Source organism: Microchirus variegatus (assembly GCF_963457635.1).
Source record: "Microchirus variegatus genome assembly, chromosome: 10".
NCBI classification, from domain to species: Eukaryota; Metazoa; Chordata; class Actinopteri; order Pleuronectiformes; family Soleidae; genus Microchirus; species Microchirus variegatus.
In genome coordinates, this window is record NC_139811.1 from 17318775 (window position 1) to 17374560 (window position 55786).

The 55786-nt window shown below is 41.5% G+C and overlaps 1 protein-coding gene across 1 annotated transcript; it reads right to left on the reverse strand.

Annotated features, from left to right (window-relative positions):
- Nucleotides 1-41664: 41664 nt before the first annotated feature.
- On the reverse strand, nt 41665-52746 carry gcgra (glucagon receptor a; the record flags this gene model as incomplete). Its single annotated transcript, XM_083896739.1, has 13 exons — nt 41665-42030; nt 42117-42158; nt 43357-43501; nt 43595-43683; nt 45614-45683; nt 46795-46855; nt 47413-47572; nt 49188-49359; nt 49458-49552; nt 49974-50068; nt 51364-51471; nt 52270-52366; nt 52693-52746. 13 exons carry the CDS (start codon nt 52744-52746, stop codon nt 41665-41667), a joined length of 1554 nt encoding a protein of 517 aa, XP_083752865.1.
- Nucleotides 52747-55786: the final 3040 nt, after the last annotated feature.

Genomic DNA, 55786 nt, shown 5'->3' on the forward strand with positions numbered 1-55786 from the left:
ATGCTCTGTTTATGCATTTATGCAGGATATTTTGCGCTGCTAAGACCACCATCACTCAGTGTTACTGCACTGAACTACGGAATTCACATATCTGCACTTATATAGATTATATATTTCCTCTAACTATCTTTGTTACTCGTTAATACCAAATAAAATCAGAAGAAGAGTTGGTAATGATCTGTATTTATAGAGCTTTTCTCATCTTGATGAGCTGTTTTACACAATAGTTACTATATACACATCTTTCATACCCATTCACAAACTTCAACATGGGGTTAAGTGTCTTGCTCAAGGACACATATAGACTTGCAGAGCCAGGAATTTAACCCACAACCTTCCAGTTGAAAGATAACTGGCCCTACCACTGAGCTACCATGGCTCAATCCTAAATCCTCACTTTTTTAATACTTCTACCAAAGTCATTCTCTGGTCAGATACTTGTACTTTTACTCAATTTTCCTGCTATTTGACTGCTATCACTAATATCACATTTATTTAAAGCAACTGGCCATAAAATCCTCCTAATATGTCACAGAGACTCAGGAATAATGTTCATATAACAAACTGAGCCCACCAACAACAACAGTACAACCAAAATATTTGCATTAAAAAAATATATTTTGCAGACTGCAAATCATGTTTATGTTTTGAAATCATGTTTTGACATGTGGCGCCACCTACCACCAATCATTGCAGTCAGTAGAATCTCATCTGCCGAGCAACCACGGGTTGCCAGTTACGTCAGAAAACGAAACATAAAAGACCTTGGTATTTAGAATTTGAATGTAGTAACCGTTTTTGGCCACATTCTTACATATGGCGCCTTTAAAGCTATGAAGATAAGCTCATAAAATATTGCACATCATTTTGCACATATTTATAATGTTTTGTGTGTTTTAAGCCAGTGTTTCCCAACCCTGGTCCTCGGAGTACACTGCCCTGCATGTTTTAGATGTTGTCCTGCTCCAACACACCTGATTCAGATGAACAGCTTGTTATCAGGCTTCTACAGAGCTTGATGACAAGCTGTTTGAATCAGGTGTGTTGGAGCAGGACGTGCAGGGCAGTATTGCGTTGAAGACTAGAGCTACCAAACTAAATTTCATTATGTGTACACATTGTAAGAATTCTTGAAACCTATATATATATATATATATATATATATATATATATATATATATATGTATACACACACATTTTTTCTTGTTGTGACCCCAGGGTGGTGATTTCTCCTCCTTGTATGTGTGTGTGTGACTGTGAGATGGGTTGCAGGTGTGCATGCTTAGTTGAATGAGTGTGTCTCAGTGGATCCTTGAAGCTGATTGGTCCTGCACAGGAAGTTTCAGTATAAGAGGCCTGATCATCGCAGCTGCAACGGACTTCCCTTGAATCACTTACAGCTCACAGCCTTGTTGTCCTTGTTTTTAAATAACTCTTTAAAATGGTTTGTTTTACCATTTGTTGCTGATTATTCTCCACAGTTGTGGTGCGATCACGTTTTCCCTCAGTCCTGCTTGTAACATTCCTTATAGCAAAACTCATATAGTCAAAGACAGCATTTTACCAGCACACTTTATATGTTTTTACTTTACTCAATGACAGGAAAATAACTAATAATAAACAGAGATGCCTTGTTCTGATAAAAATAAAATTATTTCCCTTTTAAGCCTCATAATAATAATAATAATGCAGCAAGTCAAATTGATTGACTTTGTAAGTAAGTAGTTGGTAACTGACTAAGGTAAAACAATTGGTATTTTTGTTTGAGTATCTGTTTCCTGCATTTCAATAAGTTTTTCTTGTGGTTCCTATTCTCTCTAAAACTAATGTAAACTAATGTAAAGACTAATTCATCATTCTGCATTTTGTTGACAATCCAGTGCCATTGCCGTGTGTTTATTTCTGATAGTATAACTAATGAGGTGCACTTTGTGTTGCCAAAAAAGCTAAAAGAATGTGCTTTACTCTCTGTGCACACGTTTTCCAACGTGCGCTCTCGATGACAGTCGTTGAGATACGGTAGTTGTTTGAATAGAGGACGTGATTGCCTGCACTGTCATCACTGGGCTTATTTGCATGTTATGTGCAGTGATTCATCGGATGAAAAATTTAAAGTGGGGAAAGAATGGAAAAAAAGGTAAATGATCCGGGGGAAACGACACTTGAGAGACATGAAATATTGCCGGTGCTTATCAGCTTCAGCCAGAACAACAGGGCAGTGTTTGTTCCCTGACTAACAAAGTGGAGATGCACTGCAAACCTGGATGCTATCTGGCCTTAACTCTGTCTGCATGCAGCCTCTAAGCATCCAGTTCCCTGGTGGAAACAGTGCCACGTCATCACTGAGATGGTGACCATTAATCCCACTCAGCTGAGAGCACTAAGCCTCTTTAACCTATAATTGATTAATTATCCCTGTTGAGATTCACCCTTACGTTGAAAATATCAAACCCCTCGGTGAAGAGCCTCTTTGTGCGCACATGTAAGTGTGCCAGAGAGGCTTTTTAGGCCTCAGTCGACTGCCTAATGTCGTGAATGTGACAAGTTGCTCCCCCAAATCCCACCACAGCAGGAGGAAAGCGGTGCACTAAGAGTAAGTGTGAAAGGGTCGCAGGATGTTAACTCCTGGCATCCTTTTATTGGCTTTGAGCACTGGATAATGATTCCCAGCAGGCACCACAACTCTTTTGCAGTTTGTGGTTACAGCGAGCCGAGGCAGAAGCGGGCGTGCTCTCTTCGCACAGCATGTATGCTTCATGTGTGGGCAGGACAGCTGTGAAAATGTTTCCTTGCACATCTGCAAACTTGCCAAAAGATCATACAGACACACGACGTGAACTGTGTCTACATTCTGAACGACCTTTTCATGGTAATTGTGATTCACATTCTTGTAGGAATCACAACAATTTCCTCCATGGGTTTTTTATATTGATCACACACTGGAATGATTACAACTTTGGAACGGAATTGACACAAGCTGATTTCACTCTGGTGTTTGGACGGCGAGTGAAGCTACTGCTGACAGCTGGTTATCTTAGATTGGCACGATGAGAGGAAATATTGGAAAAACAATTAGGCGTATTTGAGTTTGTAGTTTTCTGCCTCCAGTTTTATTCTGCATGTTATGGTTGACGGCTGATGGCTGATTTTCTTTTTTTTTTTAAATGATTTTATTAATTGTTAACCCACAGACATTTGAGCTTCTCTTCCTGTTTTGTGCTAATCTAAGCCAACCAGCCTTCTGCTTTGTATTCACTGCAAAGACTAACGCGGTATTTTAATCAAGACACACACTTTTTTTTACATTTTATTTTGTGAAATTCACATTGTTAGCTATGAATAAATGTATGGAAATAAAAGAGACAATTCCTTGCAATACTGCAACAAACAACCAATTATTTAGACCAAGGGGTTTAATTCACTGGTGTTGATCAGATGAAAATATAAAAGGATGTAGTTTCACAGTTTCCTCCCGACGTCAACCAGGAAATTAGAATATATTGAATAGCCACAAGGGGACGACTCCACTGTTGCTCAGAGCTCCCGAGGTGTAAATTGTCGCAGAGATTTTTGATTATCAGGTGAGAGGGTTTATGATGGAACAACTGGAGTTAAGTTGAATGATTTTATCGTAGACAGTTGAGATCCGAGGAGAACTGAGACAATGCCTGCCATCTGAACAGTGAGGCATCGTCGCAGATTCTGGCGGGCAGCGTGCCAGTTCTGATACATATAATTAGTAAGACTTGAGATAGTGTATTCAAGATGCCTGGTGCCTTGTTCTCTAAGGAGGGATCCTTGAAATGTTTGTGTTATTGTACGTTATGGCTGTTAATACTGTACACCAGGTCTGGTTATAAGATAATGTGAGTAATTAAACTAATTAAAAACTGGCTGAAGATTAGAATTTTCTCTCACATAGATAATCATGCTAGTCGTTATTTTCAGGTCTTCAGTTGCGCACGGTGTCAATTTTGCAAACTTCATTTCCAATGACACGTATTCATGGATATCAGTGTGATTGACAGCTGGGCTCATCCAGTCAGAGCGTGGTTGTGGGTGACACCTCGGAAGAAGAATAGGGAATATACCTTCTGTCAAAATTTTGATGGATGACCCCGATGACCCCCCTCAGGCCCCAGTCCCCCCTCCCTCACCCCTCCCCTCCCTGTTAGCCCATCACCCCTCCCCTCCCTCAGGCCCCCCCTCCCTCACCCCTCCCCTCCCTGTTAGCCCATCACCCCTCCCCTCCCCTCAGGCCCCCCTCCCTCACCCCTCCCCTCCCTGTTAGCCCATCACCCCTCCCTCCCCTAAGCAACTGTGACGTCACCACGTCACCACGTGCCCCCGCCCCCCCCTTCACCCCCCGTCCCTATCCACTAACCATGCCCCGCCCTAACAATCACGTGCTCTTCCACATGTTAGAACAAGTCGTTTTTGATGCTTAAATAGGGCTGCATTTTGGAGTTTGTGAAGTGAAGAGACAATCAGAAAAAATGGGTCAAAATGTTTTGCATACTCCAGCCCGCATCAGCGAGACACCGATTAGCATTAGCCATGCGCCCGGTATCACAAGGGCCCCAAAGAAGCATATTGCATTCCTGCGACGCATCCAGTTCCCGTCGGCTACATTGCAGCGTCAGGAATGGTCGCTGGAGGCCTACGGACAACCTGGCGTCTGGGGCTATGACTTCAAGTATGGAACGGGGGAACTCTGTCTGTATCAGAGAGAAAAGAATCAAGAATGGACCCCTGCCAGCAACATATTGTTGATGACTTCCAATGACTGGGGAGTTTTGAAACATACGATAACCCACTTTATCAACGGTGGTGACTGGAATGTGGATGAGAAGAAGAAGGAATCTGAGGACGTCGCTTCTCCACAAGCTAAGCGAGGAAAATTTTCAGATTCTCCCGGAAAAGAGCGATTCAGTGCTGTTTGGGAATCGAAAGCCTCTCACACGAGTCGATGGTTTCTCCGTGTCAGAGTCCTGACTTGTCAAAAGGAAAAAGAAGAAGGTGATGATCTGGTGCTGGAGTGTTTCAATTCAGATTGTGGCGTATTTCATACTATATTATCCATACCGTTGGCTGCTTGGGTGGAGAAGTTGGGAGAAATGGATGAAAAATTCAGCCATCTCTTTCGCCACTGTCGCAATTGGATCGACCTGCTATTGGTGAAAAAAAATATTTCCTTTTAGAACCTCCCCTTTTCTCTCTCTCAACGTATAAAAAGACCAATCACCAACGACTCTCAGACCCATTCGAGTCAAGCATCATCATGCAGACTACCAAGCGACCCCTCGCACCAAGACGCCTCGAGACCACTTTTCTGAGTACGCTCAATGATTTAACTCAACAAAAACCGCTAGATCTATCCATCAATGGACCTTGGAACGGGTCAACTCCAGCTCCACCACCACCAGCCTCTCCTGTGACACCACCAGCCTCTCCTGTGACACCACCTCTGATTGAATTACAGACGGTGGATGAAACGGATGGTTTTTTGTCTTCACTTTTTATTGACTGTGTAAAATCGGCTGTGCTACATCTGCTAGCGTTGGCTATCAAGGAAGACAGGAAGGATTGCTGCCACGGATGCCTGATTGACCATCCCAGCCAGAGACAACACCAATGCCTGGATATCCTTCAAGATGGGTTTTACAAGACTCGTTTTTATCCTTTGACAAAGAGACTGTACGGCCCTCGTTTCGTTCCCGCCATTCAACATTTACTGAATCTGCGCAACATCAGAGCGAGCAACCTCAAGGTCAGAATCACAGCAGAGACGATGCTGCACCAGCTGAAATCAGTCGATCGCGTTGATTACGCGATAGATGATATGTATGAAGCTGAAAGTGAAATGTCTCAACTGCATGCGCTGACAAAGTTTTGGGAGGAGGGCAGAGATGATGATGATGATGGTCAGATTGTGTGTGATTGTCCTTTTGGTAAATGATTGTTTTTTTTTTGAGAGAATAAACTTGACATAAACAAAACATTTTGTCACTTCTTTTTATTTCAACGTGTCTGTCAGACCCGATAAGATGTCTGAAAAAGGTCGAATGAAAAGAGCTTATTATGACCCATCTCACCCTGGTAGCCTGGGGGGAGTAGAAAGACTGCGTCGGGCTTTGCAAGATGAGACGGGTAAAAGAGTAGAGTTGGACAAAGTTAAAGATTTTTTAGCAGGACAGGATGCATATACATTGCATAAACCCGCTCAAATACATTTTCCTCGCAACAGAGTTTTTGCACCTAGGCCTCTGAACCAATTTCAAGCCGATCTCTGCGACATGCAAGCCTTAGCAGAACACAATGATGGCTTCAAGTATTTACTCACGGTTATTGACATATTTTCTAAAAGGGCTTTTGTCCGTGTTTTGAAAAATAAGACGGGCGTCAAAGTAGTGAGGGCGTTTGAATCTGTCCTCAAAGAGAGTGGGACGCCAGAAAAGATTCAAACGGATGCTGGTAAAGAATTTTTTAATCAACTTTTTAAGACATTGATGAAGAAACACAAAATTATCCATTTTGCTACAGCCAGCGATCTCAAGGCCTCTGTAGTGGAGAGATTTAATCGCACTTTAAAAACTAGAATGTGGCGATACTTTACGGCTAAAAACACTAGGCGGTACCTGGAGGTCCTACCTGATTTGGTGAAAAGTTATAATCACAGCTATCACACAAGTATTAAAATGACGCCTATGCAGGTGACTTTTGAAAACACCTTTCAAGTTTTTCAAAATCTGTATGGTACATTCCCCATCAGACCAAAGGGTGCATTAAAGATGAATTTCAAAAAGGATGACGTTGTCCGAATATCCAAGTTGAGAGGAGTGTTTGACAAAAAATATGAACAGAGCTTTACGGACGAGACCTTTACTGTATCAGAGTGCATCCCTCGTTTTCCTCCCGTATACAAACTGATAGATTACGACGGAGAATCTATTGAGGGATCATTTTATGAACCAGAGCTGCAAAAAGTGAAAATGACCAGAGATCACACTTTTCAAGTGGAAACAATTTTAAAAAGACGCGTCGTCCGTGGTCAGAAAGAGGTGTTGGTACGCTGGAAAAACTGGCCTGAAAAATTCAATAGCTGGGTTAAAGCCAGTGATTTGAAAAATGTATAAAAGACAAACGTCGAGGCCTTGTTGAGACATAATCGAAAAAAAAAGTAGAGACATGGAGGCACTGACTGAGGGGTTTTATGTCACTCTACCCTCCAACTCTAGTAAAGAGTTGTTTAGTGATAATACGCCTTCGTGTTACACTGTGGATCTGGCCACACCCATAGAGCTGCATGGAAAATGGATGGTAGGGATGTGTGAAATTGTTTACCCACATACATGGTATAATTTACCTCAGCATCAGTCTTATGTGGAACTTAACAAAAATACAGACGAGCCACAACCCTTGATTATTGTAAAATTTGCTAAAACAGGGGGGTATTATGAACGTCCAAAAGAACTATTGGATCAGATGATTCCGCAGATTAGAAAGTATGACCCCAGCTTCGGTGCCACGTACAATAATATCAGTAAATGCATCGATTTCGAAGGCATCGGTCAGTTTAAAATGCGGACCTTTTCACCTCTGGCCTACATGTTAGGTCTGAGGCCTAACGAATGGTTTCCTCTCTCCAAACGACGAACCATCTACCCCTGTGACCTCAGAAGGGGGATTTATAATCTGTATGTCTACACAGACATCATTCAGTATCAATCGGTCGGTGATAGCTATTCACCGCTGCTGGGTACAGTCAAAGTAGCCGGGACTTTTGGTGATATGATAAACATTAGATACCAAAGGATACATTACCTCCCCTTGTCCAAAAATTACATCAAAAGTATTCGCATTGAGATCAAAACTGATCGAAACAGGTGCGCCGACTTTATCTTTGGAAAAAGCATTGTGAAGCTTCACTTTAAGCCCGCCTCCTCCTTCTCCTAGAAAAACAAAATGATTCACACGGATCCTCACCGTTTTGTAAATTACTATGAAAGTCAGGTGGGAGGGTCTTTACCCGGTTTTTATGGATCGCCAGTGATGTATGGTCGAGGTATAGGTTCTATATTCTCCAGACTGTTTCGTTTTGTGTCTCCCATGTTGAAAAGAGGTTTTGCCATCGCTAAACCTCATCTCAAAAATGCCGCTTCCAACATTGCCTCGGACGTGATCAATCACACTGTGGCTAAATTTAACAATAAGCAGCAGCAGCAGCAAGAAGGAAGTGGGGGCCTCATGATTTTATCACGCAGGATGAGAAAGCGCCCACCAGGGCAGCGTCTTTCCACAAAAGACAGAGAGCGGAAAAAGAAGAAACCAGTTGGTAAAAGCAAGTCAAAGGGAAACAAGTCTCTCCAACGCATCGACATATTTTAATAGAGAGAGAAAAAAAAAGAATGGCTCTTTTACATCAGAAATCATCCGAATGCACTCTGGCAGAGCTGGATTTATTTTCAGCACCCATGACTCAGCTGTCTATCGACGATAAAATTTACACGGAAATTTCTCCTCTGTCCGCTATGACTGACGGGGGTCCCATCGAGTTTTTTATCCCCGGAGATGGTGAAAAATACCTGGATCTTAACGACACCTTGCTACACCTGCGTGTGAAAATTACCAATCCCGATGGTTCTAACCTGGCCAACGACGCCGCTGTGGGTTTCATCAATTATCCTCTCAATACCCTCTTCAGCCAATGCGACATTATTCTGGGGGATAGATTAATTTCCCAGTCTAGCGCCACACACCCCTACAGAGCCATGATTGAAACCCTGCTCAACTTTTCTGAACATACGCTAAAGAGTCAATTCAGCGCGGGGCTTTTTTACAAAGACACGGCGGGGGCTATGGATTCTATCGACGTAGCTCCCAACGGCCCCAATAAAGGGCTAGTACAGAGAGCGGCCTTCACCGCGCGCTCTGCAGAAGTACATCTGTTGGGTCCTCTTCACGGGGACATATTTTTTTGCGAAAGACTTCTTTTGAATTCTGTGGATGCCAGAATTAAACTCACTAGGGCCAACAACGCCTTTTGCCTCATGGGAAACGCAGTCTCTGATTTCAGACTCAGAATTTTGGGAGCATCTCTGTTTGTCAAAAAAGTCACCGTCTCCCCAGCCGTCCGTTTGGGTCACACAGCTGCCCTGCAGAGAGGGAACGCCCTTTACCCTCTGTCACGCGTTAACGTGAAAACATTCTCCATCCCTCAAAATTCCAGAATATGCAGCCAAGAGAACCTGTTTCTCGGAGTCATGCCAAAATATATTGTTTTGGGAATGGTAAATCATGAGGCCTTTACAGGGAAACCAGACTTATCACCCTTTAATTTTGTCCACAATGATGTGGAATACGTTGCCCTCTGTCAAGATGGTCGACAGGTCCCATCTAAAGCTTTTCAGCCACAATTTAACCAGGGGATTTCAGTCAGAGAGTTTTACAACCTGTTTACAGCCACGGGTAGACATCTCAAAGATTTACCTCTGAGCATCGACCGTCAAGAGTTTGGAAACGGATACACCCTGTTTGTGTTTAACCTTAATCCTGGAGAGGACACCGAGGCCTTGTCTCCAGTTTCCAGCGGGAGTTTAAGGCTGGAGATGAGATTTAGGGTCCCCCTGCCTCAGACCACGACTCTGGTGGTTTATGCCTGTTATGATTCTGTTTTAGAGATCAATTCTAAAAGACAGGTGCTGGTAGACTATTACTGATTTTTTTTTTTTTTTTTTTTTATTGAAACAATCGTCATGAACAATCATGAGCTAGAGAATCTTTTGAGCCCTTTGTTGGGAGATATTTTTTGTGGAGTGTGGCCCTGCGATCAGTTACCTCTTTAAAAGTCTAGTTTCAGACTCCCTGCCTATTTTATTGTCAACACGCATGAAAGCCATAGACCCGGAGAACACTGGATAGCTTTAACGTTGGAAGCGGGGGGTAAAGCCACCTTTTTCGATTCTTTTGGATTTCCACCAGACTTTAGTCATTACCCCTCAAGCATTTTACAGTTTTTGGAAAATCAGCGAGGAGTGAAAGAAATTTTTTATCACACCCATCAACTTCAACACCTTTTTTCTCTAGTCTGCGGTCAGCATTGCGTTTATTATCTCTGCCAGAGGGCCTGCGGGTTATCTTTTAAACAAACGCTGTCTTTGTACCAGGAGGATGCCATAGAAAATGACCGTAAAGTTTCCAACTTTGTGAATAAATATCGTAAATGCATCAAAGCATCAGAATGTCAGAGCTCATTCATGCAACAAGTACCGTGTGCTTTACAAATGTTTAGAGAATGTTACCGTTTGTAAAAGATGAATAAAAGTTTTAAAAAAAAAATCAGCTTGACTCTGTTTTTTTTTTAAATGATATACATTTTATTGAGTGAAAAATAACAATTAATAGTTGATCCAGTGTGAAGAGTGAGGGGTTTTTCTCCTCTTGGGATTTGCTTTTGCGCCCCCGGGGCCCAGCAAAAACTCCCCCTCCTCCTCCTCTTCTGCTTCTCCTTCTTCCTCATCTCGCTGCAGCCCGTGAAATTTGAGACGTTCATATTGACCTCTAGCCTTGGGGTTTTGGATGGAAGTGAGAGGAATGTTCAGCCCTGCCAGTGTGTCCAAAAAATTCATCCAGCCACGGGGTGCAGATTGTGCTTTTTTTTTATAAGAGAGTGAGAGGTTTTTAAATAAATCAATCATATGAGAACCTTTCACAGCGATCCCCTTATAAACAAATTCCCCTTTAGAATTCCACCCCGCATCGCTCTGGGATAATTTCCCGATGATGTATTTAGTGTTTTTGCGATCACGTGGGGGCATATTTTTTAACACATCATCCATGACATTGTCGGCTATGGGTTCATTATCGTCCGGTGGCTTCTCGGTGGGGGAATGCAGCGTCAAAGACACTCGTTGCTCTTCCTGCTGACCCTGCTTCATGAGTGTGAGATAACGCTGCAGTAAGGCATCATATTTTTTCATTTTTTCATACTGATTCAACCCTGGTTCATTTAAAACGGCTCTCATTTTTGCATCCAGATCATTTTCAACCGTTTGTCTCATGTCTGACGGTTGTTGTCGTGTCAGTCGGTTCAACTGATGAGGTGAAACAAGAAACATTTTCGACATGGTTGATTCAACAACGTAAAAAAAAAAAAAACAAAAAAAAAAAAACACAACAACTTAGGACTTGCGGTTGAAAATCCCTCCAAAAAGCTGACCCAGGAGTGGGACGGCTGCAGACAGCAATGGAAGAATAAACCCACCCGACTGCTTGAGCAGAGTCTGGCGTTTGTGTTTCAGACTGGTTTTTTTATCAGCCAGTTGTCTGATCAATTTTTTTCGGCTTTTTAGTTTTTTGAACTGACAAGGGGAGAGTGGGATGTTCCCCTTCAAGAGGTTTAACGCCACCTCACTCAGTGCTTGGAGAAAGTCTGATGAGCAGTGGGAGAGAATCGCCTTACGTTTCCGGGGTGTGGCGTGATACAAAGCCGTCAGTAAGGGGCCGTTTCTTTTTAATCTTGCAGACATATTATTTGGTTTTAGGTACGTACACGGCTGGCCACTGTTGAGGAAGCAGACCCGTCCTCAATCTGTAACGATCTGGGCAGGAAGGCGTGAGGTCGACGATTAAATATCCGTGAGAATCTTTGACTGCGTCTTCATAACTCTGCATGAAAAAACTCTTTTGCGTGGGAAAGATTTGATGAGCCAGAATCTTGATTTGTAATTTGTCACGGGGGTTATTAAACAACACCATATAGTTGCTGTTTAGACTAATGGTACGACTGTATTTACCCCTGTGAAACACATTCTGCGTCAACATCATGACGCTCATGTTTCTATGATGTCTGTACTGGGTGAATATTTTAGCCACTTCTGGATGGTCAGAGGCCTGGAAAATGACGTCGTCGAGTATAATCAAATGACGTTGATCAGGAGGAAACAGGTCTTCATCTTCAAAAGAATCAGGCAATCCTTTGACAAACTTGATTTTATTCATCTTTTGCATTTCTTTGTACATGGGTTGAAAAGAAGTATAAATCCATACAATATTTTCAGGTAAACCATTCATGACATGTTCACAGTTTTCTAATACACTTTTTACAAAGTAGGATTTCCCACACCCACTCGGCCCCACAATCAAACAGGAAAAAGGCATTTTTAATCTGGGGTCAAAATCAACCTCCTCCATTCTAAAAACCAAAAGGCAAACTTTTTCCCTCTTTTAAGAGACGTCTTTTGTCATACACCACTCTAAACTTTTTCTGAAATGATACATTTTTTAGTTCAATGCTCTTTTTATCCCTCACAATCTGTTGTTGGGGTATTTCTATTACATCCTGCACGTTGTTGTTGATGTAACCTTCCACCAGCTCTTTCACACTGTCAAAGTTGACCCTTTGACTGGTTTCACTCGTTTGCGTGATGCCTTTAGCGCGGAGCACCGTCTTTTTTTTATCTCTGGTCTGATACGCATAACTCTTTGGCCCCGCCGCAACAAAGTCGTGAATGCTGTCGCCTCCCAGCTCGTCTGTAAGCTGACCCAAGTAGTCACCGAGTTCTAAAGGCGTCTCCCCTTCTTTCACGACATAAACGAGGCTGTCTGTGTCGGTGTAAAGGACCTTTTCCTGTAAACGTTCTAGATAACTGTACATGGTCAGACGTGCGTAGGCGGTGGTAAATGCGGCTATAAACACGTTGTTGGTTTTACCCGGGGGCACCACGCATCGTTTGTGATGATTCCACTGCACCATCGCCGTGTGGTCATTGATAAAGTGGAAATACTTGATGTCATACAGTCCTGAAAACATCATGTGGAGAAATTTTTGTGGGTCATTCATGAGTGTGGTCTGTGTGAGGTTGCTTCTCTGTGCAAATTTTCCCCAGAAGCTGTTGAGACATAGTTTAGCCACTTGTCTCTTGGCCGGGTTGCTTTCAATTTTATCAGCATCCAGCAGAATGCCTTGATGAGTCTGATAGTCCCTGATGTACCTATCTCTGCTCTCTTGATCCCTCGCTTCAGGCGGGTAACCTGAGGCTTCCTGCTTACCTTTCAGAAATGTGTGTATATAGTCTACGAATATCGCATCGCTTTGCTTATCAAAGTGCCAGACCTCTGTGATTTTACCCAATCTGTAGCCAAGTTTGAGGGCCTTTTGCAGTTCAACACTCACCCAGACCCCCGTCAAGGCTCTGGCCTCATCATCGTGGTGGCATGGAGAGCTCTGATGATTGATTTCGGCACATGTGTGGCAGAGCGCAAACACTAGTTTACCGCGTGAGGTTTTATGAGGTAAAACAGGGAAATAGAGGCCTCGAGGAGGATAGACTACGCAGCTGACGAGGCCAAAGTAGTTTTGTGGATGGTCAAAATCTCTGTAGATGATGCCCCAGTGGGTAGGGAAAGCTGCAATTGACATAAGGATAGAGCGACGTGACATCGACATAATGCACCTTTTCGTTTGGAGCAGCTGTGTATCTCAGTCTAAACGCATTTGTCCTTCCGCCGAAAAGCGCCTGACGCGGGCTAAGTGGGGTGGGTGCCTGAAATTCCTTCAGAAACTCTATCACCCCTGGATGAGATTTAGTCATTTCACACCAATCGTGTTCTGTCATGACGAGGACGTTGAGACCGTAAACAGACTTTAACGTCCTTATTCTTTCCTCGCTCGCAGCATGCAGCTCACCAAAACTTCCACCGGTTAATGGATTAGTTTCATGGGGCTGGAAACATGTGGGACACCCGTGATAGAAACACCCGTGAAATTCCCACACACACTTGCCATCCTCTGTCTCAGCATAACCATCTACAAAATATTGGCCAATTTGTTTCTCTCCCCTGTTTAAGGCATGTTGGATAAAGATGTTTTTGTCGCGCGCCTCCCATTCTAACCACTGGATAGATGCATTGGAGTAGCGTTTAAATTGTCGTCTGTAATCGTCTGGCGAAGGAATGGCCAGAGAGTTGGCAGGCAGAAAATTTGTGACAAACACTTTTGTGCAGGCTGAGGCTATGGTGATGCAGCTAAAGGGGTCTACTTTAGTATCACTGAGAAATTGTTTTCTGAATGTAACACAGCCCTGAAGCAGAATATCAACGTCATTTTTACAATAACGTCTAGCTTCTGTTTCAAAGTTAAAACGACCCAAGGCCGCTTTTTGGTACCAGACATAGAACCGCTCCTGTTCTTTCTGTGACATCCGCTCTACGCCGTAATAATGAGCCGAGGGGAATGACCCCTCGTATTGGAGGTGCTGGTCAGAGCTAAAGAGATGAGGGAAATAGCCCTTGCTTTGTTCAGAGAAACCTAAGGCCACAGGCATGGCACTCAGACGCATAGGGAGAAAAGACAGCGAGTCTATGAATTTTAGACTATAATCGTGTTCTTCTAAACAGAGGAGTTTACTGCCTTGCATGAGAATGGAGGGTTTTAAACCCAACTCAAGCATGCTGTTGAGAACAATGTAGGCATCAAAACCTTTTGAATTGTGAGCTATGAACACGGTGCCTCTGTACCGAGGTCTCCTGTACTTTAAAAGAAAATCTTTGACGCATTTCTGGCCAAAAGATGCCCACTCTAAACCTTGCAAAGTTTTAGTGCAGACCAGGAAGGCAATGTGCACGCCAGCGCGATTCACAAACGTTTCAAAATCATAGAAAATAATTTTGTCGTTGTACTCCTCAGTTGCCATGCGAGGTTGCATATAGCAGAGATGACTGTTTGTCAGATTGTCAGTGTTTTCCCCGCATATCCTACATTTTGGTTTTAGACACTGGTGAGCTTTGCCTTCTCCCTTTATGGCAACATAGTATGTGTTTTTGCATTTTAGACATTTTTTAACCAAGTCGCAGTTACTAGCATACTCCTTAGCCACGGGCCTGAATTGAGGTTGTTTGTGCCACGTCAGGCAGAGAGGAGAGCGACAGATCCTGTGACAATCGCTGCACATTGTTGGTTGAAACTTTTTAAGGGGACAGGCCGCATTTTGGCAGATGGGGCAGAAACCCTGACAGTAATGTTTGTTGGGGGAATTGTACCCTTTGAAACAAAAGTCACAAAAGTAACTGCTTCCTATAAAGCCCTTGGTGTTTTTTACGCCATAATAATGCTCATTCAATAGAAAGAGGAAAAGGGTTTCAGACGGTTTTGGATAGTTTGTTTCAAAATGAGAGAGCGCTTTGTCTTCCGCCACCCTGTAAAACACTACTATTTTACGTTTGATAATTTGTTCAAATTTGTCTATATCACTGAAGGTCACGGGTGTTTGATCATTTAGACCTGCCTGATGCTGTAGCTCCCTCCCATACTGTGCCGCCTGATGACTGTTGTATGTAGGATGGAGCAGGTGAGCGATACTGGTGGCAAAACAGAGCTGATCCTGTCTGTTGTGTACTACATACAAATGACGTAATTTTTTCGTCACAATCTCTACATCTATTGTTTTTTCAAGTTTTCGTTTACCACCGCCTCTGGGGTTTTGAATCACCTGGACTATTAATTCCAGGGAACCGTCAGTCATTATTTCCCTTCCTGACTGCACTAATCTATCGAGTGTATCTTGGAAAACCTCCATGGCATTTTGGTTATCATCGAGGGTAACCAGCGTATGGTTTCGCAAGTTTTCTCCAATTATTTCAAACTGAACAACATCACCTCGATTAGTCATTGAGAGAGCTCTCTCGATTGTCTCTTGAAACCCCTCCATGACATTATGATAAAAATCTGCATAATCAGGGGCTGTTTGGGGCTGAGGAAAGTTCAGCAGACGTCTTATTTCAAGGTTGTTAAATCGCTCGCGTCGTATTTCTCTAACACCCTCGGACGTTACGTCCTGAGACGAGGGTACCCCTGCACCAACTTGGATCGATGGAACATTTGAGTTTAGGTCTGTATTTTCATCCGTATCTAATTCGACATTTGGAGGTAGATTAAGTTGCGCTAATGCTTGTTGTAATAGTAACAATGGATCTGATACTGCATTTATCTCCTCATTTGAGTTTATTTCCTCATTTGTCTCTGTATTTTCATCCGTTTGTAATTCTGCTTTTGGAGGTAGATTAAGTTGCGCTAATGCTTGTTGTAATAGTAACAATGGATCTGATACTGCATTTATCTCCTCATTTGAGTTTATTTCCTCATTTGTCTCTGTATTTTCATCCGTTTGTAATTCTGCATTTGGAGGTGGATTAAGTTGCGCTAATGCTCGTTGTAATAGTAACAATGGATCTGATACTGCATTTATCTCCTCATTTGAGTTTATTTCCTCATTTGTCTCTGTATTTTCATCCGTTTGTAATTCTGCATTTGGAGGTGGATTAAGTTGCGCTAATGCTCGTTGTAATAGTAACAATGGATCTGATACTGCATTTATCTCCTCATTTGAGTTTATTTCCTCATTTGTCTCTGTATTTTCATCCGTTTGTAATTCTGCATTTGGAGGTGGATTAAGTTGCGCCAAAGCTTGTTCTAATAGTAACAATGGGTCTGATACTGCATTTCCTGAATTTACTCGAACGCTTGAGTTTGTTTCCTGATTTATGTCTCTATGGAGGGCTGCAGTGACTGTTTGCACGAGTGACAAAAGAGCTGGGAGGCCTTCACTATTTTCACCCATTTTTAGTTTTCATTTACATTACACATTTGTATCCAACAGTTTAAACACAAAAATCAGAAGCTTAAGAAGAGCTCCAAAAATATTTACGATAGTACGTAGTTGACACCGTTCAGATGCGGTCAGATCTCCGATCTCAGTGAGGGGACTCGGATCTGGGTGAGGAGAAGCAGCAGGAGATGCAGCAGGGGATGCAGCAGGAGGAGGAGGAGGAGGAGGAGGAGGTTGATCCTGTACGATTTGATACAGCTGATTTCCGGTTTGCCACTGGGGTTGTAAATCTATAAAACAATAAAACAAATCAATTCATCATTCAGTTAAACATTGACAACATGTTGAGACAAAAATAAAACTCACCTAAATCATTTGGGAGTTGTTCGCAGAATTCACCAAAGATGTTGGGTCCAATTTCATCAGGGATGTCAGAGAGAAGGCAGGGATTATATGGTTCGGGCTCAATGATTACCATGTGCTCCTGTTTCTGCTGTTGCTCCCTCTTTTTATTTGAATTATCTACCAACATATACGATTGGTTTTTCTCTCTATCTGATGAGGACGTTTGTCGGAATTCTGAAATCTCAAAATCTTCACCAAAATACACAGCTGGGTTGTGTCTGGCCTGAACGTCTGATCGCTCTAGCATATCTGAGATGAGAAAAAGAAATGTTTAAAAACCTCAATATAGCAATGAACAATAATATATAATATATAGTGACTTACCATAGTCTTCTTCCGTCAGTTCAAAAGGCTCAAAGTCATCTACAATGGAATAATAAAAAACGTTAAAATTTAAAAAAAAGCATATTTAAAAAATACCAAAGATTACATTTTGTTAAATAACAAAAACAAACAAAAAAAAAAAAGCATTTTGTCTTACCGTACATTTTCGTGTCTAAGTCTGGCCGACTGATCAGTAGCGATGTCTCAGTCCTCTTCAGTCCTCTTCAGTCCTCGCAAGTCTGGCCTACTGATCAGTGGTGAGTGTGGGGCTAGAGTTCCAATATATGTGTTTTTCGCGGGTATTTTTTTTACACGTCATGGCAGGGGGTCAGTCTGATGTTCTTCTTCGTCGCCATTGTTTAACCCCGGAAGTATAGGTAACAGAGAACAGAGAGGCACGTGGGGGAGAGACATATGTTGTCAATTGGTGTGTGGGACAAGAGACAATCAATATAGGATTTTTTTTTTTTTCACGTCCTGGCAGGGGGGTCACTTTGATACCCAAAGTCCACTCACCATTGATAAAGTGGATTATCGTATTGCTGGGGGGCGAGAAGTGGTCACTCTGATGTCCACATTACAGTCACTGTGCTTCTATGGCACCATTGTGCTACTGGAAGTAGGGGTAACAGAGTTGGAAGTCATCAACAATATGCTGCTGGCAGGCCTCCATTCTTGATTCTTTAAATATAGCAAAATGAAGAGATTTTTTTTTTTTTTGTCTTATCTCCGTTTTAGTCTCGTCTTTATTCGTCAACAATAACGCTTGATAATATGGACGTAGTCAGTGTTTTTGAACATATGTGCAGTCTCATCATCATCATCTCCTCATCGTCAGCATTCGTCACTGACGAATATATATATATTGTCTCGGGTGACAAAATGAACACTGTTTTTTTCAAGTAAAGAATTCAGACTTTAGGATTATTCTTGTCTCTCAGGCAAAGGATGCGTGTAATTTAGTGCTGATTGCACCATGGATTACGTGTGAGGTGTCTTTGAAAGCTGTTGTTTCTTATTGCCAGAGTGTTGTTAAAGCCGGGTAAAAACAAAAAAAAACCCACTAAATTAACCGTCGTCAATTAATCAGTTTGAAGCATTTTCATGATTAAATGAAATAAATATCTTTGTTTCTTTGCTCCACATAGCAAAGAATTCATTAACCCCGGAAGTATAGGTAACAGAGAACAGAGAGGCACGTGGGGGAGAGACATATGTTGTCAATTGGTGTGTGGGACAAGAGACAATCAATATAGGATTTTTTTTTTCACGTCCTGGCAGGGGGGTGAGAAGGGGTCACTTTGATACCCAAAGTCCACTCACCATTGATAAAGTGGATTATCGTATTGCTGGGGGGCGAGAAGTGGTCACTCTGATGTCCACATTACAGTCACTGTGCTTCTATGGCACCATTGTGCTACTGGAAGTAGGGGTAACAGAGTTGGAAGTCATCAACAATATGCTGCTGGCAGGCCTCCATTCTTGATTCTTTAAATATAGCAAAATGAAGAGATTTTTTTTTGTCTTATCTCCGTTTTAGTCTCGTCTTTATTCGTCAACAATAACGCTTGATAATATGGACGTAGGGGCACGTGGTGACGTGGTGACGTCTTGGCTGGGGGCATGTGGTGACGTCACAGTTGCTTAGGGGAGGGAGGGGTGATGGGCTAACAGAGAGGGGAGGGGTGAGGGAGGGCGGGGGCACGTGGTGACGTGGTGACGTCACAGTTGCTTAGGGGAGGGAGGGGTGATGGGCTAACAGGGAGGGGAGGGGTGAGGGAGGGGGGGCCTGAGGAAGGGGAGGGGTGATGGGCTAACAGGGAGGGGAGGGGTGAGGGAGGGGGGACTGGGGCCTGAGGGGGGTCATCGGGGTCATCCATCAAAATTTTGACAGAAGGTATATTCCCTATTCTTCTCTCTCGGAGATTCCAGTTGCAAAATCTCAACATGGTGCTGGGAGTTCACATTCATGTGGGTCAAGACCAGGTGCAGTGGCAGGCTACACTTCCAGATTTCTACTGCCACCAGCGAACGGGATGAGGCCAGGACAGAAACGAGGATTCCATCATCCCCAAGTCTTTGACCACAACAGCCTTCGCTGTGATCCAGATGGACCCTGGCATTTAAATACGTACTTACTTTAAATACTCTCTACTTTTTTTGGGTAACATCTACTGCACGTCTGTCCGTCCAGGGAGTGGAACCCTCACCTGTGGTTCTCCCTGGTTTCTACCTCTTTCTTTTTCCCTGTTATAAGGGTTTTTTCCCTGGTAGTTTTTCCTTACCCCGGTCGAGGGTCTAAGGACAGAGGATGTTACCAACCCTGTGAAGCCCCGTGAGACAAACTGTGTTTTGTAATTGTGGGCTATATAAATAAAATTTTATTTGATTTGACTGGATTTTTAAAAGATATGTTCCCTTAGACTTCCCCAAGTGTTGAACAAACACATTTACGATTCAGACTTTAATTAAGATAGAAAATACAGCTCATTTGTATTCTCATGTTTGTCGATTCCAGCTCCGTAAAATATCTTGACATGCTTCATCTCATCTAAGTAATGCAATTATACTCTCAGGACAAGAGACTGTATTATAGCTGCTGTGCTTTTTTTTTTACATTTCTGAAATCTAATTAAGTTTGCACTTAAATATAAAGAATCCTCATGCATATAACATATATTCATGAAACACTTAAGGGAAAGTCACTCTCCCATGGCACAGCTTGAGTTTGGAAGAAGAGGGAAAAAGCAATCACCTCTCTCCTGATTATTCAGCTGCCCTCACGGCCCTGGTGCTGTTTTTTTCGTCAGAGTCTCCAGTGATGCTGATGCTGCTTTTAAACGTGTGCCTCGACCACAGCAAGTCAAAGAGATTAATTAAGTCGTCACAACACCTTTTTTTCCCACCCCCGCATTACACCCAGACTCTGCTGACAGTCGTGACGCTGAAGGAAAACAAAGTGATACAGAAACATGCATTAATCAAACAGCTGGCTGACAAAACCTGTGCCACGGCACGATCCACGCTGTTGACCCTGGAGCACCGACGGGAAAGAAAAGCCACGGAGCATCCTTAGAAGTCACAAAGTAAGGGAGGTTGTTGTGAGGGTCAGAAGGGGAGTCAGATTGTTCGCTAGCTGACCTTTTATCTAATGAATTACAGATGAGGAAGCCTGAGCTATTTTACCGATATTAACAGACAAAAACGGGAAAGGTCAGTGAAGTCGGTGAGACGGTAACGTACAGCGTACGCCCTTTGTCTAATTACGTTCTTTGTACATAGTGTATAATTGTTTGGAAGTGTGTGTAATTGCATAATATGTCATTAAAACTCATTAAAAGATCAATGTGTTATTTGGTGTTTTTTTAATTTTATTTATTTTGCACATGCAGCTGAACAATTCATTTATTTCCAGTCCATTCACAGTTAAGTTTGACATATATAATTTCAATAAATATCCTTTAGCACACCGTTTAACAGTAAATGTCAGGCTTTGGCATGAAAACATTACAATAAAATGATTAAAAAGGCTGGATGACAGATGGATTTTCTTCTGTGTGATTTTTTTTGCACAGGGAATAAAATGTGAATAATTCAGGAAGTCGTTAGTGAAAATGGCAAATTAAAGTTTGAGAGAAGAGTAGCAGGTTTAAAACTTTTGTCACGTCTTTAAATTACTGCTGCAACTGGGCTACGGTTTGAATAAAGAGCAAGTTAAATTGTTAGTTCTTTATATGCTGAATAATTGTTTATTCTACTACACAGTGTTTTATTGCTGCTCATTAGTGATGGCTCTGTGGCTCTGTGAAGAAGGGCGGCCCTGTGGCCTCAGGCGTCGTCTCTGTCCTCACTGATGATGCTCTAAATTAGAAAAAAAGCTCTTTCACAACTCGGTGACTCAGAGCTGACCGTGCGGGATCAGGCCTTTGAGGTTAGACTGTAATATGAGAGAAATAGGTTTTATGGAGTTCTGCATGCGAGCGAGGTGTTCGTGTGTCAATATTTCTGTAGAGTCTGTGCTTAGTTTGACTGCCCGACATCACGTAACCCTGTCTCTGAGAAAATGCAAATTTGGAACAGCAAATACTTTTTTTGAGCATCCAGATGATGTTGTGTATCAGCATAATGAGGAAACATTGTTAATTATAAAAAATAAATATGACAAGTTGATGCTGCAGTAATATCCAGGTTTGCAATCTGCTCATAACAAATTAATCCTCATTTAACTTAATCGTGCTCCATTATAATCCCGTATTAACCCACTGATTTACATTCAGTGAAACAGCTTGATTTAATATGAATAGGCCTTAGTCATTAGCACAGAGAGGGTGACGTCCAGCCACATAATGAAATATAGTTTAAAACAGATGTTGTGAAAGCTGCTGTGTGGGCTGTTGGCTCAAAATGCAACGGAATTTATTACGCACTCATGAAGACCCTGAAGACACTTTGGTCTTCTGAAAAGTGATATTCTGCCGGGGATGTGCTTGGATTGTAGTTGTTTTATTATTTTGGACATTTAGTTAGTCGATATTGTCTCGGTTGTTTTGCTTTTCAGGTCCTCTGCTGTGTATGTATCATTATTTCACTTCCTCTTTCACAAAGTTGTTTCTCTTCCCTGGTTTTACTTCCTTGCCTTGTGTTTATTCCTGATTACCCACACCTGTCCCTAACTGCTGTCACCTGTGTGTTGTTATCGGCCTCCTTTCCTCCTTTCAATATTGTCTCTGCGTCTTTCTGGATGTGCCCATTATTCACTCTTGTATGTTTTGTACGGAGCCCCTGATGTGACATGAGGAAAAAAAACAAACTGATGAAAAAAAAAAAACTTGAAATCTCAAGTTTGAAAATCTCAAACAAATGAAAAAAGATATATATATGTTTGTTTTTTTCATAAATTTTTTGAAACTCGAGATCTCGGCTTTCAAACTCGATATTTAAATGTATATACATATAAATAAATATTATTTTTTTCATATTTTTTTGGAAATTGAGTTTCAAACTTGAGATAATACGTTTTTTTTCATCTGGTTTTTTTCCCTTATGACACTTCGAGGGTTCCGTAGTTTTTTATGATTTTTTTTTTTTTATCTTTTGTCAGGTTTTTTTTTGGTCCTCTTTTACAAACCTCTTACACAATCAAACTTTCAGACGATCCAGAAATCCAACTGACGGTCCAACAACCAAGTGAGTAATCAGGTTTTTGTGAATCCCCTCAGAGAATACATCAAACACTTCTGCAAACCATAAAGGTAGACAAAGTCAATTAATGTGTAGTGTAACCTGTCAGGCTTAACCACTTTCCCTAATGTCACCCAAAAACTTCTTAAAAGCTTAAACAATTACTTACACAATATTGCTTTTGCAGATGTGTAGCCACTGATTTTTAACAAAGAACCACATATAACAGACGTCAGTCCTGGAAACAAACCATTTTCTAGGCAAATATATTTTACAATCAAGACTTTAAAAATCTAGCATAGTTCTGTTCACTGTATGAATGATGAGTGTTGTCCTCCGCTGCATCAATAAGGCCAAATGTTGACATTTTATTCTGACATGCTTGAAGGCTTAGTCAGCTTTGGTTTGAGGACAGTAATGAAAGTTGATCAAAACAGAATGAATGTCACACATATTAGCTAAACTCATAATAATCCGGCAGACTTTTGCAAAGCTGGGACTCTCTTGTATCATTTGCACCACCACATAATGGTGATTGGGGTTAGGCACCCCTCTGTGCAAACCCCATTAAAAAACCCTGACTTATACATGCACAAATGTACATGAAGCCACAGAAACCCATGTTTGTGTTGGGCCTGTTTGTGGTCAGGAGAGCTCAGATAGCCATTCAGCGACAGATGTTCAAGCCGTGGATTTGGCAGAAACAGACGAAACCACGACCCGAGCTGTTTGCGCTCCGTCCTCTTCTCACTGGACATGGTGTAAATCAGCTGCCGCACTTTTTCCTCCTCTCATTCTTTTCCGCTCAGCACTTCTTGGACCGCTCACCTTATTCCAGTCAATCTACAGCAAGGTGTGTACGTCACACACACACCGTTTCCTGTGCCAGGCAGCGCTGAATTATTACAACCCGGCATCCAAAGATAACTCACTGCTGCGTTTTCTCCCCTTGTCGATTTCCCATCACCACAATACTCCTTTGTGCCTTACAGAATCTAAGCTTGGAGAGCTGGGCAGTCACAGCTGTGAAGTGTACACCATGTGAAATATAGAAACCACAAATTCAGAGGAAATAAGTTCTTGAGAACGGACAGAGATTAGGACGCACAGTGACAGAAACGATGCAGAGACGAGGACAGACATAGAAACTTTGACCTTTTATGTGATCAGCAACAATTTGATCTTTCTGCACAACTTAGTTACTTAGTTTGCATATAAAAAAAAAAAAGAAAGGCAAATATCTTTGTTAATAATGCAACTGGTTCAGTACATTTATTACACAGGAAGTTGCTCCTGTGTTTTTCTGTGTTGTTAACCCTACTGACAGATAAGATCAACTTAAGTTTTAACTCAGACCCTTTAATCTCTTTTAAATTGTGTCTATTTGATGAAGATGCAAGGTGCAATAACTGTATCTCTGCTTCAGTTATTTTTTGCCAATGAGGGCAAACATTACTTTTGGTAGTTTTCTGGCACTCTCAACCCTGCCATGAATAAAAGTTAACATTTACAGAGAGATCAGGGGAAGCTTTTGTTGCAAAACCGAGGATTAATCTCAGAGCAGCACAGATGTAGTACTCTGCATCTCTTCTATCTGTGCCAAGTACACACAGCAAGGTTCCTCTGACATTTCATCATATTAAGGGCAATTCCAAGACTATTCTGTTAAATGCATGTGAATGTGCCATACATAATCACAGCTATTTTGCAATCTGTTTGCTGTGTTTGATGGATACATTTTGTGCATTGTAATCACGTAATAAAGCAAGAAACAGGCAATGCAGGCACACAGAGGAAGGACACATCTCAGACATACAGTACATGCATTTAGAAATGATGGAAAATGTGCAAATTACAAATGAACCTCTATAAACTTTCCTTATATCCCCTCACAGCTTAAACTGACAACACAGATGCATCTCCCCCTGTTTCCAGTCACCCACAACATTCTAGTTGAATGCTTCCCATATATACTGAGTAAGGTTATTTATGTTCTAGTCTTTCCTGCTACATTAAAATGCAATGATGATTTTTTTTAAAAAAGGAAAAATATAATTGCTGATGGTATAACCCTAATGTCTGTGAGTGCTGATGATCTCTGTTGATCTCTAGCCGACAAACTCTAATTGCCCATTGTGTTAATGGCACAGTTGGGAACATTGAGCACTCGACAGCAAGACTCCCTGAAGCAGTTTTCAAGTGTAATTATCAAAACCCTGTCAGTTACACTTCATTTACGTGGCTCTGAATGGCCTGCATCAATAAAACTAACTAAGATGATACTTCAGATACTGCTCAGCTCAACTCTCCCTACTGACGCTATGCCCATCAAATTTAGATATCACACTTAACCACCTCACATCCTTATTTCTGACAGAAGCACTCAGTCCGGAACACTCTTAGCATTTACTGAAACAAAGACTTGGCACTGATGGCTATACTCTATGCTGTAGATGCTCTCTGGATTAAAAACCACATGTAAGAATGAGTCCGCGCAAGACACTAAAGCCCAATTTATACTTCTGAGTAAAGTGCTCTGCCTAGGCTACGTAGAGACTCTGCGTCGACGCAGAACCTGTCGAAGAGCCTCTGCGTCGTCTCCGTCTGCACGAAATATTTTTTAAGTGTCCGTCACTCCGTCAAGGGACAACGGAGACGGCAAGAGCTGCGATTGGTCCTCAGGACAGGCTGAGCGAAGCTGCTCTGTGCCGGCTCTCAGTGCGCTCCGGGCGTCCTGACAGAGGCGGAGCTGATCCCCGCCGATAACGCCGCTGCCGAACTATAAATACGTCATATCTATACACACACAGCACATGTTTAGACCCTAAATGGCCAATTTCTCGCCTCAAATTATCTTAAAACTGCGTTCCGTCACACAGAAAAGTGAGAAACGGCCACTGTTTCAACAACAACAGTCTTTCTCTCTCTTTCTTTCTCGGACGCCATTGCTCACTGTAGCCAGAAGCACAACAACCTTGCGCAGCGACCCCTTCTGATTGGGCGGAAAATTGCAGCGAGTGTCCGTCACCACGACGCAGAAGTATAAATGCTCGAGGCGTCTCCGTGGTGACGCAGACGGATAACGCATACGCAGTCGGAGAAGTATAATGTGGCCTTAAGGGTGCTTTCACACCTGTGGTTCGGTTCGTTTGCGTAGGTGTGAATGTAATCTCGGTCCTTCAGTGCACACCAAATCAACTGGTCCGAGACCACCCCTTCAGGCAGGTCTCGCTTTATTCACACTATTTTGGTACGGTTCCTCTGGTGTGAAAGCAACCAAACCAAATGGAACGAAACGGTCTAGTTTAATGCATTATGGGTATGAGATACGGGATAACCCCGGATTTCCACCGGGCGCATCAGTTTTCTACATTGTTTTTTCTACATTCATTTTTCTGACTTGTGAACACAGCATTAGACTCTCATCCAGAAAGTTTGAAGCTGGGGTGGTGAGGGCAAAGCTTTGCCAGTGACATCAGTGTGAGGCAGCATTACGGTAGCAAGAAATGGGTGAGGGAGGCGTGTTATTGAATGATTGATTATGAAATGAGCCGTCTTGGTAAATGAGTAGCTGTGATTGGAGTGGGACTAATAGATTGTGGTCAGCTGATTACAGCTGGGGTGTTTTACTACTGAGTCCCACATGAACTAATACAAGGCTTCATTAAACCAACGTCATACAGATTTTATCACATTTTCTTGGGCAAAAGTGCTACAATGGCTGCAGAACAATACATGGTGACAGGCAAACAATAAATAGAGTACATTTGTATCACTGAATATAGTATAAGTATGTAGAATGTGTTTTTTATTATTATTAAATGTTAATTAAACATTGCTAATGTACACTCTGTCATGTTCCAAAAATGCTGCTGAATGTGACACAAAATTGCAATCAGTTTAATTAATTAACGACTTATGTTAATATGATTGGAGTGTTTGAAAATGCAATATATTTTGTTGGAGAGGCTCCAGCACAAAGCTTATGTTTTTGTCTACAAGTACAGAGACAATGCTCTATATGAAAAGCCCAGCTCATACACGCTCCATCCACTACTAAAAAGTAGGCACTCACTCACAGGAGTTGACCTAAAGTGATAAACCAATGTTTGAGACTGACGATTGGAAAACCGTTTTCTAACCGATGAAGATGCTTTCTGAGATAAGGCCTGAAAATGAGAGAAATGGTGTTAAACTGTACTTAAATTGCTCTCTAAAAGCCTGTCGGGTCTTTGCCATCTAAGCTAACTGAGCCATTGTTGTTGAGGTATTTAGAATTTGGTGAATTTATCTCATGCTTAAAGGATTGTACAGTGAACTGAAATGTCTCCATAAATGCTTTATACAATTTTAATTTTATGCCGTTTTTTGGGGATTTACTCCGGTTTCAAGTTGAGAATATTAATGTGCAAGTTGTGAGCAGTTCATCAGCGTTAATAATGATGGAGGTTTTTTTAAAGAGCTGGGGAACAGGGACATGAATCTCCTTCTATTGTGTTTGAATTTAATCTGTTAGACAAACGGCTTTCATTCTCCTGAGGCAAACTACTCACCGTGGTGTGAGGAAGAGAAAAGAAGGATCCAAGTCTGTCCGTCTGCAAATGTCTTGGGACACTTCATCACCTCTTAACTGCCGATTGGAAATACTTAACCTCAGGGCACAACATGAATGCAATACATCCATTCAGAGCTGGAGGTAGCACAAGATAACCAAGTTATGGGAAGCATAAATAGTGACCTGATTCTGTCTACAACCAAGAGGACTGACCGGATCATATCTGCACGTTTCCATTACGGTGGGCCTGGTTCCCATGGCCCCTAAGACTGCTGGGAGAATACAGCCTGTGCCACAGCAGTGGCTGCTGTACAGCACTCACTAAACACTCAGTCAAAATCTACAACAAGCAACTGTGCAGCCTGCTACAAGGTTCATTCCTCTTTCTAATTTTTAAATATTCAACAAATACATTATTTATTTGGTAGGTTGTTCTGCTGTGGAGGGAACTACATTAGAATGAATTAGCATTAGAGAAGCTCCTCTTTCTCTGTTCCATCACAAGCAACTGTCAGAGCAACTTTTGTGTTACTTTTGGCCTCGCGCCTGAATGTGTTCTGACTGATAGCGACAATACATTAGATAAAAAAAATAGGATGCAGTTTGACAAAGACAAATGTGGTAACTGACAAACAAAATCATGAATCATGAAACGAGAGGCAATTTTTTTTTTTTAATGTACTTGTTGATTGAGCGGCTAATTGATTCAACTCCACCTACACTTATCACAACCTCCGAAGAAATGCAGCCCTTACTCCTTAAGTGCTTGATTAATGGAAAAACACCAGGGGGATGAGAAAGACATCACAGGAGAGTGTACAGGTTCTCTGGAGTGGCCTCTTTCATGAAAACTAATAGTCCACTTCTTGCTCTTAACTGGTAAAACTAAACCTTTGAGGCAACAAACACAGTCTCCAGGAGTCTGCTATAGTTCACTACGGCAACACGTAGACATTTGGCAGCGAGGATAATCAAGTAAATGGATTGGGTTCATTAGCGAATTGAGCAAGAAAAACATGATACATTGCCGAAAAAGTTAAGAAGTCTGTTCCTTGGCGTTTGTTGTTGTTGTGTCGTTCAGCAAGGTCAGGTAAATACTGATGTATGATGGCCTAATGGTACGGTGGGAGTAAACAAATGAGAAGCTGTCCGTGGAGATGCAGCGTACAGCTGCTCATTCATTTCCAAGGTGCAGTGAAAACCGTTGCCTGCTGACGATTGATGAACTCCTGAAAGCCACCACAACATCTCCACAGGCTCCATAAGAGCTGCACCAAGTCAATAAATGGCTGCGTGGTTAGAATAAATGTGGTAATCAACAGGCCAGTTATATAAGAGGAAACATGATGTCCATTTTACTCATGGGGCAAAAACCACCACATCCCTTCAACAGATGCTTTTCAACTTTTCCCCCCAACAGACATTTTTCTGCCACTTATTCCCTGGCTGCAGGCACGCTGGCTCGCTCCAGGACCCTGCTTTTTTTCATTCTCATTTGGACACGACCACTGATGAGGCAGACGTTATTACTAAATACGAGGTGATGCGATCCTTGGGATCTGCAGTAATAGACCCTCTACTGCAGGTTTTCTCAAGCTTTTCACATGGGGACCAACTTTTGTAAAGACAACGAACTATGAGGACCAATTCACAAAATAAATTGGGACAAGTTTGTGCAAAAAACATTTCTGTTTTCAGTGCCATTTCTGTAGCATCTAATATTACTTTTGATAAGGATGATATTGATTCATTTTTGCTTGTAAAATAACTTTGACTAGGAAAATGTCAATGTTGTTCTCAACCCATATGCCGGGTATGACTGTTCTATTGCATATCCACTACATCTCTTCTCATTAAGTCTTATCAGTGATCTTCAGTGGTGTCATATGGCCACTTCCTCATTTATAAATATGGTTACATTCTTAAGTAGTGCTCTTAGCATTTCAGACTCTTGTATTGGAGGACTCTGAATTCCCCATTATTCTAGAGATATGAGAGCAGTATTAATTTACTGAAGAGGCTTCAGATAATATTTTTGTTCCTCTCTTTGGTCACTCTCTTGGGGGAACTGCAGTATAGAAAATGGATGGATGGATGCCAAATGTTCAGTGCCATCATTTCAACCCAGTGGCAAAGAGAATAATATTATATTGGCACACAGAATATGCAGTGTCCAAGTTATTCTGAGTATTAAAGTTTTAGCCACGCTGGCGTCAAGGCTCAACTGATCCACCAGTTTGCCACAGAATTAAATGTCTCAACAACGACTCAATAGAAGACATTAATCCATCCAATTTTTGTGGATTTGACTGAACAATTGCTGGTTCACAAATCGTTATAAAACCTTGGTCGTTTGTGCCACAGAATGTAGTCGCTTCAAGACACGACGCATAAGCAAAATGCAAAACACTTTTCCATGGTTTGTATGTAAAACGCTCGCTGCCACTATTATATATTACAAATGTAAAGCCCAAAAGCATACGTCTGACTCATGTCAGACAGGGTTCTGCTCCATCCATCCTTCTCGAGTTCATGTGGTTTGTAGATGGTCATATTCTTGTTTAGATTTTCCAGCTGAGTACAAATGACACACAAGCTTGTTGCTTCTTGGGAAGTTGACTTTACCAAACGAGTGCTGATACTGTGAGGTAGCAACAGTCAGACCAGGTAGGATTGATAGAGAGTTAATGGGCTCCTTTATACGACCATAACTGCAGACGGGACCTGGGATAAAAACGGTGGATGTGTGGGACCACTAGACTAATATTTATTGCTCCTCAGATTACACAGGCTTATAGGAGGGCTGTAGATGCCAACCACAAAGAGGCTGTTAACTGAGAGAGGAGTCTGTGGTCAGAGGATGTGGCTTTGTGGTCAGGGGGCAAAAGCTTGTTTTGTAATCAGGGGTCTTACAGAGAGATTACATAGAAAAGGGAATGGGGAAAATTTCCATATAGCAAGACCGTGATATTGTCTGTTGGATAAAACACTGGACTACAAATGAAGAAAGATTGGTGTTTTGTGTTTGACACATGAGGTGTTTTAGTGAGAGAAATTTGACCTTTGAAGAAGACATAAAATGGTTGACTTTTTTCTTTCTTTTCACACTTTATCTGCCAATCACGAGGCCAGAGAGTAAATGTTTTGATCAGGCAACGGTGAAACATGAGACTGAAAAACATCTGCAGATAACTGCTCTGCTGAGCTTCTCAGTCAGGTTATCACTCTCTGCAATACTCCTCTGCTGCCACGGAACCGCTGGCACCAAGGATTTAGCACACTTTCTGACCCCGGTGCAGGGTGAGGATTAATTGGCAGATGTGAAAGGAGGCATGCAGGGAAGCACCTGTTTGGTAGATAAACAGACAATCCATATACAACTGGTAATCATAAACTTGCCAGTGTGTTTGTTCATATCCTCGACCAGGGGTGTTCCAGCGGTACATTATGCAACGGTATTTACTCACTGGCTGTTGAGTAAATTAATGTGCATAGAAGTGGAGAGACCACTTCACACAGTGCACCTCACTGGTGCCTGTTTCTTCTCTGTGAAATTGCAGTGGATAGCACGGCAGCGTGGTGCTAACTGTAGCCTAGACCCTCAGCAGGTCTCACTAATGGCCAGACAGAAATAGTATTTGTCCATGGTGGTCATGAAGCCTTAAGCAGGAAATTACATCCGCTGCTTCAAGCGCGGGGTGGTTCCAGCGAGGTGACACTGTAATAAGAAGGTCATATACTGGTCACTGAGTCCCATTATGAAGGTCGTGCAGATGTCAAGTTGTCCTATTCTGGGTGCAAGGTGTATTGATTCCAGTAGATCTAAAAAATCCACTTGAGTTTTTCGTGCTCGTAGTTTTGTGTTGGGTTTCTTTGAGGATAGCGATTAAAATGGGGGTAAATAGTTTATCTTTAACTGAACCTTTTTAGCTTTGAGCAACATGACACATTTGCTGTTGAATAGGATGGTGTTTTATACAATGATCATTAAGATGATTATTTATTACAGGTCAAAAGTTTACCAACACATAAATATGTTTCGCAGGCTAATGTGACAGGGCAGGCGTGACAACCCGTTTGTATTCTAGTCACACAGGTCATACATGATGTGATTTTTCTTCCCCCTCAGTACACCTGACACGAAAGCATGAAATAAACCCGTAGCCTTTGGGAATGGGGAGGACAATTTGTCCTCCTGTAAGCTGCAGAAACAAACATTTTCATCCCAACACCTCACAGTGGCCACACTCAGATCCTCTGAATGCATCACCCTCATGGGAATAATTCAGGCAAAACAGGATGCAGCCAATCTCTGATTCACTGTCCTTGCTGGTGACTGGAGGCGCATTACTGGCGTTCGACCATATGAAGATCACCTGGACCATATTGTGAACAGATGAATTCAGCGTTTTTGTATTGTATCAATTAGTCTTAATAGACTTGGAGGAAGAAAGCAGAGGAGATGGTTGACATGTGGTGGAAAAACTTTCAACACACTTGGTATTGTCTTTGAAAGCGATGACTAAGGTCAGGACAGATGTGGAGTATCTTACGGCAACCTCTAGATATGTGCACATTCAAGCTCTAACAGCTAGTCGTTTTTCAAGCTGCGATGTGCACCTGTTTTTTTTTGTGTGTGCTGTGCCCTTAATCAGAGAACAGGTTCTGTCAAGCAATACTATCAGACCTGAGTGAGAGAGCATTTTGTGTGTATACACTGGCAGTGCAGGGACAGGTGGGGACAAGATGCATTTATCCGATCAAACTGCTTAAAAACTGATATTTTGAGAATAAGAATTCAGTTTTGTATCTTTCCCTTGGTGCTTTTCTTGTGTTTTGCAACATTGCATGCAATGTATATGTTGCCTCCATGTGTCAAACGACTTCCTGTGTGCAGCGTGGAAATGTCACCGGGCGACATGAGCTCTTCATGATGTGCCATGAGATTTCGCTTGTTTGTTTTTCATCATCATTTAATGGGCTGACACTGCTATATCAGGTAGAACTGTTTATACTGTAAATACTAGGCCTAACTGTATACATTCTGGTAACCTAATGTCTATAATATACTGTAAATTCTAATAAACCTTTGTATAGAATTATTGTTAGTATGTTTCTATATTGTACTTTCACATATGTGGAAATGCATGTTTATTATTTATTATTACCTTTATCTTTGCTTATCTTATCTTATCTTATAAGGTCTGTACCTATACACACAGTCAGAGTGAGACATGAGATCTAAATACTGCTACACTGACAGACACAGATTGTGTGAACTTATATGACGATGGTTAGAACCGATCAGACATTTGTTCATATTTAAAGGTTTTCAGATATAGTAGTTCAGTTCGGTGGTTCTCTCCAGAAAGCTTTATTCAGCTGTTGACTGTAGAAACCATGAAAAACAGCACCAACAACACAACTTAGGCTTCTTTGGGAGATTTGCCATGAACCATAAATGCTGAGTTCCTTGTATTAGGTTACGTCATTCGGGCTAAAGCATATAATAGTTACTACTGTCTTATTGAAATGTGATGAAAGCCTGAGACACATATTTTTTTAGACCAATGTTTAATGGAGTGTGTTCACCAAGTAAAATGTAGAAAAACCCACATGCATTCAGTGGGATAAAATAAAGATGAACTGATTTTAAATCTCATCAGGCTTGTGGCTTGTTCCCAGTTTGTCTGACCAAAATGTTTGTGAACATATAATGATTTAACGTCGCACGACATACGGTTTTCATTCACAATAGCTGGACTTGTCAGGATGCCAGCGAGCCGCACACACACTTCTCAGGTGTGGATGAATCCACGTCGAATCTTTAGTCGACACAATTGCTGGAGCGGAGTCTCATCCCGAAGCTCCTTCCACCAGCTGAGCATAGACAGACACACATGCTTCACAAGCAACAGACGACCCGAGGCCAGTTCTCTATCTCTGTAAAGCACCGCCAACGCTGACACATTTTATTACATTTATTTTCCGACTCTTTTTCTTTTTTTTTTATAGACTCCTTTATGTTTTCCTTTGTTTGCTTTACAGCATTCACTGATTAAAGAAAAATGTTGAAAAACAACAACTTTTCAAGATATCACTTCAGTTAGTATCACTGATTCATTCAATGAACTTAGGGTGTAATGCACTTACTTACACTGGCCTTAACCAGGCCTCTCTCGCTCGCTTGCAGTTAGTCTTGCTCGTCTTTTAACAGGAAGTCGTAAGCATGATCACATTATTACCCCCACTCTCGCCTCCCTCCGCTGGCTCCCTGTCCATTTTAGAATACATTTAAAATGTTTATTGTTTGTTTTTAAGTCATTAATTGATTTGGCACCGCAGTATATCACTGACCTTATACATGGTGTGAGAGTTGTGTGGTCTCTGTCTGTATTTTACTGTATTTTTATATTTCTTAGTGTATTATCTGATCTTATGGTTATGGTTTTTGCCTTTTATATGTTTTTAATTTATTGTATTTTAACTTTTAACTTTCTTTATTTTACCATTTTGTATCTGTTGTGCAGCACCTTGGTAACTTTGTTGTTTATAAAAAGTGGATTGGATTAGATTGGTTAGGGAAACTAACTATACAAGCCAGGTTATATGAAATTATTTTCATATAACTTGCTATTTTGGTTTTTACCAATATAGTCATTTGTTTTAGTTTGTCAACCATTCTTCAGTTGTTGCCAATGTTGGAAAAGCTATAAGATCCAGTTGCCAATATCTACACATTTGAAGATGCAATGACGTTGATGACTGAAAACCTTCAGACTACATTCAAAGGAACGTGCTCAGCTGTTTAAAGAAGACAATAAGGGACATTTTCTCTACACAATGATTTCCAAATCCCGGAAACAGAACATATAGGCGGAGCAGATATTGAATTTGGATATTGCTGAGAAAAAAAACAACTTAAAATACAATTTGTTGAAAGATGAACAAGGAAAACATTTTTGTAAATATGTTTCCTGGGATTTTGAGCTGAGTGATTGCGAGCTCACCTTGCTCCACAGCTGCGGTGTCTCCTCGTTTGCTGCTTGATTGCTGATTTGACTCAGATGAGACGCAGCAGATGTGTGTGAGCAGAGAGAGACAGAGACTCGGTTCATCTCAGGACAGCGTTATATGGAATTAGACACACGTCTCAGCAGCGAGTTCCAACAACAACTCACTGTCCCCGGGCAGATGAGGGTCGTAAATATTTTCTTTTTTATTTCCTTTATCAAGTAGTGGTTTGCATGTTTTGAACAAGAATTTAGTGCACATATACCTTTGCTGAGATGACATTTTACACAAAAACTCCTCGGGCTGAATTATGTCGACATGAAGCAAATAGAAAATGTCAAGTATATGTGCAATTACAGAGAATTACCAGACAATGCGTGACAAGAAAAGAGAATTATAATACAAAAATGATCCACCTTTAGTTAGTGTCTAATTACTTCCATTGCACTCATTCGGTCATTATTAATAATTTTTTTGCTGTGAATGAGGGGCTAAAAAAGGCTTAAAAAGAAATTCAAAGTGACTCATCTGTCATCACCTGACAGTCGAGCAATGTTATCGTGTCCTTTCTCGGCAGTGGAATAGCAAACTGTCATGTCTTCTCATGTAATTGAGGTGAATTTGGGTCTTTTAAGTAATAACAGGATGGAAGCAGTTAAAAGAACCATTACAACCTCATATAGCATATGTAAAATTGCCTCTTTTTTTTAACAGACTCTATACCTATAAACGTTGCATCCATAATTTCAGTAAATTATGATGTCTTTTTTTATATTCTAATTTCCTCTGGAAATTATACGCAAACGAAGTGAGAGAGAAGAAGGAAAAAAACCTGGTCTCTCTATGTAACACTGACGTGACAGAACGTTTGACGAATCCCACAGGAGCCTCTTATGAGACAGGAAATGAAATCTACAGAAACATTATGGTTTGGTTACATTAACATAGTCATGTTTTAAGACTTTATGGAGTTGCAGTCTCAGTCAAACAATAACGCCTATTGAAATTATTATTATCTACCAAAAGGTGATCTGTTACCCTGAATATAATAATAATACTAACTGTGTTGTAAACATTTTTGGTTTATGGAAGTTGTACTCAAATAAAAATAAATGAGTATTAGTATTACTATTAGTACTAATATTAGACCACCACCCAATGTAAGGTTTATGGCACAGCTGCTCTGAATTAGCAGCCTTTTTAATTATCAAAATATGTTTTTATGGTTGTATAATGGCTCACACACCAGTATGAAGAAGCTCATTAATCAAAATGATATATTTATTTTTGCTAAAATCATTGTTATCCATGAATTTTCAAATGAAACAGAAACACCAGTAGCACATTATTTTTATTTATTGATTAAGGTGAAAAAAGGTGAATTCAGGCTGTTATTCGCCCAATAAATCTTTTGTTTGAAACAAGTTTTTGAAAGAGCATTTAAAATGTAAACATTCTAAAAAATGTATGTTTTCTCGTTTTTATGACCAGTAGTCGAACTTGCAGATGAGATGCAGATACCTAGAATAATAGAATAATATGAATCCCTTCTGAGCCTCTTCCTCTGAGAGAAGCTTTTGGTTTTCAAACTCCCACCCAGGCCAGAGAATTCACCTTCAAACCATCACTTACTCTGCCTCAGCTCCTTCCGCTCCTCACACCATATTGGATTGATCTTATTTTATGTTCGATGGCCGTAATCACATTGCACGTTTAGTTGATTTAATTTGGCATGCTTGTGACCAGACCGTGCCGGGGTGTTGACGGAATAGGAAATGGTGACGAGGGATCTTTCAGACGTGGCCGTTAGTGTGTGTGTGTGTGTGTGTGTGAGCGCATCTGTAAGCTGAGAGTGTCGTCTTCGTATTACACGGGGATGATGTAGCTGTGGTAGATTCGGTTGCCTCGACCGACAGTGCGTGTGCCCGGGGGATCTGCTCAGCTTGAGAGAAAGATAATAACATAACTTCTCGACGGCAGCTAATAAGCTCTAACAACCTAAATGACGGCGCTCATGCATTAACCAAAGCAGCAAATGTGGGCTCTCTTTGCTCTCTGGTCCTCTGAGAAACTGAGTAAATGTTGATAATGAGCTGGGTCACAGCCACAGTTGAAACACGAGTAAAAGCTTTTTCGTGTCGAGCAGGTACACGTTAGAATTAGCCATTTTACTGGAGACAAACTGACATGGCGAGCAGTGGCTCTTGTTCTTGTGCGTGAATTGAATTCCACATGTACTTTGAAGACTTTCTCAGGTTTTTTTAAATGTTTATTTTACTTCTTTGTATAGTTCAAAATGAATCCTTTAGGAAAACTCTTCTCACTCTCACATGCCTATGAACACAAAGAGTCTGGAGTTTAACATGCACACAGTTTCCAGCTGCTCTCTTATATATGTGCACATGGATTTTCGTATAACACCAGTGACAGTGAGCTAGGTGCCTTGTGAGGGGATTTACATAATCAATAAGCTGTTAACCGATGATTCTACAGGGTTTACAGTGATGCAAGCAGTAGTTTAGATTAGCTTCATAATATCTTTTGTTTTCAGTAATTGTTGAAAAAAAAAAGAAATTCTTTCTTCACTCCTTTCCCTTTTGTATAAACAGAGTAAGAAAACACATAGAGATGGTCAGATAGGAAGATAATGAGACCGATAGAGAAGAATAGGAAAAGTAAAGTGTCAGCAGAGGAACACGCCATATTCTGGACACGTCTGCAGAGCCGAGTCTGCAGCTTTTTCACTCGTTTTGCTTCCTTTTTGAACCAAACGTGGAAAAACTGTTCAACAAATAAATCTTTTTTTTCTTATACTCATCTATCATCAACAACCATATGGTAGCACTGATATTATATCTGTATCTGATTTATAAAAAGGTATTGGACCACCACACAATGTAAGGTGTATGCCTAGGCTCTTTGACTAAAATTATATTTTTAATGCTAAAATACAATCATTATTGTTTTCCGTGAATTCTCAAATGTACTGTTTTACAAAGAAAATGTCAAATTATAGTTATTGACTTGCATTCCTGAATAGAAAAAAATGTTTTAGTTTTTGAAAATTGATGAAATCTGTTTTTTTTTGTTTCCTCGTTTGTAAGGCAGGTGTTCTATTAAATTTGTTAAGCACCTTATGTTGCATGTGCGCATGTTGCAGACAACGTGATCTCATGTCATGTATTCATTTCACATGTCCTAAAGCGCATGTCACGCTTAATTCACAATGTTCACTGATTTAGTGTTATTTTGCATCTACATAAAAAAAATAGAACTAAAGTAGCTTTACACACACACACACACACACACACACACACACTGTGTGCCGCTGTGCTCCTCCAGCTGTGCCATGCCAAAGATCCTGGGAAGTGATGATGACATGAGAGCAGCGCCGACGCCCAGGAAGCGTGTCAGCAAGTCAAGGCTAGAGAATAAACTCCCTGGCTTTATTATCACACACACACAAGCTCATTGTTCACATCAGGACACAGACCCAGCACACAGGCCTCAGGGGGAACATACGAACGCCACATCTATTGACCTTTCCCACCAATACATTTGCTCATTTAGCATTATACGGACGACAGAAAAGACACCGCTCGCCACTTCCTTTTGTTCCGGACCCAAAGGACAATTAAATTGTTCCATAAGGAAATACAACCATTGTGTCTTTTTAAAGATGTCAGGAGGTACGAGCTGTACCTGAGTTTGTTTGGATCCACTATCACGTTTCTCTTTTCATTAATTTCTTATAAAATATAAAAACTAAAGTATTACATCAGTTTTCGGTGAACAATAATGACAATACATCGTTCAGGTAGTTGTTTAATTTGACCGGATGACTCAGAATGTCATTATACAACTCTCATATTTTCATCGAACTCTTTGTTTTTTATAATTTTATTGGACTGATTTTAACAAAATTTGCTTTCGTGTGATGTTTTGCTTGGATTTATAATTGAACTGCGTCAGGATCATTTTACAGACTTGATCTCTGTGTGTGTTGTGTGTCTAAAAATCCACATTTGACAGACTAAAATAAACAAACGACAAAGCAGCGCCTCCATTTTGATTCGTAGCGTGCGTGCTATGACTATATAGAAGCAGATCTAATGCTCATTAATGGAATGCATCCACAGCCATCTGTGTCCGCAGTGGAGGAGAACACTTTGTGTTGCTCACACGAACGTGGGGGTTAAAAGCAAACTGTCAGAGAGGATCGAGACGTGATAAATACATTTATAGTGTTTCCCTCGGCTGTGCAGAGAACAGGGGGGAAAAAAATCAACCTCTGGCTCCTTCCTCACCTCCACTGGCCAACGAATGATGTGAGGTGGATGTGAATGTTGGATCGACTGTTGAGGAACACAATCTGATATCAGAAGTATGAGGGTAAGAGGATTGCCAAAGAGCTATTTCATCGTCTAACAGGCAGCTCTGTTGGAGCATATAGACACAGTGTACATCAGCGAGACGCCAAGAACGTAGATGAGTTCTTTCTCTTTTTTTATTTTAACAGTATGAATGTTCACTGATACAAAAACACAGAAAGTTGTCGTCCACGTACATTGTTATTTATTCTCACTATTTGGACAAAGTTTCATAAGCAGACACAATATATACTGTATGATAAACTGTATACATCTGAACACAGTCAGACTTTACTGACCGGCTCTTTACACCAAATATACTGTACATAACCACCTTTATGGAAAAATGCAATCTGGTTTTGGGCCTTTTTTTTAAAAGAATACATTCAGACAGAACCACTTTGGTCCAGAGAGGGGAGTGACCCAAGCTGCTGGTTTCAAAAACATACATGATTATGGTCACAGCTTCAAATACATCTATTAGTTTGAAATAAAAATCTGCAATTTACTACATACACTACTGAATACTATTTTATTCAAGGTGCACAACATTCCTTTGTTAATGTTTTAGCGTCCATTCATTCCTCTGCGAATCACTGCACATTCACCTCCTCCGCAGCAACAGCAGTGCCTCTGTTCAGCTCAGCGCTGAGTGTTGGACAACTACTTGCTGTAGTGCGGTCATCAGCTGGTGTTGATGGAAAAAACAGCCTCAGTTTTCAATTTCTCCACACCGGCACCTGGCTCAAATGTAAAATACACAATAGCTGTTTGGCGAATAACAAACAGGGCGCTGCTGTATGCTTCCATTCAAAAAACACAGAGAGCAGCTTCATCTATCTATAAAGCAAGTTGTTGTGCGTCTGTCTGTCTGCCTGTGACGGGCATATCTCAAGGTTCACGCTGCACTTGTACTTGCACGCTACACCAGACAGGCAGCTGCTCATCAGCAGCAGCTGTGCTGTCTGGAGCAGGGAGGTGGGAGTGAAGAGGCTGTCCTCAAGGTGGGTGAGACATTTTCACACGGTTCACCGCAGAACATGGTGTTATACTGAAACGACAAAGTCGGTCTCCATTCACCAATACGTGAGCGCATATTAATTTTGCATTTGCATGCTACTACTTTGCGGCTAAATTGCCGAACCGGTTTCCAAAGGTAAGCTAGCGAAGGCTACGATTAGCATTAGCATAGGGCTAACAAAATACAAACACTGTGCAACCTCAGGCAAAACGCACATGTTTTCATTTTCGATTAGCATTAGCGTAGCTTGCTGTTTTGACTGACAGCCATGCCAGTGGTGTTTGTGTACTTCCTACTGGTACTGCACTAGTCCATAAAATGCATATATTGATATGTTTTCCTTATGCCTGATACAGACATGACTTCTACAAAATTGTCCTGTGGTGGTGCGGTGTTGTCCCGTATACACCAGCGTTGAACTGACCTGACCTGTGATCTCTGTGTTCTGTGTCAAATTGTGTTGCGCTTTTTTCCATCAACCAACTGCTCCTCGGCCTGTGATTCAGTCTGGATACGTGAGCACTGCACACATTCACATTCACACCTGACTGAAAATCCACACGCACACAAAATATATTGACAGCGATCACATAAATCACGTGTTTAAATATATACACTGTACACACACACACACACACACACAGTATTTAGCAATTATAAATTAACATTTTGTGCAAATAGTCATAGATACAAAAACAAGTTGAATTCCCTTCTTTTTCTTCCTAAAAAAACAACAAAAAAAATGAATGCAATGTATTCAAAAGCAAATGTACCACTGCTAAATTAGCTTCCTGTCACTTCCAGGATTATCAGAGACGATTTGTTCTACCTTTAGGGTGTTTTTGTTCAGTCTCCACAGTCGCTGCGAAAACAGAATTAGGCTGAATACTAAATTCTGTCTGACAAGAAACTGGGTACATGCAGTTGTTAGTCTGTTTGATTTTGTTTGGCATTCGCGTGTTCAACACACCGTCGTGATGGCACAATAATTTAATCATTTTGAATCTGCACAAAGTGCATGCATGACAGCCAATGATTAGCGTCGCAAACACACCCCTGTGCTAGGGGTGACTTATTTATTTATCTTGAGTCACAGCATTGAGTTGCATTTGTGCCTTTACAGGCCATGCCTTGATGCTGTGTATTTTTAACCTTGATTTGAGTGCACTGTCTGCTCTATCACCCTCCATCTCAAGCTTCTGTGTCGACGTACTTAAAGCACAACAAGGCATGTGAGTCAGATAACATCTTGATGGCAAAGTGAGAGGAAACTGAATAGCAGTGAAATGCCACTGCTGCCCACTCGAGCATTCTGCCATAATAGATCTAAACCGCTATAGAAAGACGTAATTTTTTCGTATAATACTTCAGTGAGCCAAGTGAGGATCATTTAGCTTATTTATAATTCACCCCATACAATCTCTTGACCTATTTTTAAGTCTATATGTAAGCCAGGAATCAGAGCAGCTGCCAGTTTCCCATGAACCCTGGATCGGGCCACTTAAACAACACTGTGGTCACCTTTCTGTATGAGGTACTGTATGAGAAGGTTTCTTCATTTTCTGCACATTTTCACCAAAGTCAGTTTGGACAAATACATTTTACAGATAGCAAAGAAAAAAAGTCTTCTGTTTTCTGCAATCTTCTATAGTATCACTTGTTTGGTCTTTTTTGTGTATGTATGATGTTCAATGTCCAGTTTGTCTTGAATCACCAGTACCACAAAATACACATTTGATACACAGCACAAGTTAAAGCAGAGGCTCAAGCAAGGACCCTGTGTCCTGATTTTTCCTTTGTTGCTATTTGAGGTTTTAGGTTTTTTTGTTGTATTATTTTACATGGCTTATCTCTGCCTTGAGATTCTGTTGTCGCATCGCTCATCATTCAGCAGTTTCTCACACTGTCTGACAAACATGTACGGTCGGGAAATCCATTCACGAAGCTCACAGCTCATTAGGTCCCTCAGTGTTGGATGTCTGCCACATTTTCTCCCCGTTCTCAGGCTGTGGAGAGGCAGGCTGAGCGCTGTTCGGTCTCCCAGTGACACTGATATCTTAGCGAAAACCGCTCTGACAGATGACTCCGTCAGTCCAGCTCCTCACAGCCGCCCAGTGCAGTGTGTCGGAGCCAGATGAGAGCTCAGAGCCCTCCAAGTTTCTTCCCCAAGTTCTCGTTATCCTGCGTCTGTCACAGGTGGCTCTCTGCGTTCTCCCTCTGAGCCTTGCAACACTGCACTTTGTCCATAAGGCTGATGTCCTCCACTAGGGTGCAGTTGCTGATTGTTCCTTTTTGCTCTGGAGAGTCGCACTGCTCTTCCCCCTTACTGTTGACCGTGCCATTATGGCAGCCAGCCACAAGCATGTGCCTCTCCTCTGGGCTGCAGGCTGGAGAAGAGGTTTTGGCGATGTCCGGTAGGTGAGGCAATCGAGAGACATGGTTCAACAGGCTGGCTGTCTTCGTGTTGGGCGTATTGCTGTAGGTGTGACGGTATTCCTCCTCAATGTTCCTCCCGAGCTTCCAGCGCTTCCACTTCTTCAGAATCTCTGACTGCACCTGAGGAAACGACAGAGGCAAAAGTAGACGCTGTGATACAGGAGGAAAATATGTAATGTTTTGTTTTGGAAAAGAATGAAACTCACTTCTTTGTTGACAAAGCAGTACAAGATGGCCACCAAAAGACCCTGTGAAGACACACAACACAATAGATTAAACCACAGATTTTTATCAAAACATCAGAAGCACCTTTGTCCTACACTCTGCAAAAACCATCACCACACCCTTTTTATAGATTACCGTCTGGGTCATACTTTCTGCATTCATGTGTCCACAGAGGTCTGCTCGGGTCTGCGTGATGTCAATTTTGTCATCTGCCCATTTCAATGTTGGTCTAGGTGGACTCTTACCACCAACTATGCATGCTCCCTGTAGCAAAATGCTCTTGGTTTGGTAAAAGAAACAACAAAGAAGATGTTGGACAATATCTTGAGATTAGGCATGGAGATGTCTTGGTATGTACACGTGGATATACTCAGTGCTCAAAGAACACAAGGACATACGAATGTGGGCGATTTCACTGCTACTATAAAGGAATATAAGATCAAGTTTGTATGTCAGTCCAGGGTTCCCTCAGTCGAAAGTTTCACAAACGCTCTTGTCTCTGACTTTGAGAATTCCTTCATCATCATCCTCTCCCTCACTTTCTCACTGCCTTCCTCGAGGCCATTCCCCCTGCTGGCTGGCTGTATTCTTGACACATGTCATCTGTGTCCCCATAGCAAAAAGGTCACTGTCATTATGTCAGCCGGTTAGCAGCTATAGACAGCACATTATGTGAACGTAATTAAAAATAATTCTAAAGTAAATACAGCACTTCTCGTCCTGTCTGAGGGTTTGAGGGGAAGCGCAGATGCTTAGACGTCTGATCCACAACAGTTTCTTCTGGAGCAACGCTTAGATGAGCTGTTGCAGAGTTATTCCTGAGTTCTGAATAAGATTGAGAGGTCATTCTGAGTTCAATTTCTCACATCTCTCCCTCTAAGGCCCCCTTTACACATGGCATTAAAATGCATCTGCTTTTTTAGTCCACACAACAACTATGTGACTGGAAATATGTTGGTGGCTCCGAGCACAGCTAACATGAAAGTGTTGGTTTTCCACTACGTGACACCATGGATGTCTGCCCTAACCCTGCTTCTTTGCAAGAAGAAGAGAGAGTGGCGACATAAGAGGGGAATGACCATGATCGGATAGCAATCAGATCTTAATGTAGACACTGAAGACCCTACAATGACCCAAGACATTTCACCCGAAGCTTTGGGCATTTTTATGTGGAAGTTATAGTTGGTACTTTGGTTCAAGTTCTTTAAGTTCAAGTCCAACCTGAAAGGAGGAGAAGAAGAGGTCAATGAAGAGCTTTGTGAGGCGAAGATTGATGGTAGTTTTCGTGGATTCATCTGTCACAAAGATGAAGACCACCTGATGGATACCCAGCAGGGGGATCAAGGTTAGTGTTGACTTTGCCAATCTGGAAAAAAAAACCAAAGGCACTTAATAAACATGGGGAAATAAAAGACCACAGTAACAGAAGTGAAAGGGTGTTTAAATTATTTGGACTCACCTGATTTTATAATCTGTGTATCTCATTTGATGGGCTCGCAGTTTTGACACAAGGATTTTAATGATGTGGATGAAGATGAGGAAGTTGATCTGTGAAAGACACCAGTGTTAAAGGTAAGGAATGTGTCATTAGAGATTAAGGAAACATGTCACTGGCTTCACTGATGCAATGTTGCAGCCAGTATAATCACAAAATACATTTCTTCACCCACTGAACACACAGGTTGTAAGCAGAGTGAACCTTTGCACCAGATATATTGAACCTCAAAAGCCTCAGTACCTCTCTCAAAAATGTCCTGACCAGAGCAGAGGAAAAATTAGAATCTCCAATGGAGATGCTTTCAAATATAGAGAATCAAAGCAAAGAGGAAATAGCTGACAGCAACTTTGTCTCTAGATATTTATCTATGTCATTTATTTACAGTCCATTTTTGCTGTGCTGTTGTCTCCATTCATCATGTGATGATTATCTGCTGCTGCTCTAAAGCAGACACACTTTCAATTAAATTACACTCTGGCAACCACACCCCTGTAATGTTTTGAATTCGTATGAAGCACTACACGTTGTTGGTATACATCTTTTACATGTATTAATTATCTTATATATTGGATTTTAGGGGTCAGTTCAGCTGTTCAACTGATAAAAATCACTTCAACATACACACACACACACACACACACTGCAGGCATGGAACTAAAAGTATTCCCAGTGAAAAACGTTTTGGCAGGGACATGGAAGAAATCTCAGGGAAGAATATCACAATACCAGATGAAACCAAAGCTATCAGCCAGCAATAATACCACAAGCTGTTATTTTTATTTTATTTTATTTTAAAAACCCTGTGTTTTGTGATCTGTAACATCAGTGTACACAGCAGACACGTTGTATTAAGGGAACCTTTTCACTGCAGATGGCATTTAAAGAAGCAGTGGTGTTCCCCTGATGTAAATCACTCATGATGTGACCTTTTTTATTCACAACGCAGGTGTTATGGGTAATTTACAGGTGGTTGAGTTTGGCTGACAGAGGAAAATAAAGCTGGAACTAATTTGTATTTGTAATTATTGCGTAGGATTTTTGGATTCGTATGAATTCACTTGCTTTTTTTCTTTTCTTTGCGGTTTGAGTAAGATTTCTTGCAATAACAAAGACTCACAAACCAATAAATTTGAAATGTCAACACATTAGCACAGTGTGTACCATTCCGTAACTTGGCCTGTTTACTAAATATTGAATACGCAACTTGTAATAATAAAAAAAAAACAGAGTTGTGGCTTTCATCTCTGTCCAATTCAGCATTACAACATCTCTGATTTAACTTCTCCACATACTCTTCTGACACCGAAATGTGCAAAAAATACTGAAGGGATTTGTGAAAGTGGCAGTAATTCTTTAAATAGGGGAAAGCCACACACACACACAAACGTACACACAAACACACACCACAGAGGAAAACAGTGAAATGGGAACCAGACCTCCCATCCCTGTGACAACTGAAACACAGGAATTCCTGTGAGATACAAGCCACTTAGCAGGATGATTAATGCATGGAAAATGCCGGCATGTCTGTGTAATTGACCTGACATAAGAGCCATGACAAATTGGAGTTGTACAATGTCTCAGGACTGACCTTTGCAGAGCACACCTCCGATTAAAGGCTCGGACACTGTACAGACAGCTAAAAAAAAAGATTTTTCTGTTGATTTAAAACTTTTGACTCTTTTTGAGGCATGTCACTGGATGTTTTGCCTAAAGCACAAACAGCCTTTCTGAATAAATGAGGTGTGTTTAATATTGCAGTGCAGCGTATGAATGGAAAAGGAAAAGCCGGGAGGGAAATGTGGAAAATGCAAGAGCACTGGGTGCACATGTGATTTTAGGGTGAAGGCAACGAGTCAAACCTCATCCTCCACAAGTTTCAGTGCACAAATACGACACGCAAGTAAGAATTGATCACTGCGTATTGGTCAGAAAAGACAAGAGATCATCAAAATGAGACACATAGGAAGGCACAATTACCACGACTGCCAGCAGAATTGGCGAGCGGATGATCCACCAGTAATTCATGTCTATGTTTTGGCCCCAGCACCTAAAAAAAAGAAAACCACATCAGTGGTAAACTGTCAGACATATTCCACATAAAAAAAAAAACACCTCACATGCTTCTGAACACGGCTGTCGTCATTCAACGCGTTGCTCTGTTTTTAAAACTCAAAAATGGACCGCGCACATTTATCCTGGCATATGTTGTATGGTTTTTGGCTTTTCCACTTGACCCCTAACCCCAAAGAATGTGGCATTTTCTTTAGTTGTGGTTTCCAAAAGTGTTATCGTATGTCGCACAGTGAGAGAAACTTCTTCAGTAACTTCATTCTGCCTGATGCAGCTCCATGCTTCACTCAGCTGCTTATTGCACATGACACAACTAAATATACCCTTTAACACAGAGAAAATCCCAGTTGCAAGCGCACATTTACGTTTCCGTAATTACGCGACAGTTTGTGCAATCTGAAAAAAATCTAACCGTTTCTGAAAGCTGAGAAGTTGCTCGTCAAAGCCAACATGTGTTTATTACGGTAATTTCACTTGAGCTGTTGCAGTAAGCCGGTAAATCAGCGTCTTTGTCACCAGAGAGGAGAGAGTTGGAAAAACGCCTGTGTATAGTTTAGATTTTTTTGGCCTGAGACAAAGATTCAAACAAATGTTATTTTAAATATGTTTTATACTGTTGTGCCTCTTACACAGAACAACACACTTTATGTCTTTATGTAAGTTTATTAGATCCATTCGTAATGATCTCATAAGAATCTTTAGGAGGCATAACATTCAGTGTGTCTCTGTCTTTGAAAGTCTGACCTCTGGAACCATTGTGTTGCTGAGTGTATATTTTAAAAAACTGCTGGAGACTACAGAACAGAACATTTGGGCCCTGACGCCATGATGAAATATTACACATGTGTTCACACACGTTTCCATATTTGGTGTCTTGCAGATGATAAAACGAGTGTTCTCGCAGTATTTGTCCATGAGCTGCTGAGCATCAACATGTTAAGGAGAAAGACCATCTGCCGTTTTTGGATTGTTATGGCTGAGCGATCAGCACGGATGAGCTAAAATGTAGCATTTTTTTTTTGCAGTGGAAAAACTTAAGGAACTAAAGGAATGAGAGAAAAATAGAGAGGGAGACGGTGGAAACTTACTCATGGTTTTCATACAGATATTTAGCAATCACCCAGGGCACAAGGAATATTAAAGGGGTACCTGCAAAAAAATGAGACAAAGGCATGTCAATTTATCTAATCTGACTTAATGTCCTTTTGATCCAAAGGGATCATATAGCACTGGAGCTGCGTGATATAAAAATCACAAATAAAACACAGTTTCTCATATTGAGAACAACATTTTCCCTGTGGACATAATGCGAAAGGCGGGGTCAACCCTGGACAGGTTGCCAGTTCATGACAGGGCCACATAGAGACAAACAGAAAAAGATCGTAAAATAAAAATAAATGTTACACAACAATGACGTCAGTAATCCATAATATGGGCCTAAACTAAGATAATACAATGGTTTTCATCATTTTTATATCTCTATTAACAAAGAAAATAATTCATTTGTAGCGTACTCGTTTCGCTGCTTTTGGCGCCATCTTTGTTATGTCAAAACACGCAATGCATTCTGGGTAGCCCTTGCTCGGAAAATCTCAATATTGAGGGCGATAATAAGATTGAGGGTTAAGCATTTGGATATTGAGTGGTATTCGAATTACTTGTGCAGCCCTAAAATAACATAATGAACTCGACTTCTCCACACTCACCCCAGCCAATGCACAGGTAGATTTTGAAGTAGTTCCTCTCTGTAAACACAGTGATCACTAGGAGGTTGTGGAGGTAGATTCCTTCCACCAGCAGCCAGTAGGTGTTGGCCATGATGCTGTACTGCATCATCACCACAGCAATGCGACAGCTCACTGTTGTCTGCAACACAGCAGTGAAAAAAATGTTTATGGATCGAGCTGTGCAACATTCAGCGTTGTTTACTTGTGGAGGATGAGAGTGGTGATGAGACGGACGCTGTGGCAGATGGAGGCTCCTTTCTGCCACTGGGAGATTGTACAAGGGCAACAACTTTAACCTTAGCCTCTGCCAGCTGTGACCCTACACACACACACACACTCACTCCGCCTTCACTGGTACACAAACACTCAAACATCAACATTCATTGTGGACCCTCCCCTCTTTAACGAGTGATTGATTCTTGCAATTATCTCTGTGGCAACAACAACCCTTTTCACAAAATCACCATTATTATTCTCTAAAAACAGAGCTATTTTTTACATAATCTATTCATCTAGAGAGATGTATTGCTGTTACACAAATCCATAATTACAGCAGCATGAACTTGCAGGATTGTGCAGCCTGTAGTGCTTGTTCGTATTGCTCTGTTCTGTATTGTGCCAAAGGACTGAATGCCTCCACTGTGGTGAACGGCGGTGAAGTCATTTATTTTGTCCAGGTTGTTTTCTCCATTCAATCCATCAAGTTAAGGCTGAATTATGAATTTGGTATGTCAAAATATTAGGGCTGTCAAAATTAACGCATATGATTAATTTGTGGAATTAACCCGTTAATTTTTTTTAAGGAAGGAAAAAAGAGAATGAAGAAAAAATAAAGAAAGAGACACAGTTGTAAGTGGCACTACTGGCGCAGATAATTATATAATCATAACATTAACAGTCATTGTCTAACTAACGGGGACACAGACTTGAACAGCAGCTAACATTAGAGTCAGAATGCTAGCTGACGCTAACGCTAACTAGTAGAAGCAGTGCTTCAAAGGTGCTGATGAGGAATTCCCTGCTGTGGGTTTAGTACCTCCAAGAAAACTATTTAACTTCTATACTTTATATTTTGTTTATAATGTGAGTTATTTACAGTGCAATGTATAAGTGTTTTTTAAAGTTATTTACAGTATTTTATTTTTTCTATTTATTATTGTCTTATAATGTGGGTTCTTTACAATGTAATGTTTATGTTTTACTAAGTTTGTATAGGTTTTTTTTTTTAGTTATTTACAGTATTTTATTGTTCTTTACATTTATATTTTCACATACTTTATTTATCTCTCCGTTCCTACAACAATATAAAGAGAAAATTTGATTTTTTCTGGCATATTTACGAATGGTAATTTGTATTCCTTTGATTAGTTTGATTAAAAATGGTTATCTTTTGACAGCCCTTCAAAATATATAATAATTTGAGTGCACTCCCTCACCGTGAAAACACTACACACTAAGAAATCAAAGTACGAGACTGTACCTAAAAAGGTACAAATGCTTTGTTGCTCCAGTTTTACCCTATCAGGGTACAAGCTCTGTACCTTTAACATTTGTACCTGCTTGTTTGTACCTCTAAAGAAACATTTCTGCACCCCTAGTGACAAAAATGTACCTGTACACACTGAGAAAGGTACAATGCTTGTACCCTGATAGGGTACAATTGAAGTGACAGCAAAAGGTACAGTCTCATACTTTTTCTTAGTAGTGTGTACCGTCTATAGTGTGTGGTTTAGTTACAGATCCCTCACACTGACCTCGTTGTTGACCAGCAGATCCACTGGAGGCATCGATGCCTGCTCCCTGCTGAGATCCTGCGATGTGATGTTGGCCACCAGCAGAGCATCTTTGATGAGGATGGACAGCGCTCGCAGGATGAAGGAGGCAAACAGATTCATGTGGATGTTGTTCCTCATGCAGTGCAGCTTCCTAATGAGTGCGAGGCAACAATGGTCTCTCCGTGGTAATTTGTCTTTGTTTTATTTGGAAATGCAAAATCTTGATTTTAAACTGCAGATCATCCATACCTGAAGAACACGAGGATGCCAAGTGCCAACACCAAAGCCACCAATGATAAGGAATAGCCCACTGTGTACATGATCCGGATATGTCCATAGTACTGCTGCAAATGAAGACATGTGTGAACATATGGATTTAGACTTTTCTGTCCTTTATTACGATGTGACTTTAAATGAATCCTGAACACTTACCAATATTATGGTCACACCATTTTATTTCAACTTTTTAATTATTAATTTTGATTCAGTTCATATGAAGGCATGACACTCATTGTAACCTATATACTTATTACAATGCTATTACTGGAACATTCAGATTAGAAATATTGGAAATAAGATTGTACTCCCCAAACTCTCCAGGGTGTACCCCGCCTATCGCCCTATGTCAGCTGAGATAGGCGCAGTACCCCCCGCGACCCTGCAGTGAAGGATAAAACGGTAGATAATGGATGGATGGATAGAAGATTCTACTCCCATTATATAACTCCCTCCCATGTAATGTAACAATGATTTTTTTTTTCTTACCTGACTTGGATTATTAGAGTCACACTCGCTGGTGTTCTTTGCTGTCATCCACTGGCCATTAGCGTCGCATTCCTGATAGACTTTACCATGCTGAACTACACACACAAACACATGCACGTTTCAACAACTTAGATTAAATGCTGCATTGAACTGTACAGTCTAGTTTCACACCTGAATGATGTGTTTATTTGACTGAGCTTTAGTCCCGTTGAAAAGTATCAGTCCTGACAAGATCAGTGTACACGAAAGGAAAAACCCCAAAGATTTTCCACAACGCAGTTCCAGCATGACTCGGCTCAGCACAGCTCGAATCTACTAATGTATTTTTTTTTTCCTTTTCCATTAGGGATAGTACCTGGTACCTTTTTAGTACCTGCTCTTTCAAGGTTCCAATCAAGCTGAATCGACACTAAAACTTGACGTCGACTGACTGCCAGGCCACTGATTGTTCAGAGAGGGTCGTCACCAGAAGAGTCATGAGCGCAAAATCCAACACAAGAATCATACCGAACAAGGTTGAACTGTAGCTCAGTTAAAAAGACTTAAAAATCCTGAAAACGTCTGTTAATTTCTGAAATCTCACTATTTAACAGAGGAGTCTGGTGTATTTAGCAACAGCACTGCTGAAAGCCAGCGATCCGTTCAGCCGTATTTTAGTTCGACCGTGTCAGACGGATTCTGTGCTCCGGTCATGCATGAAGTACTGAACTAATATTTTACTTAACTGATTCTAATGATTCAGTTACACCAAAAAAATAACTGCTTTACTAGCCACTAGTTTGTGTGTGTCGCGTATAAAACAACGTCACGGCAGTTTCATGCAGCTATCATGCTATGATGACTCCACCCGTGTTGAGGAGGTGCTATAGTGATGGAAAATCATACCAAACTGAGTAGAGTCGAGCCATGCTGGAACTGGAACAATACGCACAAATTAGGGATTAAAATGTTATTCCTCCCTAGCACACAAAGAAGTTCACACAGCTATCCTTTTAAGGACAAGCACTTCCTTCCATTCATTTTGACAGACTAACCATTATCCCATTAACCATAACCAGTTCATGCCTAACCCCATCCTTAACCTAACCACAATTCAAATTATAGCCCTAAACTAACCAGCTGCTCAGAAATGTCTAGTTTCTGTATCATCAGGAGAAGGTTTTGGGCCCCATGAGAACTACTGGTCTTTACAGGCCAGTCTTTACACCAGAAAAGGTCAGAAAGAGATAACAAGTACACACACACACACATACAGAGAGAGAGAGAGACAGACTGGATTCACTACACAGTCCAGTGAATCACGGCCAGCTGTCTTTCTCTGCAGGATATTTAAAGTCACCCTGTATCAGCTCCTATACATTCTATATGTACTAACCCTCATGTGTGTTACCTTCATGGTACCATGGCAGATACCACGGACATGGCACACTGACAGTGATGTTGGGGAGTCCATCGGGCCAACAGGCATAATTGTCGAAGGTCCTGTTACAAACGAGGCCTGGGATAAAAAAAACAAGAAAAAAAAAAACAATGAAATGTAGGAGGAGGAGTTATGACATACCTTTTCTCCTGTGTGTGTGTCCTGTGGTTCTCTACAGAGTCATGAAATACAGCAGCGAGTCTCTGAAGTGACGGCTCCTGGTAATCCTTATTGCCTCTTTTATCTTGACATTTTTGACCTTCTACTTATAATACACCGTTGATCCTTTCTATGGAGGATGTAAAGGTTGCTCGCTGCTGGAATACGGGCAGCTGGGTGTTCAGGTGTATGATGTATCTGTCCTGTCTGCTGTAATAGTCATGTGAGGGTAGGTATGTGGGTTTGACAGTGTGGGGAGGAGGGGGAGTACGCAGTGAGGAAGGTTGACTTTTGGGATGTTTTACTGACAGTGATCTCCCGTTAAATACCCCAAACGGAGAGCATGCCAACAAAGTATAATGCAGCAGGGGCGGAGTTCAACATGAAGTCAAAAACTGCACATAAAGTCAGCCGAGCTGAGAGCTCAGAGTGCGTGTGAAATAGCAAAGGAACAGGCTGGGAGTGGCTGCCAGAAGAATTCTACTGCATTGTTTAGTGATAGATCAAACCATCAGTATTTCCTCTGGTCCTGCATTAGACAACTGCAACTACACCAAAACCAGAGGATAAATATAATTGCTTTTATTTGTAACAAATAACATATTCCAAAGCTGCAATGCCCAGTTTCCCCTGGACATACAAAATACAACAAAACCATCAAGAAGCGGCGATAACGGTGTGATAAAACATCAGCTCTCGTATATATGTCTGGCTCACCGGTGCTTGGCGGGTCTCGGCTGTTGTTGCGATCGCACTCCTCCATGTACAATTTCAAACTCTCCTTCAGCTTATCCAGTGTTGCGGAAGGAGACACCTGAGGAAACAGCGGAGCAATGTCGTGTCATGGTGGAGCGTAAGCAGGTGAGCAAGAAAGATGTTGAGCCTGTGAGTTCCACACAAGCTGCAAAGACAACAGAGGACCTGGGATTCATTTGTTTCACTCTTGTTTCTAAATACAGGAGCTGTAAAACAACTCATCCTCAAAACTGGGCATATAATCCATCACACTAATGTACTTTTGTATAGAAAGTGTGATATATTGTACAGTGTAAGACTCGTGTCTTTAGGGGACAGTCTGTTTAGGCTTTGACACCACGACTCTCTGGATTGTGTCAGTGTGTGCATGCACGCGGGACCCACCTGGATGCTGCAGGAGACGATTAGCATTGCCAGAAGGAGTAACAGCCGTGACATCCCTTAATCCTGCTCTGAGTGCTGCGAGGGAATACTGCAGGACGGGGAAGAGTTTTCACCTCATATGGCAGCTTATCTACGCACACCACACTGCCTGCATGACACAGAGATACACAATTCATTAAGCTCAGCGCAAACACACCACGTATTACCTCAGCTCGGCCGGACAGAACATGAAGACCAAAAAACGGGGGAGAGCCTGAGGCAGAATGATGACCAAAAGTTACACACTGCAGCTTTAAATCCTAAAAAGGCCTGGAACAAGTGAGAGAAAGACATCCATGAAAGTCTAATTTCCCTGCTGACCTATTCCCTGCAGGTGTGGGTTTACAGGTGAACAACGCAGCAGAACGGGAAACCTCCCCCGCTGCTAATCGTGATCACGGCCCACAGCCTCCAGTAAATGCAGGAGGTTGACTCAGAGTTGGCTGCTGTCCACCATCACCTCAGATGCACAGTGTTTGTGGTTGAGCTGTGTGTGTGTCAGTGTGTGCCAGAGGTCACTCACCTGCGTATCGACCGACGCCGCGACAAACTCACGCGGGAGATTCGTTTGAAGCCAGAGAACGGAACGAAATCTGAAACGTTTCTGCAAAAAACACCTTGACCATGGATACATTTTTGGCTAAAACGTTTCAAATTCCATTCTGTTCCAATCTCATGGCGGGGAGAAGGGGGGGCGCTGTGTCGACGTGTTTGGGATTTTTTGTTGTTGTTTGTTAAAGCTCCCATAGAGTGATCCTATCGCACATACATTAACTTGTTTTTATGGCCAAAAACCTCCTAATTGCTGGAAAGGAGCCGATAGAAATCTCTCCTCACTGAAGCTCTCGTCAGCCGTGCTGTTTCAGACTGAAATCTCACCCCCAGAAGACAGACTGTGTTGTGATTGGCCAGCCAGCGAGAGCTTTCCCAACTGTCTTGTGATTGGCCAATACCTGGAAGTGACTTAATTAGCACACCCGCTCTCAGAAGCGCAGCAGAAATGCTGTTTACGTAACCGATCCGGGTTTTTTCAGAAATCTCGCTGAGCCCGAGATTACAATACAACACAGCGTTCTCAGCAATGGCTGAACTGTTTGTTTCAAACCTTCAGGGCTTCATAAACAAGGTAATGGCGCAGATACACACCAAAAAAAACAGTGTTAATTGGAACTTTCGTTCTAGGTCTAGTCCAGTGTGTCGTTATCTGTGTGATGGAGAAAGATGAAAAGAAAGACCTATTTCCGTCTCTGTCAACACGTTTATAACGTCTGGAGTGCAAGAGCCACCAGAAGGTTTCTGTCACAGTCTACATGTCGACACTGAGTTTACAGAACTCAGACTGCAGATAATATCTAAAAGGCATGTTCAGTGTAATGACCACAGGATGCAGTTACCATTAGCTGCAGTACATACTGCCTGATTGTCCCAGGCGCCTCAGGGATCCAAGATACTCTTGTCAAGTCTGACATCAGGACTGGTCCAGCTGAGACCACAGCACTGACTTCTCTGCTCTGAACACCACCAGACACTCTAAAGTCACGACTGTTGTTACCGCAACTCCTAGCAGCAGCAACAACAAATAATGCGTTACGCCTCATTTGTAAGTCGAACGTGAGCCAACCACGTCTTCATGTAACGCTGCACTTCTGCTTTACACAAATGGCATCAACAAAACAACAACAACAACAACAGCGAAACTATGTCAAGAACAGACCAGAATGAAATTCAAGCTCCTCTGAACCTGAACAAGAGCAGCAGATTCTTACCGGAGAAAGTGGTCCGGCCTGAGTCGGGGAGTGCATGATGCTCAAGTGTGTGTCCGTGCTCAGAGGCTCAGAGGCTGACATACATGTGGCAGAGCACATGGAGTTGCTTACAGCATGTTTTAAAACATGCTGTAAGCAACTCCCTCTCTCTCTCTCTCTACCTCGCTCTCCCTCTCTGTCGCCCTCTCTTACTCCATTCACCACTTTTTGCAACTTAGCACCAAGTGGGCACAATGATTAACCACAGAGACACAGAGGGGAAAGAGAGAGGGAATCAAATTGAGATGGAATGATGGAGAAGTGAAAAAAAAGCAACAGTTTCTCAACCCTTCCAGGCTGCTGATTTTGATGTCATAATACTAGTAGCACCAGCCAGTACATATTTCTCATGTAAATTTGACACCAGAATATCTTGGAACATGTTCCTGAGAGCGTGACAGAAATCCTATGGATTTTCCCGTATATAAAAAGTGACTTTTTTATTTAATTCCCTGCATGACAGGCCGTCTCTACACACCCAGCTGCTTCCTTCTCTTACTGTACCCTCCTTCACCTTTTGAAAACGTTGACATCACACTTTTCTTACTTTCATATCGCATGTCAGCTGCGTCCGCGTCACAAAATCCCCCCAAAGCTGAGAAAACACAGAGTTCTTTCTCTAAAAAATGAACATGCGTTCCTGAAGGACAATGCGAAGCTGTGGGGATTTTGGAGACACACACCCTGAATACGTATAATTTGCGCAGCTCTCGTGCTCTCTGCAGTGAGTGTGTGTGTGTGCCGAAATGCCTTGACACACGACGATAGGAAACACGTCGTCCCTTTGGTGGTAGCAGGAGCAGAGGTAATGGTATTAGAGGTGCGAGGTTAATTAGGCTTGTATATTTTGCTGTTATGATATCCTGCCAGGGCAGCTGTGTAAAATGCTTGGCTCACTGTGGATCCAGACCGATCAAGGTCTGCAGGAACATGTGTTGCTTCACCCTGTTCCAGGAAATCAACTGGAGCTTTTATCGCCGTTGTTGCACATCTGATTTAAGAGGTGTAACGATGGCTGCGAGTCGCAGAGCCAGAGCCACAGGGACCTTCTCGTTTTCCTGAGCCTGTTTCCTCTTGTGTTTCTTGAAAGGAGCCAAACCAAAGTGTTTCATTTCTGCCTAAGGATATGTCCCAAATGTGAAAAGAAAATTTGTATAAATGAAGTAATGTTGACATTTATTGACACGATAACTATAAAACTAAAAATAGGATACATTTTCAGTAGAAAGTACAATTTAGGTCATTGCTTC